Source organism: Patagioenas fasciata, chromosome 33, assembly GCF_037038585.1.
Source record: "Patagioenas fasciata isolate bPatFas1 chromosome 33, bPatFas1.hap1, whole genome shotgun sequence".
Taxonomy (NCBI): Eukaryota; Metazoa; Chordata; class Aves; order Columbiformes; family Columbidae; genus Patagioenas; species Patagioenas fasciata.
In genome coordinates, this window is record NC_092552.1 from 1,939,487 (window position 1) to 1,999,018 (window position 59,532).

Here is a 59,532-nt window from a genome sequence, read left to right on the forward strand (position 1 = left end):
CCCCATAAGTGCCTCTTCGTGACCCCCAAGTGCCCAAGAGAGACCCACAAGCGACCCATAGTGCCCCATAAGTGACTCACGGAGCCCCATAAGTGACCCATAGTGCCCCATAAGTGCCCCATAGAGATCCATTAGTGCCCCATAGCATCTCCCCAGTGTCCCATAGAGCCCCACAAGTGACTTATGGAGCCCCATAGGTGCCCCATAGAGCCCCATAAGTGACCTATAGTGCCCCACAAGTGACTCATGGAGCCCCATAAGTGACTCCTACAGACCCAGAAGTGCCCCATAGCGTGTCCCCACTTCCCCATAGTGCCCCACAAGTAACTCATGGAGCCCCATAAGTGACCCGTAGTGCCCCATAAGTGACTCTTGCTGACCCACAAGTGCCTGTTAGTGACCCCCAAGTGCCGCATAGCGACCCACAAGTTCCCCATAAGTGCCCCATAGAGCCCCATAAGTGCCCCATAGTGCCCCATAAGTGCCTCTTAGCGACCCATAGGTGCCTGTTCGTGACCCCCAAGTGCCGCATAGCGACCCACAAGTTCCCCATAAGTGCCCCATAGAGCCCCATAAGTGCCCCATAGTGCCCCATAAGTGCCTCTTAGCGACCCATAGGTGCCTGTTCGTGACCCCCAAGTGCCCCATAGCGAGCCTCAGGTTCCCCATAAGTGCCCCATAAGTGACCCACAGTGCCCCATAAGCGACTCTTGCTGACCCATAAGTGCCTGTTAGTGACCCTCAAGTGCCCCATAGCGACCCACAAGTTCCCCATAAGTGCCCCATAGAGACCCATAAGTGACCCATAGAGACCCATAAGTGCCCCATAAGTGCCCCATAGAGCCCCATAAGTGACCCATAGTGCCCCATAAGTGACTCACAGAGCCCCATAAGTGACCCATAGTGCCCCATAGAGATCCATTAGTGCCCCATAGCATCTCCCCAGTGTCCCATAGAGCCCCACAAGCAACTTATGGAGCCCCATAGGTGCCCCATAGAGCCCCATAAGTGACCTATAGTGCCCCACAAGTGACTCATGGAGCCCCATAAGAGACTCATAGGGACCCACAAGTGCCCCATAGCGTCTCCCCAGTGCCCCATAGGTGCCCCACAGTGCCCCACAAGTGACTCGTGGAGCCCCATAAGTGACCCATAGTGCCCCAAAAGTGACTCTTAGCGACCCACAGGTGCCTGTTAGTGACCCCCAAGTGCCACATAGCGACCCACAAGTTCCCCATAGTGCCCCATAAGTGCCTCTTAGCGACCCATAGGTGCCTGTTCGTGACCCCCAAGTGCCCCATAGCGAGCCTCAGGTTCGCCATAAGTGCCCCATAAGTGACCCACAGTGCCCCATAAGCGACTCTTGCTGACCCAGAAGTGCCTGTCAGTGACACCCAAGTGCCCAATAGCGACCCACAAGTTCCCCATCAGTGCCCCATAAGTGACTCATAGAGCCCCATAAGTGCCCCATAGCGTCTCCCTAGTGTCCCATAGTGCCCATAAGTGACTCTTAGCGACCCATAAGTGCCCCATAGAGCCCCATAAGTGACCCATAGAGACCCATAAGTGCCCCATAAGTGCCTCATAGAGCCCCATAAGTGACCCATAGAGACCCATAAGTGCCCCATAAATGCCCCATAGTCCCCCATAAGTGACCCATAGAGACCCATAGCGCCCCATAAGTGACCCATAGTGCCCCATAAGTGACTCACAGAGCCCCATAAGTGACCCATAGTGCCCCATAAGTGCCCCATAGAGATCCATTAGTGCCCCATAGCATCTCCCCAGTGTCCCATAGAGCCCCACAAGTGACTTATGGACCCCCCCCTTTGGAGAACTCCTGGGTCCCTTCTGCACTCCTGGTTCCCTCCCCGAACTCCTGGGTCCCTCCCGAATTCCTGGGTCCCTCCTGCACTCCTGGGTCCCTCCCGAACTCCTGGGTCCCTCCCTGAACTCCTGGGTCCCTCCCGCACTCCTGGGTCCCTCCCCGAACTCCTGGGTCCCTCCCGCACTCCTGGGTCCCTCCCCGAACTCCTGGGTCCCTCCCGCACTCCTGGGTCCCTCCTCGAACTCCTGGGTCCCTCCCGCACTCCTGGGTCCCTCCCCGCACTCCTGGGTCCCTCCCGCACTCCTGGGTCCCTCCCGCACTCCTGGGTCCCTCCCCGCACTCCTGGGTCCCTCCCCGAACTCCTGGGTCCCTCCCGCACTCCTGGGTCCCTCCCCGCACTCCTGGGTCCCTCCCGCACTCCTGGGTCCCTCCCCGCACTCCTGGGTCCCTCCCGAACTCCTGGGTCCCTCCAAAACTCCTGGATCCGTCCCGAACTCCTGGGTCCATGGGGGCACTCCTGGGTCCCTTGGGGCACTCTTGGGTCCCTTGAGAATCTCCTGGGTCGCTCCTGATATCCTGGTCCCTTCAGCTCACCTGGGTCCATCCTGAACTCCTGGGTCCCCCTCCCGAATTCCTGGCTCCCCCCCGAAATCCTGGGTCGCTTGGGGTACTCCTGGGTCCCTCCCGAACTCCTGGGTCCCTTGGGAAACTCCTGGGTGCCTTGGGGCATTGCTTGGTCCCTCCCGGACTCTTGGGTCCTTTAAGGCAAACCTGAGTACCTTGGGGCACTCCTGGGTCCATCCCCGATATGCTGAGTCCCCCCTGAATTCCTGGGTCCCTTGGGGCACTCCTGGGTCCCTCCTGAACTCCTGGGTCCGTCCCGATCTCCTGGATCCCTTGGGGCACTCCTGGGTCCCTCCCAAACTCCTGGTTCTCTCCCGCACTCCTGGGTCCCTTGGGGAACTCTTAGGTCCCTCCCACAACTCCTGGGTCACTTTCCCGAACTCCTGGGTCCCTTGGGGCACTCCTGGGTCCGTCTCGAACTCCTGGGTCCCTCCCGATCTCCTTGGTCCCTCCCGAACTCCTGGGTCCCTTCTGAACTCCTGGGTCTCTCTCCAAACTCCTGGATCTGTCCCGAATTCCTGTGTCCGTTGGGGAACTCCTGGGTCCCTCCTGATCTCCTGGGTCCGTCCCAAACTCCTGGGTCCCTTGGGGCACTTTTGGGTCCCTCCCCAAACTCCTCAGTCATTTGGGGTGCTCCTGGGTCCCTCCCGAACTCCTGGGTCCCTCCCAAACTCCTGGGTCCCTTGGGGCACTTTTGGGTCCCTCCCCAAACTCCTCAGTCATTTGGGGAACTCCTGGGTCCCTCCCGAACTCCTGGGTCCCTCCCAAACTCCTGGGTCCCTTGGGGCACTTTTGGGTCCCTCCCCAAACTCCTCAGTCATTTGGGGTGCTCCTGGGTCCCTCCTGAACTCCTGGGTCCCTTGGGGCACCCCTGGGTCCCTCCCGAACTCCTGGGTCCCTCCCGAACTCCTGGGTCCCTTGGGGCACTTTTGGGACCCTCCCCCAACTCCTCAGTCATTTGGGGCGCTCCTGGGTCCCTCCCGAACTCCTGGGTCCCTTGGGGCACTTTGCTGAGCCCTATTGGGTTTGTTGGGCTCTGTCAGGCTTTGTCAGGCTCCATCAGGCTCTGTCAGGCCTGTACACCCCAGATCCTATACCCCAAAGCCCTGCACTCTCAAATCATACAGGCCCAGAACGTGCACCCTAAACTGTGCACCCCAAAATCCTAAACCCCTTAACCCTGCGCCCCCAAATCCTCCCGACCCATGTCCCGAACCCAGCACCCCAAAATCTACCCCCCAAAACCTACATCCCCAAATAATGCACCCCCAGGTCCTGAACACCCAAAATCTGCACCCCCAATTCTGCCTCCACAAGACCTTCACCCCCAGTCCCTGCTCCACTAAATCCTACACCCCCAAACCCTGCACCCCCAACCTCCTGTACCCCAAATCCTACCCCCACAAGTTGCACCCCAAAATCCTGCACCCCCATATCCTGTCCTACCCAACCCTTCAGCCCAAACCCCTTCACCCCAAGATCCTGCTGCCCTAAACCCTGCACCACCAAATCATCCCTCCCAGCCCTGCCCCCCAAACCCTGTCCCCCTAAAGCCTGACCCCGAAACCCTGCTCCCCAAAACCCTGCTACCCCAAATCTTGTACCCCCAGATCCTTCCCCCAACACCCTGCAATCCCAAACCCTGGGTCCATTTGTCACTGGGGCCCATTGTGACATTCCAGGATTCCACTTTGTCCCCAGGGCCCATTGTGACATCTTGGGGACCCCCCTTTGTCTCCAGGGCTTATTGTGATGTCCCAGGACCCCCCGTTGTCTCCAGGGCCCATTGTGACACTGTGAGGACCCCACTTTGTCCCCAGGTCCCATTGTAACACCATGAGGACCCCCCCTTGTCTTCAGGGCCCATTGTGACATTCAGGGGACCCCCCCTTGTCCCCAGGGCCCATTGTGACATTCAGGGGACCCCCCATTGTCCCCAGGGCCCATTGTGAAATCCTGGGGACCCCCCTTTGTCCACAGGCCCCATTGTGACATTCAGGGGACCCACCTTTGTCCCAAGGGCCCATTGTGACACCATGGGGAACCCCTTGTCACTGGGGACCCATTGTGACACCACGGGCCCCCCTCCTTTTTCTCCAGGGCCCATTGTGACATCCTGGGGACCCCCCCTTGTCCCCAGGGCCCATTGTGCTATCCTGGGGACACCCCTTTGTCCCCAAGGCCCATTGAGACATCCCAAAACCCCCCGTTGTCCCCAGGGCCCATTGTGACATTCAGGGAACCCACCTTTGTCCCCAGGGCCTATTGTGACACTATCGAGACCCCCTCTTGTCCTCAGGACCCATTGTGACAGGGTGGGGATCCCCATTGTCCCCAGGGCCCACTGTGACATTCTAGTAACCCCTTTGTCCCCAGGGCCCATTGTGACATCCCAGGACCCCCTGTTGTCCCCAGGGCCAATTGTGACACCGTGGGGACCCCCCTTGTCACTGGGGTCCATTGTGACATCCTGGGTGACCTCCTTTGTCCCCAGGGTCCATTGTGACAGGTTGGGGACCCCCCTTGTCCCCAAGGCCCATTGGGACACTGTGGGGACCCCCTTTGTCCCCAGGGCCCATTGTGACATCCTGGGGACCCCGTTTGTCCCCAGGGCCCATTGTGGCACCATGGGCACCGCCTTTGTCACTGGGGCCCATTGTGGCATTTCAGGACACCACTTTGTCCTCAGGCCCCATTGTGACATCAGAGGGACCGCCTTGTCCACAGGGCCCATTGTGGCACCGTGGGGAGCCCTCTTGTCACTTGAGCCCATTGTGACAGCATCAGGACCCACTCTTTGTCCCCAGGGCCCACTGTGACATCCTGGGGACCCCCCTTGTCCCAAGGGCCCATTGTGACATCCTGGGGACCCACTATGTGCCCAGGACACATTGTGACATCCCAGGACCCCCCCTTGTCCCCAGGGCCCATTGTGACACCATGGGGACCCCATTTGTCCCTGGGGCCCATTGTGACATCCCAGGACACCCCTTTGTCTCCAGGGCCCATTGTGACACCGTGGGGACCCCCCTTGTCACTGGGGACCCATTGTGACACCATGGGGATCTCCCCTTGTCCTCAGAGCCCATTGTGACGTCCCAAAACCCCCCATTATCCCCGCAGACCACTGTGACATCATGGGGACCCCCCTTTCTCCCCAGGGTCCATTGTGATGTCCCAGGAAGTCCCATTTTCCCCAGGGCCCATTGTGACACCATGGGGACCCCCCTTGTTCCCAGGGCTCATTGTGACATCCTGGGGACCCCGTTTGTCCCCAGGGCCCATTGTGGCACCCTGGGCCCCCCTTTGTCCCCAGGGCCCATCATGACACAATGGGGACCCCCCTTGTCACTGGGCACCCCTTATGACACCATGGCCCCCCCCCTTTGTCCCCAGGGCCCATTGTGGCACCATGGGGACCGCCTTTGTCACTGGGGCCCATTGTGGCATTCCAGGATTCCGCTTTGTCCCCAGGGCCCGTTCTGACACCGTGGGGACCCCCATTGTCCCCAGGGCCCATTGTGACACCGTGGGGATGCCTTCTGGTCCCCAGGTCCCATTGTGACATCCTGGGGACCCCCTTTGTCCCCAGGACCCATTGTGACGTCCCAGCACTCCCCGTTTCCCCAGGGCCCATTGTGACACCGTGGGGACCCCCCTTGTCAGTGGGGCCCATTGTGACATTCTGGGTGACCTCCTTTGTCCCCAGGGCCCATTGTAACATCCAGGGCACCCCCTTTGTCCCCAGAGGCCATTGTGACACCATGGGGACCCCCTTTGTCACTGGGGCCCATTGTGACATCCAAGGACCCCACTTTGTCCCCAGAGCCCATTGTGACATCCTAAGGAGCAGCCTTTGTCCCCAGGGCCCATTGTGAGATCCAAGGACCCCCATTGTCCCCAGGGCCCATTGTGACATCCTGGGGACCCCCTCGTCCCCAGTGCCCATTGTGACACCATGGGGACCCCCCTTTGTCCTCAGGACCCATTGTAACATCCCAGGACCCCCCATTGTCCCCAGTGCCCATTGTGACAGGATGGGACCCCCCTTTGTCCCCAGGGCCCATTCTGACATTCAGAGGACCCACCTTTGTCTCCAGGGCCTATTGGGACAACATGGGGAACTCGCTTGTCACTGGGGACCCACTGTGACACCATGGGCCCCCTCCTTGTCCTCAGGGCCCATTGTGACACCCTAGGCACCTCCCATTGTCCCCAGGGCCCATTGTGACATTCCAGGATTCCACTTTGTCCGCAGGGCGCATTGTGACACCATGGGGACCCCCATTGTCCCCAGGGCCCATTGTGACACCGTGGTGACCCCCCTTGTCTGCAGGGCCCATTGAGACATCCCAGGACCCCACTTTGTCCCCAGGGTCCATTGTGACGTTTCAGGACACCCCGTTGTCCCCAGGGTCCTTTGTGACATGCTGGGGACCCCCTTTGTCCCCAGGGCCCATTGTGACACCGTGGGAACCCCCTTTGTCCCCGGGGCTCATTGTGACATCCTGGGGACCCCCCTTTGTCCCCAGGGCCCATTGTTACACGGTGCAGACCCCCTTTGTCCCAAGAGCCCATTGTGACATCCCAGGACCCCTCTTTTTCCCCAGGACCCATTCTGACATCCCAGGACCCTCCTTGTCCCTAGGGCCCATTGTGACATTCAGGGGACCCCTCTGTCCCCAGGGCCCATTGTGACATCCTGGGGAACCCCTTTGTCCCCAGGGCCCATTGTGGTGTCCCTGGACCCCTCATTGTCCCCAGAGCCCATTGTGACATCCTGGCGATCCCGCTTTGTCCCCAGGGCCCATTGTGGCACCATGGACACCCCCTTTGTCACTGGGACCCATTGTGACTTCCCAGGACCCCACTTTGTCCCCAGGGCTCATTGTGACATCCTGGGTACCCCCCATAGTCCCCATGGCCCATTGTGACATCCGGGGTACCCCCTTGTCCCCAGGGCTCATCGTGGCACCGTGGGGACCCCCCTTGTCCCTTGGGCCCTGGGGTCCTGGTTTTGTTAAAAACAAGTTTCTCTTTTAGTGAATTTGCCTGTCAGCTCAAGCTTCATGTCAGCTGCATTTTCCTGGAGAACCCAACACATGTTTTGGCAAACCCAGCAATGGAATGCAAACTTATTGATAAGCACGGATGGACATCTCGCGAGAGGGGCAACGAGAAACTGGTGACCAAGAGACTGACCAACGGTGAATAACATTCCATTCACGTGAATACTTCATATAAAAGCGGGAGATCACGAGGATCTCGTTCCTTTTCCTTCCCTTTTGCCTTTTTCCTTCCCTTCTGCTCATGGCCGACAGCAGGAGAGGACCTTGCTGGTCGTCCCTGCGAACGGAGGCCAGTGAGAGACTGAATCCAGCTCCGGTTGGCTGCAGAGTCCAATCCAGGACTTTGGGTGCCTGCTCTGCAGTTGCTGAGACTTACAAGATGGGTTTTGTATATTTGTATTATTTTCTCTGTTCTTATCAGTAGCATCAGTAAAACATCTTTAACTTTTCCAACTCTCTCCCCTCTGTGCTTCTTCCCCTCCCGATCGCCTGCCCTGAGTGGGAAGGGGGGAGATAGAGGGGCAAAAGGGGGAAGTGGGGGGGAGAGGAGGTTGACAACACATCTGCCAGGGTTTGATTGTCACCCCGCAATCTTAACCCTCGACACCAGCCTATCTCCATTTCCCTGCCCACCTCTATGTCCAGGCCTCCTGGGCACTGGTGCCCTCTGCGAGGAAAAAGTGGGTGGCCCTGTGGCATCCCCGGGGATTTTGGGCCATGAAGGCACCCAAGAGTGGCCGTGAGCAGGCGAGCAGGTGCCACCTGCCAGCGATGCCCTGAGCACTCAGGACAAGGAGCCTGGACCTTCCTGCGGTCTCAGGGGAGGCGCCCACCGCAGTGGCCCAGGAGGGAGGGGCCGCAGCTTTTGTTGGCTTTTGTTCACTTTTAAGAGAGGCCTTTGGAGGAGTCAGGTGGGAATCAGGAGCTCCCTGCCGCAGGTTCCCTGTACACTGCCTTTTAGGGAGTTTCATTTGCAGACAAATGATTAAACTCCACTGCTCCATCAGATGAAGTGAAAAGATCAAATGCAGAACTTCAGAACATCACTTTGTGGAGCAGCAGTGTCTACATTCATGGCAATCTATCCAAGACAAACTTACACTCAGAGGTGCCCCAACAATATCACTCCTGTTACACAGTTCTAGCACAAATGCCCAAGTATTTAAGGACAAGAAAAGGAATCATTTAGCTGCACAGAACTGTCTTCCAAATGTATGGAATGTATTGGTTTGGGTATTTCTTTGAAGCCCCAACTCACAAGAAAGAAACAGCACCAAGTTTAACAATAACGGTTTCTCAGTGGTTTTTGAGAACTTTTCCAAAAACCATTAGGCAAAAAAAAAAGCATTGAAAAACAAGAGCTGAGTGATACAATGTGAAAATGGCAAAAACCACACTCCAAACAATTGTTATTGCAAGAAACAGAAATCACACACAAGCTGTACAAACATACACGTTACCGGCTCTGGACAGACAGACGCACACCACGGCAGCACGTTCAGCTGTGCAAACCTTGAACCCACACGATCTAAAACCAATCTGACATTATCTGTACAACACAAAGTCAGACCGGAAATATTCTGGCGCATTCACAATGAAATACAATGTGTTGCTGGGCACAAACACCAATATTCACATCAGAACTGTGCAAACCATGGCATTACTCGCTTTGGATTTACAACACAGCCTATGTTTTACTGGAAAACACATTATGTTAATGTTTGGAAAGTTAATACAAGGCTACATTGTTTAGAATTCAGTGTAGTGTGTAGGGAAAACAGTGAGAACGTGTGTTTTTCGTGCTGCTTTTGACAGGCTGTGTCTCATCTCGGTGTACTAAATGTGGCTTTTCTTCCGTGTGCACACCGAGTACAGACCCCTGGTTTTGGGATAACAGCTGTATCACCCAGATGGACACCAATCAAAGCCTTGCCCAGCCCAGCTCGCTGGAGCAGCGGGGCGGGTGCCGATGGGGCTCCAGCCGCACTGCCCTGTTTGTCAGGAGCCCCAGCGGTGCCTCCACCCGGCTGAGCAGCGAGCGGCCCAAAGGCGCAAGGCTAAAATCGAGATATTGTCTTCAATGAATGTAATTGTGATCTGTTTGTATATTTGAGCTTGGCGTGCGGTTTGCGTGTCTGAGCTCAGCCTTTTACTTCGCACGTTTATATTTGGTACCAAAAGAATTTTGTTCGGGGAGATAATTACAAAATGAGAACCGGTTCCATTATTAAAGTGCCACCACGCTCCCCGTTCAGATGCATCTGTACACATGAGAGTAAATGAGAGGGGGAAGTGATGTGAATGTGAAATTCTGGGTTAGCTGTGTTGCAGTCAGTGTTGTTCTGCGCACAGACTGATCTGGGTCTGAAATTAGTGTAAGAAACTACAAAAGGGAGGAGCTGAGGGATGTAACTATTGCTCAGCTAATTGAAATTGCATATGAAGTTTATAGTCGCAGGAACTAAATAAAGGGAGAAAGAGATTTTAAATCAGACTCTGCCTTTAGGGTTTCCGATTCATAAAATACAACCTGGGGATAAAGCACTAATTAAAACCTGGAAAGAGGAAACTCTGACCCCACGATGGGAAGGACCTTTTCTTGCCTCATTAACTACAGAACCAGCCGTTCGGACTGCAGAGAAAGGGTGGACACACGGCTCTTGAGTTAAAGGACCACGGACGGGAGAAAGAACCTGGGGAGTAACCCAAGGACCAGGGGAATTGAAATTGAAATGGACACGGGATTGGTGATGTAACCACTATCAGCACTGTTAATGTGAATGTCCAGTACAAAGAGTGAATCGCCCGTGCACCCAGCGCTGTTTGGCTTGTGCTCTAACGAACACGTGTTCAAGGAATACAGTTAAGGAATTGGATTAAATGTTGTTTATCCATAGAAAAAGCGTAAGCTACGTATTTCAGTTCCTCATTTGCAAAAATGCTGTAACTCTGTGCAGCACGACCCCTCATCTTTATCTCTCTATCTTTCCACCTCTTTCTGGCATTAACAACGCCCAGATCAAACCTCTCAGCACAGACACTGAGAAATGCCCGCGGCCCATGCTCTGTCAGTTCCTTGGAGCTGCTGCTGTTCTGAGATCCCAGGAGGAGAAACTTCTCTTCAGCCGAGTTTAACACGGAACCTGTTCTCAGCAGCCGAGCCTTCTCCTCTGTGCAAGGGCAGCAAACCGCAGGTTTGGAACCCACAGCCCCTCAGTCCCGCTGCAGCCAGCGAGGAGGCGACGAACGAGCGCGGACACCGAGTCCGCCCGCGGGACGCGCCGGTCGCGCTTTGTGCTGCGGGGTCAGCGGTGCGGAGGGCGGGGAGGAGCTCATCTGAGAGCTGAGGCTGACCTGCAGTTCAGGGGGTTTTCCACTCTCTGAGCCACCATGACGGCACGGCTGCCAGAGACTTTGTTATTTTAATAACTGTTCAACTCAGTCACATTTCGTATAAAAATTTGGCGGGTCAGGCGAATAATCGGACAGCTCTGGCGGGGTCCTGCCGGCAGCGCCGCTCGGCTCGCCCCTCCCGGTGACGCAATTTCCGGCTACAGGGCTGGGGCGAGCGGAGGCTGCTGAGCCGAGGCTGCTGAGCGGGTCCGGGGGAGCGAGCGGCGGGTCCGGGGGAGCGAGCGGCGGGTCCGGGGGGGCGAGCGGCGGGTCCGGGGCGGGGAGCGGCGGGTCCGGGGGAGCGAGCGGCGGGTCCGGGGAGGCGAGCGGCGGGTCCGGGGGAGCGAGCGGCGGGTCCGGGGAGGTGAGCGGCGGGTCGGGATGGGGGCGGGAGAGGCGCCCGCGGTCGGGGCGCGCGCACAAGGGTCCGTGTGCGAACGGGCCCTTGGAGACCCCGGTTCCGGGAACCCCCGGAGCTGAGCCCACAGCTGCCGGTCTCTTGGTGCTTTGTGCAGGTGACAGCGCAGAGGCCGCCATGAGAAACCCGGGTGTCCCCAGCACGTTCCTGTTGGAGCAGCGCGTGGCCTGTGCAGCTTCGTGTGGGCCAAGGGAGGCGGCTGTGTCCGTGTTGGCTCAGGTCGGTGCAGCTGCGCTTGGATTTAGAGCAGTGACCCTGGCTGGCTGGTTGAGCCTTGGGGGTTGTTTATTGCTGAGAATGGCAGGGGTCTGTTCAGCAGGTCTTGAATTGCTGTGCACTTTACCCTGCAAGAAGGGTTCGTTTTCAGTGTTATTCATTCAGCGTAGCTCTCTCCATTGTACGGATAAGTTTTCCCGCTCTCAAAGGTTCCCTCTCCATGTGGTGGTTGAATTTCTCAGCGTCTCTTCTGCCGTTTGTTTTCCTTCTCCTGCAAAGTGGGGTGGGAAGGAGAAGGCAAAAGGCTCCGCTGCTTCCAGGCGGGGACTTGGTTGCTTGTATAACGTATGTCTGGTTCATCTCGAAGTAGACAGAGAAGAGTGGTGTTAGAAATCAATCAGCTGCCTCCTGTTGGAGGGACAAAGTGTGCTGGATTTGAAGGCGTTGGGCAGGACAGGAAGAGCTGCCTTCCTGGGTCAGTGATGGGCGTTGGCATGTATTGTCTGAGCTGGAGCTGATGGCTGTCACCACTTGAGCTCTAGAATTACTCTGAGACCCAGGAATCTCCAGTTCCTTGTGGAGCTTTTCCAGGCTGTGGAAGCCCCTTTCTGTCACAGATTGTAACGCAGCCCTTGGAGAAGGGGGCACTGCTTGAGGTTCCTCAGTTTGGGCGTTGGGGAGGCGTCATTCTTGGGCTCACGCTGGGCGTTACGAGGAGACGTTTTCACGTGAGCTGAAGGCAGCTCTGGGTACCCAAAGCTGTTAACCGGTGTTAACAAACGCTGCTGCTGAGATTTGGGGGTAAAAGTGCCACAAATGTGATTTCCCAGGGAAAACAGAGAGATTTGTCAGTGCCTGGTTGTTCCATGGCACATTGTAGTTAAGCACAGTGGTAATTTTGCATCGATTTTACACAGGATTACTGGCTCTAACAGACTGGTTGCATCAAATGAATGTTGACTTGCTGCACTGGTGGCCTTGTGAACAGCAGATGGCTTCTGGAGGGGGTGACATCTCCTGTGAGCCCAGGAGTGCTGAGCCCATCATACAGGGAACGACCTCCCCTCCCCGAGCAGGGCAGAGGACCCAGGGGTCCGGGCTGCCTGTCTGTGCTCCTCCCCTGCCCCAACACCAAAATACGTTCCTTGGGGACAGATGTGGGCCTGGACCAAGATGTTACATAAGATGTTTTTCCAGTAATTGTTATTAAAAACACACTAAACTCATGTGATGTTTATTTCAGTTACGTTCCCACTCGTTCACAGACCAGGCCCAAGGACATTCACACATGCCATGCACTTGGGGGCGGTTATCCGGCCCGAGATCCCATTCTCACGAGTCTGGGCTATAACGTTTTACAGTTATGAGAAACGTACTTCAAAGTACTCTGTCCAAGGCCCGTTCTATGTTATTATGTTAGTATTATGTCTTTGACCGTCCAGATGGTCATGTTAGTATTGATCTTCGTTTATCATCCAGATGGCTGGAACCGCACATCTTGCTTTTCCACATTTACTTTCCAAGAGGCTGCTGAACTGTGGCAAGGTGTTGCTGTCTGTACGGAGAACATGGTTGTAAAAGTACATCATGGAGATGCTCACACAGCCCAGAGTCAGCCACTGAAGAATATCAAAGCAAACACAGGTATGTCCCTGAAGGGCTGCCAGCTCTGCAGGGACAGAAATCGGGTCTTGGGAATCTGAGATCCCTCTTCTGCTCCAGTCAGTGAGCACAGACTGGTGCTGGAAACCGCTCAACATCCAGGTCGCCCGGGCAGCAGCCACTGAGACTGGAGTTATAAACCCATTGATTCCCCCACTGTCACACTGCCCCACAGTGCCCAGAGGATGCTGACCAGGGCCCCCAGGATGGGGATGTTTGGGCCAGGGGCGCAGTGAAGGGAACCCCGCGCCCCGCAAAAAGCCAGGGAGAGCTGCAAGGCGGGCGGGGGAGAGGGCAGGGGAGGCCGTGCCCCTGGGGACACAGCTCCATCCCCCAGCTGCTCTGAGCCCCGCTCCGGCAGGACTCCCCAGGCTGTCCCGAAGCAGAGCGGCACCCCGGCTGTCCAGCTGCTCCCCTGGGACCCCCCGGCCTCTGGGCTCCAGCCTGTGCCCAGGGCAGCCAGGGAGCCCCAGGCGTGCGGGTGCCCCAGGACCTGCTCCTCCCCGCTGCCCCAGCACTGCCCTTCTCTGTGGGCTCTGCCCGCTGCCAGGGCTGGGGGAGCCCAGGCTTCCAGGCTGCTTTAACTGCCCTGGATCCCCTGATCGGTCACTCTGTGAGGCACCGATCTTGGTGAACGGGCTTCTTGTGCCATGGGCCCTGGGCAAACAGAGCTGATCAGAGCCGCTGTGGGAGCAAACATCCCTCCTCGTGCCAGGGGAGCTCCGTCCTGCAATGAGCTCCGAGCGGCTGCCTGGGAACAAGCGCCCGCTTCATCACGTCCCTCTGGATGGCCACGTCCTGCTCAGGGACAGCGCTGGCCTGGGCCGAAGATGGGGGCATTGAAGGGACACTCGGTGGGGACAAGGGCCTTTGGTGAGCTGTGGCCAAGTCCCAGGAAGGGACAGGGCTGGGGACAGGGACACTGGGACCCACCATGTGGGATCAGCTCTACAGGGCGGGACCCAGGTTGTCTGGGAGGGCACAGTGACCCCGGACAGGGACAGGTGAGAGCCAGGGCAGGGGATGTTCCCTCTGCTCTGTTCTCAGCTGTGGCTGCAGACTGGACCAGTTGGGGGCTGGCGGTGCAAGGGAAATGGGGTGGGCTGGAGCTGGGCACTGACACCACCCCAGCACTTCCCCCAAGCCCAGCCCTCCTCTCCCAGAGCCCAGGATTCACCAGTGCTCCCCATTGTCAGTGCCACCAGTGACTGAGGATCCCAGTCACCAGCTGTCCACATTGCCCCAGCTGTCCTCCCACCTCCCAGAGTTCCCTAATCCTGGGGTCCCTGGTGCCCCAAGAAGAGGAGTGACTCCCAGCCCCTCATTTATTTAAGGGGCTGGAAAGGGCTCAGAGATAATTGTGCTTAGAGACCCCAGATTTGAGGCTGGTGTCATCTCTAGGGGGGGTTCCATAGGGAAAGACTGGCCTGGGAGTTGAGGGGCACTGGGAGATGGTGGTGCTGGGAGGTGAGGGGCACTGGCAGGTGGGGGGATCAGGCTTTTGGGGTTGTTGCAGGATGGTTTCGAGTTGGAGCAGTGGGTCATCACCATAGGGTGTCTGGCTGTCAGGGACACACTGCTGTCCCCCCTCACCACTGTGGATGCCCGGGCCCTTCCCCGTGCAGCTGCCCCATGCAGGAAGCCGCACTGATGCCAGGGAAGGCAGCTGGATCAGTGCTCAAGGCGGGGGTGACTCTGTGCCAAGGCTGGGTTGCCAGGGCGGGTGTCTCTGCCAAGCTTTGCCCTGGGGGCTGGAGGCGTGGGGAGGGGCAAGGAGTCGTCCTGGGAGGGATAAAGGTGCCCTCACCTTTTCTGGCATCACCCAGGACTCGCTGCACCGCAGAGGAAGATGAAGGTCGCAGTGCTCAGTGTGGCCCTGCTCTTCACCATCCTGCTGTGCACCCTGGAGGATGCGCAGGTGAGGCTCCAGTGAGGGCCGCTCCCAGTTTCTTGTCTTGGTGCCCCCACACCCCTCTTCTTTGGGCCTCCCCATTCCATCCTTTAAGACCCCTCAGGTATCTCCTCCTCAGGATCTCCTCTGTGTCCTATAGAGGGTCCCCAAATGCCCTCTCTTTGATGGATGCCAATGCCTTTCTTTCCATCTTTCCACTCCGCCCTTTGCCTTTCACCCTGTCCCCTGCGGTAGTGCCCCCAGATCCCCCTCCTTGAACACCCCCTCCCAAACACTTTCCCGATCCCCGCGTTTTGTTCCTCTGCTGTCCTCTTCCTCCTGCCCCCACCAACAACCTCACCTGAATTCCCCGTGTCCCCTCCCCTTGAATTCTTTACCCCTCGCTTGCATCCCATGCAGTCCTGTCCCTCCAGCACCCCCAGCCCGGTCCCTTGGGTTCTGCGAGTTCACAACAGTGCCCTGCCTCTGGGTCCCCCCCAGCCACCGTCCTCCTTGGAGGCCCCAAATTCCCATGTTATCCTTTTCTCCAACCCAAGCCCTGGTCCGCCATGAACAGGTATCCCAGGTGAAACTTGGAGGAATGAGGTTGGGGGGAGCAGAAGGGATTTTCACGCTCAGATGAGGGAGAATCCATGGGCCTGGGTGGGGCTGGGGACACCTGTGCCCCACCCACAGCCCCATTTGTCTCCAACCCCTTTCTCTTCTTTCATAGGCATTTCCAGGAACATTGCTGGAAGCAAGTGGAGGGTCTCTCCTGCATGTGAGTAGTGGGGCGGACTTGGAGGACATCCAGTCTGGGAACTGGAGGGCACCTTGGTCCTCCCCTCCCTTGCTGGGGCTGGGACATCCCAGTGACCAGTGAGGTCTCATGGTCTCTCTACAGCAGGGACTCAAACTGGGGCGAGTGAAGAGGGCTGCGGTAGGTGTCACAAGTTCTGCTGCCCCACACCCTCCCTCCCACGGCCACAAAACTCCAGGGCATCCCAGTGTTCCCCAGAACATGCCAGTGTGCCCCAGTACACTCCCATGCACCCCCTGCAGCCCCACAGAACATCCCTGCTCCCCAGTGTTTTCCCAGGGATGCCCCATTGCCCAGGGCTCCCATTGCATTCCCTTCCATCCCATCACAACCCACTACAGCCCAGTGCACCCCACGATACCCCAGGACACAGCCCCTTCCCCAGGACCTCCACTGCTTTCTGTGCCCCACCACACAAACTCACGCACCCCATTTTCCCTGGAGTCACCTTCCCAAGGACCCCATCGCTTTCCCCTGCCTCCCAGTGCACCCAAGTGTGTCCCTCACCCAACCTTTCTCCCCAGCTCCCTCTGTCTCTCAGGGTGGATGATGTTTTGCAGCAGAAACACCAGGTTCCAGATCTTCCAGATGCTGAAGTGCTAGTGCACCCATCTCCTCCATTGCTGGTGAGCAGCATCAGGGCATCTCCAGCCCCACAAAGGGTCCTGGGTGGGCAGAACGTGGATCTAGAAGCAAACAGAGGAGACTGTCCATGCCCTGTGTCCCAGGCCACGCTGGACAGAGCTGCCCCCATGACTTTTGTTGCACCCAGCGGGGCTCTACGGACCCAGAGGGTCACCGTGCAGGCCAGGCTGGGGCTCTGGGGCCTTACAGACCCCAAGGATCACCCTGAGGGCTGGGCAGGGTTCTGGGAGATGTAGGGGCATCCGGGGCTAATGACACACTGGCCAAGGAGCTCTGGGTGCCACATGGATCTCAGGAGAACCGAGTCTTGTCCTGGGTTGATTGAGGGCTCCAACTCTTCTCTCCTTCCCTGGGTCTCTGCAGAGAGACGGTGGGGAGAAGCCTCCCCTCGTGTCCCAGCTGACACTGGAGATCTCATTTTGGGCTCTGATTTCAGAACTGAAACTGATGGTGACAGCCGTGTCCTGTCCCCCTCCAGTGACATGAGGAGATGATCATCCCTGGATGACCCCGTCTGATCCCCTGGGAGCCCTGGGCCATTTCCCTCTCATGATCAGTAAATCCCTTCAGCAAAGCTACGCCTGCGTGTGGATGTGTGTCCGTGTCCATGCTCCCACTGCTGTGCCGGTGCCCGGACACCTGGGTCCTCTCTGTCACTCTGCCCGACACGTTGCCCCTCATGTCATGGCCTCAGCAGAGGAGGTTTTTACCCTCATGATTCTGCAAGTATTGCACTAAAAAGCTGCACCCAGCGCATGTGCCTGATGTGCTGCTCTGAATCACATCAATAGTCAAAACTGCTGTGTTTGCTCCCCTCCCAACTAGAGCAAAGTGAACACCTGCATTTCACTCTCTTTCCCAAAGAGCCGATCGTAGGAAGTTACATTCACATCCTAGGATGGAAAAAAAAAAAGAGAAATAGGAAAAGCAGTCCAGACAATGGAAAACAAAATGGAAAAACATTCTATAAGGAAACAAAAATTTTGCAAGAGGCATCCACCTGTATTTCATATCAGAAATACGCTCAGTGCCGATGTTTGCAACACGAGGTGTACAACGTGGCATTCTCTGCACTGCTTTAAATCTGTTATATAGTATTACTAGATAAGTAAAACAATGATTAACTTGTATGAAACCTTGTTTTCATCAGAGTGCACCCACTTCACCTTGTTTCCTCTGACAAGCTGTTCAACTGGCCATATGGGAGAGATTCTAAGGTAATGTCTTGAGGACTCATGTTGGAAAGTAAATGTGGAAAAGCAAGATGTGTGGTTCCAGCCACCTGGATGATAAAGGAAGATCAATACTAACGTGACCATCTGGACGGTCAAAGACATAATACTAACATAATAATATATAAAGGGCCTTGGACAGATTACTTTGAAGTACATTTCTCGTAATTGTAAAAAGTTATAGCCCAGACTCGTGAGAATGGTATCTCGGGCCGGATAACCGCCCCCAAGTGCATGGGATGTGTGAATGTCCTTGGGCCTGGTCTGTGAACGAGTGGAAAAACAAGGGAGACAAACATCACATGAGTTTAGTGTGTTTTTAACGACAATTAGTGGAAAAACACCTTTTGTAAACATCTTAGTCCAGGCCTGTACCTGTTTTTGAACAGCGGTACTGTCTGATGGCTTTCCTCCTCGTCTCCAGATGAATGTGGTAGAAAATATAAAGCAAGGAAACGTCCTTTGGCCCAGCCGAGCGCCCCCTAGGGGAGGGGGGGCCTGTCATCCCCGGGCCGGTCACTGCCTGCTGTCCCCCCTGTGAGCAGCGAGGCCTCTGATTCAGCTGCAGTTTGTACTGTAACCGTGCATTTCTTGCTGTGGGCAGTAGCGCTCCAGGCTGAGTTGGACACCTCTGTTTCCCTCTAGACACTCTTCCAGAACGTTGTGCCCCACCACTGCCTGGGCTGCATCTGGTCCCGAAGGGACAAGAAAGAGAACAAACAGCTGGCACAGAGCATCAGAGCCACCACCTCGCAGTTCAACACCGTCACCAACTGCGTGCTCAGCACCATCCTGGAGAGCAAAGAATTAAAGACACAGCCAAGAGCGAAGATCTTGGAGAAGTGGATCCGTATCGGACGTGTAAAGCGTTTATTCGCGACTGTTTAACGTTCCTTGTGCGGGTGCCGTGGAGCTGGGAGGGGACAGGGGGGTTGTAGCGGGGAGTGATATTTTTGATGCTCAGTATTTGTAGAGCTGCCCGCTTAGCAGGGAGAATGTGCAGCAAGCAGGACACGGGGCAGACAGAAGAGCACTGACTATTGGTGATGCTGACGTTTAACGCTCCTGTGTTTCTAACCGCTCCTTTCACAGCAATGTAGGATCCTGAACAACTTTTCGTCTCTGAAGGCCATCGTTTCCGCCTTGCAGTCCACCTCGGTTTATCGCCTGAAGAAGACCTGGGCCTGCGTTCCAAAGTAAGGCTGTGCAGTGTGTCACTGGGTGTGTTTTGGTGCTTTTATCTTTTCTGTGCCCAACTGTTAACGATTCTTGAGAAAAAAATTGTCCCCTGGTCTGATTCAGAGTGCTTACAAACAACTTAAATCATTGAATCTTTTCCTGTACAGGGACACAATGCTGATGTTCGAAGAGCTTTGCGAAATCTTCTCCGACTGTGACAACTTTGCGACGAGCAGGGAGCTGCTGCTGAAGGTGGGAATGAGCTTGAGTTGCCAGGTTGTGATCTCACCCAAAGCCGAGCTCAGCCCTGTTCCTGACCAATGAGCTCCCGTATGCGGTGCTTTGGGGAAGACGGGTCTGTAAATCCCGGCTTTTCTGCTGGGCCGAGAGGTGCCGCACAGCGAGATTTGACGCAGAGGAGTTACGAATGAGCACTTTGGCTTATATACCGCTCTGTGCAGACATGAACCGCTGGCTGAGATACCAAGGATGATGTCGTGAAAGCATCATTTACAAGAGCGCTGTTTGGTGAAGCAGACTAGTTGTGTTTTGTTTGCTTCCACAGGAGTATTCTAATTAGTATAATTATTACTTCTCAGTCAATTAATCCACCATTGCTCTGACCGTTTGCAGGGAGTCACACAAGGCACGGTACCTTACCTGGGTACCTTCCTCACTGACCTCGTCATGCTGGACACAGCCCTTCAGGACTATCTCGAGGTAATTTGGGGCAATTTTTGGAATCCTAAATCTCCTCCCTCCCTTGCAGACACTGTGTCTGCTCCTGCATCTTCCACTGGGTGCTAGTGCAGTTCTTAAAAAGAGAGGAATGTATTTAACAAATAGACTCAGGTACACGAGTGCTGTGGCTTATCCTAGAGCTGGAAACGGGTCTTTGTAGAGGCCTTTGGTCAGGGCAGCTCTGGCCCGTCCCTTGGTGTCGCTACTTCATCCTGTTCATCCTGTTTGTGATTAACTCCAGCCGAGCCTGTGCTCTTCTCCTCCGATCCCTTCTCTGTCCTTCCAACAGGGCGGCCTGATCAATTTTGAGAAGCGGCGAAGGGTAAGTGGAACGGTGACTGTTCTGTGATCGTTAGTGCCTGACGCTCTCTGCTAGAGCGTTCTCTTGGCGAGGCCTGTTGTCTTTGCTGGGCGTATCCAACAGCCGCTCACGTTACTCAGAGGGTGAGGAAGGAACAGTCCCCGGCACGCTGTGAACCTCTGCCGGGCTGTGCGGGGCGGCGCGGGAAGAGAAATTCCTTTTAGATGCGGGCAGCAGGGGAAGAGGAGCCGCAGGGCACTCGCTGCCGCGGGAGTTACGTCTGGGGCACGTTCCCCCCGTTTGGTGTTCACGGGAACACGTTACACGAGCGTGTTCTGTGTGCTGGGAGCGCATCAGACCTGCTGGCGTGAGACCTTTGCTGGCCACAAGATGCAGTCTGTGACCGTCTTCCTTGTGCTGCAGTAAATAGTTGTGGGTCAAAGGTGCAGAGAGCGAAGCGGGTACCTGGGACCGAGAAATCAAGGCTGAGCGTTGCCTTCCAGCCTGAGCCTTGTTGGTCAGAGATCAGTAGGAGCGAAGGTGCCGGGGTTTCCTCTGTCCGAGGGCAGTTTGTCCTGGATCTGTTGCTGCGTGTGGTTAGTGTATTAACGAGACTGGCTTGATTTTTCTAATTAGAATTCCTATTTTATTATTTGTTTTCTTAGGAGTTTGAAGTAATCGCACAAATTAAGCTGTTGCAGTCCTCATGTAACAGCTATTGCGTGACAGGAGATGAGAAATTCGTGCAGTGGTTTAGGAGGCAGCGGCATTGAAGTGATGAGGAGAGGTAGGGTCTCAGCCCAGCTGGCGAAGCAGCTTTTCTTCCCCCGCAGGCAGGTTCAGGTTCTCTCAGCCTTGAGCTCTGCGCTGCCAGGAGCTGCTCCCGGAGAGTGGAAATACACACGCACAGAGCTGCGCTCCTCCTCGTGGGGATGAACCCTCTGGGACGTGGGAGTGACCCAGGGCTTCTCAGATATGGCCACTTTGAGATATTTAACTAACGGTATTGCCTGTTCTGCAGTTTCCGTCTGTCACGTGAAATCGAAGGAGCAGCTCCTGACCAGAGCACCGCAGCGGGCAGAGCTCAGAAGAGCGTGGTGAAGAGATTCAGCCTGTGAGTACAACGGGGAGGGGGTTTGGTGTGTGAATATGAACTGGAATAAATCAAACACCAGCTGACAAACCTGGCTGGGGATCCAGAGCACTGCAGTGCTGCGAGGAGACACCGCCAGCTAGAAATACGTATTGCTGTTGTCTCTTTCTATTGGTGTAAGTAGCCAGGAGGGTTATCGACTAAAGACTTCAGAAATAACTCCAAGGTGTCAGACAAAGGAACGATTTTAGTGCTGGATTATAAATTCAATTCAAATTTGCAGCAGCAAAACAGAGCAAATAAGGATAGAGTCTAATTTGCTATACACACACAAACAATAGGCCACTCGAGATAGGAAAACACAACAGCAGGTCAGATTGTTGAAGCAAGTGACAGCTGTGCTCAGCCCAGCTCTGTTGTGCTTTCTTTTCTCCCCTAGGCCGTTCCTGGGCTTGGGGGTGAGCGCCCTCAGCACCCCCGTCAACGCGCAGCCCAAACCTGCTCCAGGTGGGAGCTCTGGGGACAGCACCGTCACCATCGTCCCTCCCACCGACACTGCTGAGGAGCCTCAGCACAAGGTAGGGCCCGGGCCCTGTGTTCAGCACAAACAGCCTGTGCGAGGCTGCTGACGCTGCCGGCGGCCCCAGGCGCTTGCCCAAGCCTGTGGATCTTGACTGGAGCGTTGCTGGCAGTGGAATGGAGGGACCTGAGCTCTGGGAAAGGCGATTTTGGGGGGAGGGCTCATGTACATCAGCCCAGCCTAATTCTGGGGCAGGCAGAGCAGCTGAGCAAGTGAGAAGCAGGTGAGGTCAGAGCTCACCAGCCCTGTGGTTTGACCTGCCAGGAACTGCCCAGACCAAGCCTGGGCTGGGCTGGGTTCCGTTCCCAGGGAGCTTTGTCCTGCAGACTCTGCTCTCTTGACCTAAGCTGCCTTAACTGGGTTGCCGAAGCCCTTGTTAAGGCTGTTGTGCTGAAGAGTGTCATCTTTAGCTTTTGGATCTTTGAAATTCAATGGTAATGAATGTGTTTGATCTCGTCTCCCCCCTTGCTGCCATCTGATGACAAGTGCTCCAAGAAGTGCCCCGGCCCCGTGACTCCCGTTCCATCAAAAGAAGTGCCGCCAGTCCTGCCAGTCTACAACCAGCAGAGCGGAGAGAGCTGCGTCATCCGCACCAGCGTAGAAGAGGACAGAAGCGGCAACATCTACAGGAGCATCCTGGTGAGCGGTGGGAACAGCAAAGCGCTGTTACTGTGGGTGGTGTTTTCACCCCAGGTGACTTGAATGGTGCTTTTAGTTTCGGAAACACCTATTCCCCGATCAGACCTCCTTGGCAGGGAACGTGACCGATGTTACAAATCAAAACATGTGGAGCAGGGGATGAATGAGAGGTTTGCAAAGAGCATCTCTCAAGGTTTCTGGCCTTGAAATTGAAGCTTGTATTTGATCAACAATGCCAAGGGAAGCACTCTGAGCAAGTGCCGGCTTTGCTGCCCCTGCTCTTCTGCCAGCGCCGGCTGTTGTGTGTCCAGCTCAGCACTGGGGTGTGTGAGCTGTGACACAAGGTGCCCCTTCCCCAGCAAACCCAGCTCCAAGGCCCAGAATCTTTGCAGGACATCGCAGAAAGTGTTTAGCAGGGGAGACTGTGGATTAATGGATGTCTGCAAACAGCAGCTGGGGCAGCTCTTGCTGCGGATTCGATGGCTGCTGAGAACAAGGTCTCACCTCTCCGAGCGGTTGCTCAGGAGAGCAGAGGCTGTGATTCCCTGCTGCATTTCTAGAGCAGTGTCTGTTGTCTTGAACTAACTCCACCCCCAGGTGTCGCAAAGAGCGTGTTTTAGCGTCTGGCAGAATCTGCGACTTGGTTACCAAGCGACTCCTTGCAACTCCCTCTTTGCAGCTGAGTAACCAAGAGAAGGCTCCTGCTGTCACCCAGCGAGCCATGGAGAAGCACAACCTGCAGTCTGGCTCGGCCGAGGATTACGAGCTGGTCCAGATCATCTCCGAGGACAAAGGTGGGGAAGCAGAACTCTGCTGCTGCTGCTGCTGCTTGAAGAGCTCTGCTGCATTTTGCCGGCAAGAGTAACATGCGGAGCGACGTCAGAAACGCCATCGCCACGTTGTCCCAGCTGCCGGTGAGAATAAACCCCCAACGCTGAGTGGGGCGCCCATGAACGCTCGCTCTGCTCCCTCTCTTGCGGAGCTGGCGATCCCACCCAAGGCGAACGTGTTCTACGCCATGAGCACCCAGGGCAACTTCGACTGCATCCTGAGAAGAAAAGCTGCAGCACAGGAGGAGCCCGCACTTCATGGGTTGTAATGGCTGAGCTCTGGATAGGATTTACTGTTTATATTATAAGTACGTAAACTTTTTTCCCCCCAGTTTTAGTCTGGAGTTCATATATTTTAATATGTGACCTGTATATAATGTTTGAGCTTTGTATCATATTTAATATTTCTATAACGAGTATATTAACTTTTTTCCAGTTTTTGTCTGCAGTTAATGTATTTTAATACTCGATGTGTTTATCATATTTAATCTTTCCATACTTCTACAGAAACCTTCAATGTTATATCATCTTTTTTCTACTGATGTCTGCTTGGAGTTACTATATTTAAATAGCTTAGCTTTATAGCATATTTTAGCTTGTATAATATTCAGTATTCACAGAATAAGTACGTAAACTTTTTCCACTAATTTCTCCTTGGAGTTAATATATTGAAATGGTTTAGCTGTATATAGTATTTGAGCTTTATTTAATATTTTTTATTTAACATACTGATATTTAATATTTATGTGATATTTTTATTTAATGTACTAATGTTTAATATTTATTTAATATGTTTATTTAATGTACTAATATTTAATATTTATTTACTATGTACATAGACCTTCCCCAATAATTATTTTCTGGAGTTGATATATTTTATTATTAAATCTTTATACAATATTTGATCCTTGTATAATATTTAATATTGATATGATAAGTATATCAACGTTTTTCAACCCATTTTTGTCTGGAGTTAATGTATTTTAATGTTTGTAGTGGCAGAGCCCCCCCCGCCCCAGGGGGATGGGGTTGTCGCCAGCCTGGCTGAGAGGTGAAGCCAGAGACAAAAGAGACTAAAGGAGCACCATTAGAATGTAATAATGAGTGAGCAATCGGCGGACACATGCGTGCAGAGCGCGTGGACAGCACATGCAGCCTAGCATGTTATTGTATAACACGAGTTACAACCAATCACGTTGTTGTAAGGCGCGTGGACAGGGCAGCTTTGCTATAAAGCCAGCCCGGTCCGACAATAAAGCGAACTCTGTGAACATCACATTGGTGTGTCAGGTTCCGTGGCTCGCATGGATAAAGCAACACTTTGGTGACCCCGACGTGATCCTTCGTATCGAAGCAAGATCGCCGGAAGTGAAGACGCGAGGACGCCACCTGGGGGCGACACCAGCCCGGCGCTCAATCATAGCGGAAAGTAGGCCTACGAAGAAGCAGGTGGCATGGGAAACACGGCATCCGTGGAAGGAAAAATAATAGTGAGAAGTATTCTGCAGCTGGCTGCAAGAACAGGAAGAATTTTGGAAAAAGACGCGGTGGAGCGCCTGTTACTATTCGCCCAGCGTAAGGGCTGTGTTCGTTCGACGGACGAATTTTTTTCTCCCGGTACATGGGAGGACATAGGGACCGAACTATGGGAAGCGGTTACAAGGGGGAGCCGCGAGGCTTGCGATCTCGCCGGACCCTGGCGGGAGGTCAGGCAGCTGGTGCAGGAAGTCTCAGAGGAGCCGAGCTGTGTGCCGTCCCCTCGGAGCCGCCCGCCGCGAGCTGCCCACCCTCCGAGAACTCCGAAGAATCAACACCGCTGGTGTGTCCCGTATCAGATCTGGAGTTCTGGGGCGGAGAGCAAATTATACCCTCTGCGCCCGTTGAGCCATTGCCTGGCTCCGACAACGAATGGCAGCAACCGGCAAGTTTCAACAAGCCAGGACAAGTTAATCCAGCCGACGTGCCTTTGCCGGAGGAGCCGATGGAACACCGGGACGGAGCACCGCAGAATCGCCCTGAGTTCCAGGAGGAGAGCGACGTGCAGAGCCTGAAGGACTTACTGAGACGGCAGGAGAGCCAGATGCAAGAAGTTCTAGAAGCTATGAAACGACTGGATGGCGGTAACAGTAAAACTTCGCGGTTAATAGCATATAAAAAGGCGTCAGATGCAATTAAGGACGGGCTGGAGGCAATTGGCAGGGAATGTGAAAAACGGGGAAAACAGGAAAGGGAGGGGGTGGAATTAGACCTCACTCCGGAGGAGCTCCGTATCAAAAGGGAGCGAATACAAAAATGGGCTAGACAATGTGTTGAAGATGGGATGTGGTCTGTAAGAGAAGCAGATGAATATTTGAGAGCGCGATATGGAAAAGGGCTGGAGACTGGGTTAGTAGATCGGTTTGCAAATATGCGTCGACTTACTGATCCACAGGGAAACACAAGGGAATTGTATAGCAGTGATAATAATGATAATTTGGGTGCTGCCCCTGTGCATCAGGGTAGAGATATTCCTCGAGATCATTCTTATAATGCAGGGCAACGTTGGCAAGGGGTAATCAGAGATGCAGCTATTGAAGGGATCATGTTACCTGGTAGTATTACAGCAGTGCCAGTGCACATAGATAATAGAGGACAAAGGCAGTGGTCGCCTTTTGATTGGAAAACGGTTAAGCAGTTGCAAAGTGCAGTTATGCAATATGGTATGGATAATAAGCATGTGATGCAGCTAATCAATTCATTTTTCAAGGGGCAAGTACTAACTCAAACAGATATTAGGGCGTTGATGGAGTTATTGCTTCCTCCAACGGGGTATTTGCTGTTCTTGGACAAGTGGCAGGGGAAAGTGGAATTGGCAGTATTAGAAAATGTTCGTTTACCAGCTGATGATCCGTTGCGGTTAGCGAGCATGGACCGGTTACTGGGTCGTGGGCAATATGCGGATGGTGCTACTCAGGCAGCACTTCATCCAAGGATTTTGCAGCAAACGCAAGGGCTTGCCTTGGCGGCAGTGAAAGAATTGCCAAATAGAGGTAACCCTGTGCCACCCTATTCTACAATAGAGTGGGATCCTGGGGAACCATATATGAAGTTTGTAGATCGTTTGAAAGAAGTGATAGATGCCTCTCCTAACTTGACTCCAGAGGCAAAAGCTGCTGTGGGGAAAGATTTGGCTATGATGAATGCAAACACCCAATGCCAACAGATATTAGCCGGTTTGGGAAAAAGTGCTTCTTTAGCAGAGATGGTGGAAGCTTGCACACAGGTACCAATTATGCAACAGGAGGTAGAAAAAGCAAAAATACATGCTCAAGCCCACGCTGCGGCCTTGGCTGCAGCACGTAAGCCTGCAATGAAAGGTGGAAGCCCTTCTTCTTGTGGCCTAGCATGTTTTACTTGCAAACACACAGGACATATTAAAAGAAACTGCCCTCAATATGCTTAGCAGCATTGCAAAAATGGCATAACTCTCCAGTTAATCTGGTAACAGATTCTCTTTATGTTGTGGGAATTGTACAAAGAATACATAGAGCGCTTTTGCAGCGAGTTTCCAATTCCTTGTTGTTTGAAGCATTGTTAGATTTGTGGAACGTATTAGATTATAGGACAGCACCAGTATTTATCATGCATATAAAAAGCCATACTAACATACCAGGTGGTCTAGTAGAGGGAAACAGCATCATAGACAAACTTGTGGCAGTAGCAGATATATCCCCTTTTGAACAAGCCAGACAAGCTCACGAATTCTTTCATCAATCCTCAGCAGCACTCCGAAAGCAGTTTGCAATTACAAAGGAACAAGCTCGAGCCATTATCGCAGCTTGTCCTGATTGTGCCCGCATAGTCCCTCTCCAACAAAAGGGAGTAAATCCTCGGGGCTTGCAGCCAGGTCAGTTATGGCAAACTGATATTACTGAATTTGCACCATTTGGCAGACAAAAGTACATTCATGTCTCCATAGATACCTGTTCAGGACTGCTGTGGGCTACAGCCTTGACCTCAGCAAATGCAAAGGCAGTAAAACGTCATTTACTACAAGCTTTTGCTGTCATGGGTGTCCCTACACAAATCAAAACAGATAATGGTCCTGCATACCACTCTGACAGACTTGCAGCCTTCCTCACCCAGTGGAAGGTACAGCACCTGTTTGGAATCCCTTATAATTCTACTGGCCAAGCAATTATTGAGCGTGCACACCGTGCATTAAAAAATCTTTTGTCTGTTTTGAAAAAACAAGGGGGAATTGGTGTGAGCCCAGAAGAGGTATTGATGAAGGCATTGTATGTGCTGAACTGGCTTAATCCTAAAAGTGAAACTGAAATGGAACCGGTTGTTATGCACCATATCAAAAATGTCAAAGATTTTTCCGAAAATGTGCCTAAGGTTAGTGTGTTTAATCCGACAACACAACAATGGGAAGGTCCTATGTCACTAATAACCTGGGGAAGGGGATATGCTTGTGTTTCTACAGGTAACCACAAAAATTCATGGATCCCAGCAAAGTGGGTGAGACCTTGGCCAGCTAACAGAGAAGAAACCGATTGCAGTGATGACAACCCTTAACCTCAGACATGTTATCGCTTTAAGCAACGAATGTAGCCAATGTTGAGAATACCACTTTGTAAAACAGAGCAGCAATTAATTTTTTGTTATTGGACATGTTCACAGTTATGAAGAGTTTGATTGTATGTGTTGTTTGAACTTAAAAGTTAAAAAGATAGAAGATTTGCAGAACAAGAAAATAACAGAAGATATTGGGTTTTTTGGGGTGAATGCCTTGTTTGGTTAAAAGGAATATTGAAAACAGGTTTGTTCTTGTTAATTGTAATTGTATTAGCCTTAATGTTCTTACCCTGTATTTCACACTGTATTTAAAGCATGATACGGCGTATTGTTAATATTAAATAAAAGAGGGGGAGATGTAGTGGCAGAGCCCCCCCCCGCCCCAGGGGGATGGGGTTGTCGCCAGCCTGGCTGAGAGGTGAAGCCAGAGACAAAAGAGACTAAAGGAGCACCATTAGAATGTAATAATGAGTGAGCAATCGCCGGACACATGCGTGCAGATCGCGTGGACAGCACATGCAGCCTATCGTGTTATTGTATAACACGAGTTACAACCAATCACGTTGTTGTAAGGCGCGTGGACAGGGCAGCTTTGCTATAAAGCCAGCCCGGTCCGACAATAAAGCGAACTCTGTGAACATCATATTGGTGTGTCAGGTTCCGTGGCTCGCATGGATAAAGCAACACTAGAGAAAGGTGGACTCGCTGTAGGCTCTGCCTCCTGCCCTAGGGGAGAACAGAGGATCTGTTTTACACAAGGTGGTGAGTGGGGCTATTCAGATGGAGGGGGAGTGCAAGATCAGTAGAAGGAGGAGTTAGTTAAGAGTGCCACTCAGGAATTAAAAGGAAAGCAAGAGCAACAGAAATTGGTACAGAACAGCAGTGATTGGTATGAGGAAATAAGGCAAAAAGACAAAGGATTACAATTACCGACAGCAGGGAAAAACCTGTTTATAGATCTTATGGAAAAGACAGCCCGAGAATTAAATGTCACCTCGTGCTGGATATGTGGGGGGTCTCAAATGACTGAATACGTTGGACGAACCCCTTGTCAGTTAGCGTTGAGGGCAAATTCGTCAAGTACCTCTATTCCTCCCACTTGGTGGCCAGGTCCACCTAATGGATATTGGTCTCGAAACTGTAGCCTGGTGGAAGAAAATAGGGTTCGTGATAGTATGTGCATTTCTGCGTTTACTGTTTGTGCCATGCATGATCCCGTGCTTTATTCAGTTACTACATTCAGCAGTCCAAGGCATGCAAATCTCAGCCATGCCTATCGATCCTGAAATGGCAGCAAAAGGAACGGGGTATAAATAAATGATTTTAGGCAGGTGCTGGCTAACTTTGAAGTCAAAGCACGAATCAATGGGATAAAAAGCAAAAAGGGGAACTGTGAGAAATGCAGCTGTGGTTCGTGCTGAGAAGATGTTTAATGTTTACAGATATAACCAAATGGGGCACGGGCTCTGAACCTGGAAAAGGAAAAGGTGGTGAAGTTCTATGTAAAAAGTTAGGAAACTTGTTTATGAAGTTATATTGATAGAGGGAAATAACATTTTAAAGGGTTAACCAACTACATAGTAAGAGCCTACTAACGAACTAACACTTTAAGCCACAGAATGAATATCTAGTTCAGAACTGTATGTAAGCAATTGTGCTAGGAATCTTTAAAGGGCCAGGAGTAAAATCCCAGCGCGTGGTGCGTGTGCGTGAAGCAGCTCCGGGAGCGCTCGCCCCGGGCTCTGCCGCAGCACACGTTGTGTTCCACGCACAGTCTGATGCCCACGCTCCCGGCTCGGTCCGTCCGTCCCGCTCCCGGCGCCTTGTCCGGCTGAGCAAGGGCTCGGACTGCGGGCGGGCTGAGGGCGGGGCAAGGGGGCGCGCGCGGAGCGGCGGCGAGCTGCGATTGGCCGGCTGCGGGCGGCGCGTGCCGCCGCGAGGCCGCGTCCGGTCGCCGTGGTGCCGGCGGAGCCGTCGCCGCCGTTGGCGTGGGGGCGAGCGGTCGGTGCGAGAGAGAGCGGGAGTGCGGGGCTGGCGGAGCCGGCAGCAGCCCTGCCTGCGGACGCGGACACAGCGCCGTGTGCGGGATCGGCTGCGGGCCCTGCTGCGGACGGGTATGAGCGAGCCGGGCCCCGCCGCCCGCCCTCCCCAGGTAAATTGTCCCTTTAGTGCTAAAAAATGTAATAGTTCTTTTTGCAGTTTCACTTCATAAAAGGGATTTGTGTAATGCTTTCTCATTTCTTAAAAGGCATGGCTAAAAAAAAGAGATTAAATTTGAAATATAGTGTGATATATCACACTGAGGAAGGAAAACCATGAGCCAGCACTGGGCCCTTGTGGCCAGGAAGCCAATGATACCCGGGGTGGGTTAGAAGGGGGTGGTCAGTAGGTCAGAGAGGTTCTCCTGCCCCTCTGCTCTGCCCTGGGGAGACCACACCTGGAATATTGTGTCCAGTGGTGGCCCCTCAGCTCCAGAAGGACAGGGAACTGCTGGAGAGAGTCCAGCGCAGCCACCAAGATGCTGAAGGGAGCGGAGCATCTCCCGTGTGAGGAAAGGCTGAGGGAGCTGGGGCTCTGGAGCTGGAGAAGAGGAGACTGAGGGGTGACCTCATTAATGTTTATAAATATGTAAAGGGTGAGTGTCAGGAGGATGGAGCCAGGCTCTTCTCAGTGACAACCAGTGACAGGACAAGGGGTGACGGGTACAAACTGAGACACAAAAGGTTCCTCTTAAATTTGACAAGAAACTTCTTCATGGTGAGGGTGTCAGAGCCTGGCCCAGGCTGCCCATGCGGGTTGTGGAGTCTCCTTCTCTGCAGACATTCAAACCCGCCTGGACACCTTCCTGTGGAACCTCAGCTGGGTGTTCCTGCTCCTGGATGAGCTTTCCAGGTCCCTTCCAACCCCTGACATTCTGGGATTCTGGGATTCTGTGAAAGGGTTATTAGACATTGGAACAGGCTGCCCATGGCAGCGGTGGGGTCACCATCCCTGGAGGGGTTTAAAAGGGACATAGATGAGGTCCTGAGGGACATGGGGCAGTGCCAGGGGTGGGTTGACGGTTGCACTCGATGGTCCCTTCCAACCAAAATGTTTCTATGATCCTATCTATTTTTTGCATTGTAATAGTGTCTGAATTTCAGGGTTCATGTGATCTTGTCCCGGTACTTTTGCAAGGACGTTAAAAGTAAATGTGTTGCTATCTGCAATTCAAAACTGTTTTTCCGTTGTTTTCTAACAGGCTCGGAACTTCCCCTTTCGGAACCTGTCTCTTTGGAGATGCTGGAGAAGACCAAGGAGGAGGACACCCAGGCAGAAGAGAGACGAGGAAGATGTGGAGTCTCTGCACAGCCTTGAGGAGACTCTGACCAAGCCAACCAAGGAAGAAGTGGAGAGCCCAGAGTGTACTGAGGAGCCTCCAGAGCGCGTTGAGGAGACTCCAGAGCGCATTGAGCAGACTCTAAGCGAGACAAGAGAGGAAGATGTGGAGACTACAAGCAAGGTATCAGACAAAGACGCAGAGACTCCAGAGCGCGTTGAGAACGGTCTAAGCAAGGCAACAGAGGAAGACACAGAGACTGCAGAGTGCACAGAGGAGACTCCAAGCGAGCCAACTGAAGAAGACGTGGAGACTCCACAGAGCCTGGAAGAAAATGTGAGGAACCAACCTGGGGAAGACGTGGAGGTTCCACAGAGCGTTCAAGAGGCAAGTCACTGGTGCACAGACAGTTCTGTGTGACTTAGGGATATTTTAGAGTTAAAAGAGGTAAAAAAAACCCAGAAAAGCAACCCCCAAAAAAACCCCAAACCCCAGCTTCCCCAAACCAGGATTTGGTTGCACTGCACTCAAATCCTTTCTAATTGAGTTGTTGCTGTGCTTAAGGCTATGGTAGTCAGTAAAGCCCTGAAACTTTAATTATTCAAGTGGTATGTATGAAGAAAAAGCATTATGTGGTTGCAGGGGGACCAGTATATGTATTTCTGAAGTTAATTGTTACATCTATTTTCAATTCTCTAGTGCTTTGCTCCTCAACATGTATCAGCATGTTAATACAGCGGCTGTTAGTGGTGGGGTTCAGGAGATCTGGACTCTCTGGTTTAATTCTTACCTCTTTCATTGACTTGTGCAGTAAGTTGTGCACTCAGCTCCTCTCTGCTTTCAGTTAAAAGCCCAAAAAGGCCCAGGTAACTGAAGGCAGCTAAAAAGTGGCAACTGAAGTGAGCGTTGTTGAGGTGTTGTGAGATCCTGGTGCTGGCATGCTGGTGTCTGCAGCCTGCGCTTGTGCAGGGACCATGTTCCTTTCTCTCTGACTTGTTTCTCTTGGCCCTTTTCCTGGCAGAGCACAACTGAGGATGGAGCTGAAGACGCACAAGAAGGAGCTGTTGACTGCGACAGCCTGAGAAGAGCGCAGATCCAGCAGACTGACAGCGAAGGAGCAAGATGGCTCGGGGTAAGTAAAGCTGGCATGGTGGCCAAGCCCCCAGCTGATCAAAGTGTCCTCACTTCATTGCAATCGGTGCAGCTGTGGCAGTTTGAGCCAGAGGGTCAGGAGGTGGGTAGAACTTTCATGTTATGTTGCGATGTTTCTACATTTTCTTCAGGATCCAAGGCAATAATATAAGAACTTGCTTTGGTGTAGTGTCCAGGTTGGTAGTATAGAGACTTTGAGTGGCAGATTTCCCATCTCTGCCTCCTGTTTTTACCGGGAGAAATAGCAGAAAGTATTTTTGACCTCCTGTACATTTTCCAGCTGATGGGAAGAGTTCTTAGTGATGCTGCATTTGTAGAGTGATTTGGAGGCTTTTCAGCTGAAAAGCGTTGGCTGGTAGTGGATGTGTCTGAGAGAAATGCAGCTCTAACTGAAAATTTCATAGAACCCGTGTTGAAAGGAATACAACTGGTTTTGTTCATTTTGAGTGAGTTGGGCTTTATTACCAATTCCTTTAAGTACTGAGAAGCTTGAAACCTTGCTTAGTATCTTCTTGTAGAGGTTGGAGTAAGTGAAGGAACTTAGATCTTTCATGCTGCAAGAAGTCTGACAAACCTTTCTTAAACTTCTGGATGCTAAGAAAGCATCCGGGGTTTTTGAATGGTTGGCCCTGTTATGAGAGAATGGTCAGTTTCAAAGGCAACCAGGAGATTACAGCTTAAGCACTGGAAACACTTGGCTGTTTCAATAAGAAAAATCTTGATTGTCCTCCAGTATTTGATACAGCATTTGGTGTTTGGAGAGCCCAAACCGACAAAATTGTTTAGTAACTAGAGATGGACTATTCCTGTGAAAAGGTGGAATGGAATCTGTGTTTCGTTGTGCAAGCTCTGTCGGGGCTCTGGCTTCTGTCTGAGTTTTGTGCTTTGTCTTTGTTTCCACTTTGTAGGCTGAAGGGGACCAGTTCCCTGCAGGACACACTGTCAGCCCGGACGAGACGTGCAACAGCAGGGCCCTGAAAGCTGGAACTTTGGAAAAGCTGGTGGAGACGCTTCCGACGGCCTTTGCCGATAATGACTTCACATACATCAGCATCTTCCTCTCCACGTACAGGGCCTTTGCCGATAATGACTTCACATACATCAGCATCTTCCTCTCCACGTACAGGGCCTTTGCTTCCACCAGCACAGTCCTGGAACTGCTCCTGGACAGGTGAGAGCCGGGACAGAATGGAAACTGAGCCGTCATTTATTATACACGACAGGGGGATGTTGACAGAAAAGAATCCTGCAAAATTCAGGATTTCAGCGTAAACACACCATGTGTAAATGCACGTTGCCCACATCCCAAATCTCATTAAAGCTTAAGCGCCAGGTGGGGAAAGTGTGCGTGGTCTGACCGCTAAGGAACCAAACTGGGACCGACACAAGAAAACCAATACAGCTTGTCCCTTAAAAAAAGACCAGTGCACGGGGGATATGTGCAAACCCTTCATCTCTGCCGCAGCTTCCCCAGCCACGGTGGAATTGTCCAGCATGAAGCCCTTGTCTTCATGCCAATTGTATATGAATATGCCAATATCTATATGTTTATGCCAATTGTATATGGATTACGCTGTTTGGGTTGCTCAGTAGAGGTTCCTCTAAACAGCCATCTCATTTTTTCAGATACGGAAACCTGGAGATCTCGGGCTCTGAAGAACATGGAACCCAGAATTCCCCCGGATCCAGCACAGTGCTCAGGACGTAAGTTTGGTTTTGCAGCGCCCAGCGAGCCCCAGTCAGGGTTCGGTGCTGGAGCGGGACGTGGGCAGCAGAGCTGTTGTTTCATTTGACAATTCACAGCCCTGTTTGCTTCAAGGAGCTTGTGTAAAGGCCAAGTATCAGCTGTCTCATAACACATCCAATAATACAACGCAGAGAAAATATGAATGACTGCGCTGGTTTCTCAAGGTGTAATTGAAGAAGCAGCCTTTAGTTTCCTATGAAGTATTATCTTAATAATATTTCTTGCCTAAAAAGAACAAATTAAATTCTGTGCTCACAGAAGTGTCCATACTGCCCTCACGTGGGGGATGAATGTCTCAGTGTTCCTGTTGTTATATTAGGTACAGATCCATGCGATTGCATCAATACCTGCTGCATACAACCCATGTGTTCTCTCTGAATTTGCTCACAGTGCGATGGCATCGATTTTACAAGCCTGGCTCGACCAATGTGCCGACGATTTCCGAGAGCCGCCCGAGTACGTGTGTCTGCAGAAGGTGCTGAGTTATCTGAAGAAGAACATGCCCGGCTCTGACCCGGAGAAGAGGGCGCAGAACCTCCTGGAGCAGTTCCAGAAAGAAGAATGGGAGAATGATGGTAAAGTACCTTTCTCTGCTGTCTGTGTGTTCTCCCAGCGTCAAGCCTGACACATCCCCTTATCCAGAGCACAAAGCTTCCTGTGCCGTGAGCCGAAAAGTCGTAAGAGCTCACGTGGTATGTGAATGAGTACTGGAATCAACTTCCAGCCTTAGTAGGCAGACTGAGTTCTACTACATGCATTTTTCTCACGTTACCTGCGTGTTTCTCAGACCCCGTTGGCTCTGGAGCGCATAACGGTAGGACTGGTGTGCAGAAAAGGCCCAGGTTTAGACTTAGTGCTGCGGCAGCCAAGGCTGCCGATCAATTCTGTACAGCCCTGCAGCCCTGAATCCAGCTCTGGTTTAGTGCCGAGTCCAGCCCAGGGCGTCCGGGGGCCTGTCCTGAAGCTGCTGGAGCCACGATTGGTTTCGTATATTTTGCATTACTTTCTCTCCTCATCAGTAGTACTAGCAAAGCACGTTTTAACTTTCCAACTGGTCTCTCTCCCTTCTCCTCCTCTTCCCTTGAAACGTGGACATAAGAGCATTCTCAGCGTAATATTTTGGGGGTATAACTGCAGTCTTGTCTCTTTGCAGTTCAGCTGTTTTTCAGAGTATAGAATGCGTAAATGCTGACAAGCAGATTATCAAAGTTCTGCAGTGTTAATAAGGAGTTGTTGTGGGGGGGTTGGTGGGTTTGTTCTTTCCAAAGAATGGTTAGTGAATGGGTTAAGGCACTTCTCAGCTAAGAGACCCTGAACAGCTCAGTTCTCCCTATTTCTTTTTCTTCTACCTTCTCTTTGCCCATTTAATCTTCTGGACCTTCTCTATCTCCCTAAAATATGCAGCACGGTGAGGCCGTTACCCCAGGCAGGTCCCTTTGCATGTTCTGTTCTTCTATGTAGTGATTTTCCAAATACCTGCTTTGATTACTTGTTTTCTGTATAAATTCACTGACTCGTGTTTTCCCCGCTGGCCAGACGCGTTCCACAGCCTTTCTCCCTGCACCCCGGACGAGGAAGAGGAACTGGAGATCAGCGGCCCAGAAGAATTCTCGCTGTCCCAAGAAGACCTGGTGGCAGAACAGCTGACATACATGGATGCGGTATGTAGATCATAGGTATTACTTGAAATGCTCGGGGAAAGAGTTCTGGGCTTCTCATTGTTTGTTTGTTTGTTTTTTAACTTATATCGGTGTAAGTCTGTTGTTCCAGAACCGCTCTGTTGCTGGGACACAGAGCGCAGCTCTGCTTGGTTATCCAGACTTGCTTCATTGATTGGGCTTTTCCTTCAGTTCTTCTGAAGGTGTTTGTCTTTTTGTTATACAGTGTGGATGTAGACTGTGTGGCCTCTTTTGCAAAGTTTAGCATTTGACCCCTCAGAAATAGCGTATTTTGACTGTATCTTAGGCTACCTCACCTGAAGATGTAGAAGTACTTTGTAACTGTAGAGCTCCGATTTGGCTTATTTGTATCAATCTCTTTCAAAAGTATCATGATATAGAAATCTTTCCCCCTGGTAATGTAAGTGATAGAAAGGTGTCTTTTATTTTTCCAGGACAGTTTAGCTGACACTTCTTTTAGGGCGTCAGGCCTAAAGAGTTATACCAAAGTGTATATTTTAAACTGGAGAGAAAACCAATATTTCCCTTTTAATACCATACTGGATTCAGCTGCAGTTTGTACTGTAACCGTGCATTTCTTGCTGTGGGCAGTAGCGCTCCAGGCTGAGTTGGACACCTCTGTTTCCCTCTAGACACTCTTCCAGAACGTTGTGCCCCACCACTGCCTGGGCTGCATCTGGTCCCGAAGGGACAAGAAAGAGAACAAACAGCTGGCACAGAGCATCAGAGCCACCATCTCGCAGTTCAACGCCGTCACCAACTGCGTGCTCAGCACCATCCTGGAGAGCAAAGAATTAAAGACACAGCCAAGAGCGAAGATCTTGGAGAAGTGGATCCGTATCGGACGTGTAAAGCGTTTATTCGCGACTGTTTAACGTTCCTTGTGCGGGTGCCGTGGAGCTGGGAGGGGACAGGGGGGTTGTAGCGGGGAGTGATATTTTTGATGCTCAGTATTTGTAGAGCTGCCCGCTTAGCAGGGAGAATGTGCAGCAAGCAGGACACGGGGCAGACAGAAGAGCACTGACTATTGGTGATGCTGACGTTTAACGCTCCTGTGTTTCTAACCGCTCCTTTCAGAGCAATGTAGGATCCTGAACAACTTTTCGTCTCTGAAGGCCATCGTTTCCGCCTTGCAGTCCACCTCGGTTTATCGCCGGAAGAAGACCCGGGCCTGCGTTCCAAAGTAAGGCTGTGCAGTGTGTCACTGGATGTGTTTTGGTGCTTTTATCTGTTCTGTGCCCAACTGTTAACGATTCTTGAGAAAAAAATTGTCCCCTGATCTGATTCAGAGTGCTTACAAACAACTTAAATCATTGAATCTTTTCCTGTACAGGGACACAATGCTGATGTTCGAAGAGCTTTGCGAAATCTTCTCCGACTGTGACAACTTTGCGACGAGCAGGGAGCTGCTGCTGAAGGTGGGAATGAGCTTGAGTTGCCAGGTTGTGATCTCACCCAAAGCCGAGCTCAGCCCTGTTCCTGACCAATGAGCTCCCGTATGCGGTGCTTTGGGGAAGACGGGTCTGTAAATCCCGGCTTTTCTGCTGGGGCGAGAGGTGCCGCACAGCGAGATTTGACGCAGAGGAGTTACGAATGAGCACTTTGGCTTATATACCGCTCTGTGCAGACATGAACCGCTGGCTGAGATACCAAGGATGATGTCGTGAAAGCATCATTTACAAGAGCGCTGTTTGGTGAAGCAGACTAGTTGTGTTTTGTTTGCTTCCACAGGAGTATTCTAATTAGTATAATTATTACTTCTCAGTCAATTAATCCACCATTGCTCTGACTGTTTGCAGGGAGTCACACAAGGCACGGTACCTTACCTGGGTACCTTCCTCACTGACCTCGTCATGCTGGACACAGCCCTTCAGGACTATCTCGAGGTAATTTGGGGCAATTTTTGGAATCCTAAATCTCCTCCCTCCCTTGCAGACACTGTGTCTGCTCCTGCATCTTCCACTGGGTGCTAGTGCAGTTCTTAAAAAGAGAGGAATGTATTTAACAAATAGACTCAGGTACACGAGTGCTGTGGCTTATCCTAGAGCTGGAAACGGGTCTTTGTAGAGGCCTTTGGTCAGGGCAGCTCTGGCCCGTCCCTTGGTGTCGCTACTTCATCCTGTTCATCCTGTTTGTGATTAACTCCAGCCGAGCCTGTGCTCTTCTCCTCTGATCCCTTCTCTGTCCTTCCAACAGGGCGGCCTGATCAGTTTTGAGAAGCGGCGAAGGGTAAGTGGAACGGTGACTGTTCTGTGATCGTTAGTGCCTGACGCTCTCTGCTAGAGCGTTCTCTTGGCGAGGCCTGTTGTCTTTGCTGGGCGTATCCAACAGCCGCTCACGTTACTCAGAGGGTGAGGAAGGAACAGTCCCCGGCACGCTGTGAACCTCTGCCGGGCTGTGCGGGGCGGCGCGGGAAGAGAAATTCCTTTTAGATGCGGGCAGCAGGGGAAGAGGAGCCGCAGGGCACTCGCTGCCGCGGGAGTTACGTCTGGGGCACGTTCCCCCCGTTTGGTGTTCACGGGAACACGTTACACGAGCGTGTTCTGTGTGCTGGGAGCGCATCAGACCTGCTGGCGTGAGACCTTTGCTGGCCACAAGATGCAGTCTGTGACCATCTTCCTTGTGCTGCAGTAAATAGTTGTGGGTCAAAGGTGCAGAGAGCGAAGCGGGTACCTGGGACCGAGAAATCAAGGCTGAGCGTTGCCTTCCAGCCTGAGCCTTGTTGCTCAGAGATCAGTAGGAGCGAAGGTGCCGGGGTTTCCTCTGTCCGAGGGCAGTTTGTCCTGGATCTGTTGCTGCGTGTGTTTAGTGTATTAACGAGACTGGCTTGATTTTTCTAATTAGAATTCCTATTTTATTATTTGTTTTCTTAGGAGTTTGAAGTAATGGCACAAATGAAGCTGTTGCAGTCCTCATGTAACAGCTATTGCGTGACAGGAGATGAGAAATTCGTGCAGTGGTTTAGGAGGCAGCGGCATTGAAGTGATGAGGAGAGGTAGGGTCTCAGCCCAGCTGGCGAAGCAGCTTTTCTTCCCCCGCAGGCAGGTTCAGGTTCTCTCAGCCTTGAGCTCTGCGCTGCCAGGAGCTGCTCCCGGAGAGTGGAAATACACACGCACAGAGCTGCGCTCCTCCTCGTGGGGATGAACCCTCTGGGACGTGGGAGTGACGCAGGGCTTCTCAGATATGGCCACTTTGAGATATTTAACTAACGGTATTGCCTGTTCTGCAGTTTCCGTCTGTCACGTGAAATCGAAGGAGCAGCTCCTGACCAGAGCACCGCAGCGGGCAGAGCTCAGAAGAGCGTGGTGAAGAGATTCAGCCTGTGAGTACAACGGGGAGGGGGTTTGGTGTGTGAATATGAACTGGAATAAATCAAACACCAGCTGACAAACCTGGCTGGGGATCCAGAGCACTGCAGTGCTGCGAGGAGACACCGCCAGCTAGAAATACGTATTGCTGTTGTCTCTTTCTATTGGTGTAAGTAGCCAGGAGGGTTATCGACTAAAGACTTCAGAAATAACTCTAAGGTGTCAAACAAAGGAACGATTTTAGTGCTGGATTATAAATTCAATTCAAATTTGCAGCAGCAAAACAGAGCAAATAAGGATAGAGTCTAATTTGCTATACACACACAAACAATAGGCCACTCGAGATAGGAAAACACAACAGCAGGTCAGATTGTTGAAGCAAGTGACAGCTGTGCTCAGCCCAGCTCTGTTGTGCTTTCTTTTCTCCCCTAGGCCGTTCCTGGGCTTGGGGGTGAGCGCCCTCAGCACCCCCGTCAACGCGCAGCCCAAACCTGCTCCAGGTGGGAGCTCTGGGGACAGCACCGTCACCATCGTCCCTCCCACCGACACTGCTGAGGAGCCTCAGCACAAGGTAGGGCCCGGGCCCTGTGTTCAGCACAAACAGCCTGTGCGAGGCTGCTGACGCTGCCGGCGGCCCCAGGCGCTTGCCCAAGCCTGTGGATCTTGACTGGAGCGTTGCTGGCAGTGGAATGGAGGGACCTGAGCTCTGGGAAAGGCGATTTTGGGGGGAGGGCTCATGTACATCAGCCCAGCCTAATTCTGGGGCAGGCAGAGCAGCTGAGCAAGTGAGAAGCAGGTGAGGTCAGAGCTCACCAGCCCTGTGGTTTGACCTGCCAGGAACTGCCCAGACCAAGCCTGGGCTGGGCTGGGTTCCGTTCCCAGGGAGCTTTGTCCTGCAGACTCTGCTCTCTTGACCTAAGCTGCCTTAACTGGGTTGCCGAAGCCCTTGTTAAGGCTGTTGTGCTGAAGAGTGTCATCTTTAGCTTTTGGATCTTTGAAATTCAATGGTAATGAATGTGTTTGATCTCGTCTCCCCCCTTGCTGCCATCTGATGACAAGTGCTCCAAGAAGTGCCCCGGCCCCGTGACTCCCGTTCCATCAAAAGAAGTGCCGCCAGTCCTGCCAGTCTACAACCAGCAGAGCGGAGAGAGCTGCGTCATCCGCACCAGCGTAGAAGAGGACAGAAGCGGCAACATCTACAGGAGCATCCTGGTGAGCGGTGGGAACAGCAAAGCGCTGTTACTGTGGGTGGTGTTTTCACCCCAGGTGACTTGAATGGTGCTTTTAGTTTCGGAAACACCTATTCCCCGATCAGACCTCCTTGACAGGGAACGTGACCGATGTTACAAATCAAAACATGCGGAGCAGGGGATGAATGAGAGGTTTGCAAAGAGCATCTCTCAAGGTTTCTGGCTTTGAAATTGAAGCTTGTATTTGATCAACAATGCCAAGGGAAGCACTCTGAGCAAGTGCCGGCTTTGCTGCCCCTGCTCTTCTGCCAGCGCCGGCTGTTGTGTGTCCAGCTCAGCACTGGGGTGTGTGAGCTGTGACACAAGGTGCCCCTTCCCCAGCAAACCCAGCTCCAAGGCCCAGAATCTTTGCAGGACATCGCAGAAAGTGTTTAGCAGGGGAGACTGTGGATTAATGGATGTCTGCAAACAGCAGCTGGGGCAGCTCTTGCTGCGGATTCGATGGCTGCTGAGAACAAGGTCTCACCTCTCCGAGCGGTTGCTCAGGAGAGCAGAGGCTGTGATTTCCTGCTGCGTTTCTAGAGCAGTATTCTATTTAATCTTTATTTAATATTTAATACTTATATAATAAATATGCAAACGTTTTCCCACCAATTCTTGTCTGGAGTTAGTAGATTTTAATGTTTGATCTTTAGATCATGTTTGAGCTTTGTATAATATTTAATGTATCTATAATAAATAGATGAACTTTTTAACACTATTTTGTGTCTGGAGCGAATGTATTTAAATATTTGATCTCGTGTAACATTCCATCTCTCTATAACCTTTAATGTTTCTATGATAAATACGTCAACTCTTCCCGCTCATCAGTGTCTCGTTCATCTCTTTTCCTCTCTGAGACTGCACCGCGGTCTGAGAGTTTCCACCTTTTCCCCGTTGTCTCCATCACGGCATTTGTTGCTCCTGGCAAAAAGACGACCCCGAATTTAAGCTGCCTCTTGCGTTCTGGTTGTACTTCAACTGCCCGGGGAGCCAGCACACTGTTGTCAGGTTGTCAGGTTCTGGTGACAGCCTTAGAACCGGTGACGTGCACCAACCCTGCCTGTGCCCTTGGTGTGAGCAGCTCCACTTGCTCCTCACCCTGGGGAAACTGCTCCTGGCTCCGGGTCTGTCACCCTCGCTGCGGGGTCTGCACCAGCCGGGGCTCCGGGGGCTTCGCTCTCGTGCTCCACAGCAGAGGACAAACCCCACGCTCACAGGAGAACACAATAACTCATGGAGCAGCTGAGCTTCACAGCAAAGGGGAAAAATAGCAGAAAAAGAGCAGAACAGCGGAGAAGGGTTTGCACTGGCTCCTGCCTTCCCAAAACACAGTCAGTGCTGAGCAGGGAAAGCCCGGACAGCACCAGCCCAGGAGCTGAAAGCACAAGTGCGGTCACCTGCTGAAGTGAAGGGTGTTTGGGGTTGCACTGGGAAGCAGTTTTAGTCCTTCTGGGTGAGCAGCCTGGGTGGTGCTCACCGCATTGGGAAGAAGAAACCCAAAAGAACAAACAAGTAGAATTTCTGGTAGATATGGGGGCAACACTAATGAAAACCTGAAAAGAAGAAACTCCAACCCCATGATGGGAGGGACCTTTTCTTGTTTGGTTAACTACAGAAACAGCTGTTGGGAGGGCAGGGAAAGGATGGACACGCGTCTCTCGAGTTAGAGGAGCCCTGATGGAAGAAAGAACCTGGAAAGTATCTCAAGAACCAGGGGAACTGAAATTGAAGTTGACACGGGATTGGTGATGTAACTACTATTAGTGTTATTGATGTGAATGCCCAGTATAAATGAAAATGAGAATGGCTTAATAGCTAAATGTGTTGAACCGAGTTGTATATGTAATTCTCATTTTATATTTGATGTTTAGGTTGTAAATGGACTGTGGTATAAGCATATCCACAAAGGGAACTTACCGACAGGATTGTGTAAGAAATGTCTAAGAACAGAAGATAAGGAAACCGGGGCTCGGTTGAGGATTCCAGTTGCCGCTGGAAGAATAGAAAAAGAATAGCGGAGAATGGTGGGAGGTATTTACTGAAGGGGTGAATGGGAATTTAGAGCCCACCAGTGATGAGGAGAACAGAGTGCAGACAGAGAAACCACATTCCGTGTTGCTCCTGTTGTTCCTGGGAAGTGAAGGCCAAGAGCTGGGAAACGATAAAAAGTCGCCACGCTAACGGTAAAAACAGGAAAGGCGGGGACACGGCCCTTGCTGCCGAGAAGATGACGAACTCGGCTGCGGCTGCAGCCTGGTCGGCCAGAGAGGCAGAGGGTGCAGAACCCTGGACCTGATCCCCTTGCTGGCAGTGGTGACTTATTGTTCCCAACTTAGCCTGGCCAATCCCTGTACCAAGTGCTACGAGCGTGTGAGAATAGGGAGACTAACCCAATATGTTCTACATTATCACGCTCCTATTAATTCTGGATGTTATGATAGAAAAAAATTGGAGAAGTGTGAAATCCAAGGGCAGGAATGATGGGTAGCAACTAACCTAGAGAAAGGTGGACTCGCTGTAGGCTCTGCCTCCTGCCCTAGGGGAGAACAGAGGATCTGTTTTACACAAGGTGGTGAGTGGGGCTATTCAGATGGAGGGGGAGTGCAAGATCAGTAGAAGGAGGAGTTAGTTAAGAGTGCCACTCAGGAATTAAAAGGAAAGCAAGAGCAACAGAAATTGGTACAGAACAGCAGTGATTGGTATGAGGAAATAAGGCAAAAAGACAAAGGATTACAATTACCGACAGCAGGGAAAAACCTGTTTATAGATCTTATGGAAAAGACAGCCCGAGAATTAAATGTCACCTCGTGCTGGATATGTGGGGGGTCTCAAATGACTGAATACGTTGGACGAACCCCTTGTCAGTTAGCGTTGAGGGCAAATTCGTCAAGTACCTCTATTCCTCCCACTTGGTGGCCAGGTCCACCTAATGGATATTGGTCTCGAAACTGTAGCCTGGTGGAAGAAAATAGGGTTCGTGATAGTATGTGCATTTCTGCGTTTACTGTTTGTGCCATGCATGATCCCGTGCTTTATTCAGTTACTACATTCAGCAGTCCAAGGCATGCAAATCTCAGCCATGCCTATCGATCCTGAAATGGCAGCAAAAGGAACGGGGTATAAATTAATGATTTTAGGCAGGTGCTGGCTAACTTTGAAGTCAAAGCACGAATCAATGGGATAAAAAGCAAAAAGGGGAACTGTGAGAAATGCAGCTGTGGTTCGTGCTGAGAAGATGTTTAATGTTTACAGATATAACCAAATGGGGCACGGGCTCTGAACCTGGAAAAGGAAAAGGTGGTGAAGTTCTATGTAAAAAGTTAGGAAACTTGTTTATGAAGTTATATTGATAGAGGGAAATAACATTTTAAAGGGTTAACCAACTACATAGTAAGAGCCTACTAACGAACTAACACTTTAAGCCACAGAATGAATATCTAGTTCAGAACTGTATGTAAGCAATTGTGCTAGGAATCTTTAAAGGGCCAGGAGTAAAATCCCAGCGCGTGGTGCGTGTGCGTGAAGCAGCTCCGGGAGCGCTCGCCCCGGGCTCTGCCGCAGCACACGTTGTGTTCCACGCACAGTCTGATGCCCACGCTCCCGGCTCGGTCCGTCCGTCCCGCTCCCGGCGCCTTGTCCGGCTGAGCAAGGGCTCGGACTGCGGGCGGGCTGAGGGCGGGGCAAGGGGGCGCGCGCGGAGCGGCGGCGAGCTGCGATTGGCCGGCTGCGGGCGGCGCGTGCCGCCGCGAGGCCGCGTCCGGTCGCCGTGGTGCCGGCGGAGCCGTCGCCGCCGTTGGCGTGGGGGCGAGCGGTCGGTGCGAGAGAGAGCGGGAGTGCGGGGCTGGCGGAGCCGGCAGCAGCCCTGCCTGCGGACGCGGACACAGCGCCATGTGCGGGATCGGCTGCGGGCCCTGCTGCGGACGGGTATGAGCGAGCCGGGCCCCGCCGCCCGCCCTCCCCAGGTAAATTGTCCCTTTAGTGCTAAAAAATGTAATAGTTCTTTTTGCAGTTTCACTTCATAAAAGGGATTTGTGTAATGCTTTCTCATTTCTTAAAAGGCATGGCTAAAAAAAAGAGATTAAATTTGAAATATAGTGTGATATATCACACTGAGGAAGGAAAACCATGAGCCAGCACTGGGCCCTTGTGGCCAGGAAGCCAATGATACCCGGGGTGGGTTAGAAGGGGGTGGTCAGTAGGTCAGAGAGGTTCTCCTGCCCCTCTGCTCTGCCCTGGGGAGACCACACCTGGAATATTGTGTCCAGTTGTGGCCCCTCAGCTCCAGAAGGACAGGGAACTGCTGCAGAGAGTCCAGCGCAGCCACCAAGATGCTGAAGGGAGTGGAGCATCTCCCGTGTGAGGAAAGGCTGAGGGAGCTGGGGCTCTGGAGCTGGAGAAGAGGAGACTGAGGGGTGACCTCATTAATGTTTATAAATATGTAAAGGGTGAGTGTCAGGAGGATGGAGCCAGGCTCTTCTCAGTGACAACCAGTGACAGGACAAGGGGTGACGGGTACAAACTGAGATACAAAAGGTTCCTCTTAAATTTGACAAGAAACTTCTTCATGGTGAGGGTGTCAGAGCCTGGCCCAGGCTGCCCATGGGGGTTGTGGAGTCTCCTTCTCTGCAGACATTCAAACCCGCCTGGACACCTTCCTGTGGAACCTCAGCTGGGTGTTCCTGCTCCTGGATGAGCTTTCCAGGTCCCTTCCAACCCCTGACATTCTGGGATTCTGGGATTCTGTGAAAGGGTTATTAGACATTGGAACAGGCTGCCCATGGCAGCGGTGGGGTCACCATCCCTGGAGGGGTTTAAAAGGGACATAGATGAGGTCCTGAGGGACATGGGGCAGTGCCAGGGGTGGGTTGACGGTTGCACTCGATGGTCTCTTCCAACCAAAATGTTTCTATGATCCTATCTATTTTTTGCATTGTAATAGTGTCTGAATTTCAGGGTTCATGTGATCTTGTCCCGGTACTTTTGCAAGGACGTTAAAAGTAAATGTGTTGCTATCTGCAATTCAAAACTGTTTTTCCGTTGTTTTCTAACAGGCTCGGAACTTCCCCTTTCGGAACCTGTCTCTTTGGAGATGCTGGAGAAGACCAAGGAGGAGGACACCCAGGCAGAAGAGACACGAGGAAGATGTGGAGTCTCTGCACAGCCTTGAGGAGACTCTGACCAAGCCAACCAAGGAAGAAGTGGAGAGCCCAGAGTGTACTGAGGAGCCTCCAGAGCGCGTTGAGGAGACTCCAGAGCGCATTGAGCAGACTCTAAGCGAGACAAGAGAGGAAGATGTGGAGACTACAAGCAAGGTATCAGACAAAGACGCAGAGACTCCAGAGCGCGTTGAGAACGGTCTAAGCAAGGCAACAGAGGAAGACACAGAGACTGCAGAGTGCACAGAGGAGACTCCAAGCGAGCCAACTGAAGAAGACGTGGAGACTCCACAGAGCCTGGAAGAAAATGTGAGGAACCAACCTGGGGAAGACGTGGAGGTTCCACAGAGCGTTCAAGAGGCAAGTCACTGGTGCACAGACAGTTCTGTATGACTTAGGGATATTTTAGAGTTAAAAGAGGTAAAAAAAAACCAGAAAAGCAACCCCCAAAAAAACCCCAAACCCCAGCTTCCCCAAACCAGGATTTGGTTGCACTGCACTCAAATCCTTTCTAATTGAGTTGTTGCTGTGCTTAAGGCTATGGTAGTCAGTAAAGCCCTGAAACTTTAATTATTCAAGTGGTATGTATGAAGAAAAAGCATTATGTGGTTGCAGGGGGACCAGTATATGTATTTCTGAAGTTAATTGTTACATCTATTTTCAATTCTCTAGTGCTTTGCTCCTCAACATGTATCAGCATGTTAATACAGCGGCTGTTAGTGGTGGGGTTCAGGAGATCTGGACTCTCTGGTTTAATTCTTACCTCTTTCATTGACTTGTGCAGTAAGTTGTGCACTCAGCTCCTCTCTGCTTTCAGTTAAAAGCCCAAAAAGGCCCAGGTAACTGAAGGCAGCTAAAAAGTGGCAACTGAAGTGAGCGTTGTTGAGGTGTTGTGAGATCCTGGTGCTGGCATGCTGGTGTCTGCAGCCTGCGCTTGTGCAGGGACCATGTTCCTTTCTCTCTGACTTGTTTCTCTTGGCCCTTTTCCTGGCAGAGCACAACTGAGGATGGAGCTGAAGACGCACAAGAAGGAGCTGTTGACTGCGACAGCCTGAGAAGAGCGCAGATCCAGCAGACTGACAGCGAAGGAGCAAGATGGCTCGGGGTAAGTAAAGCTGGCATGGTGGCCAAGCCCCCAGCTGATCAAAGTGTCCTCACTTCATTGCAATCGGTGCAGCTGTGGCAGTTTGAGCCAGAGGGTCAGGAGGTGGGTAGAACTTTCATGTTATGTTGCGATGTTTCTACATTTTCTTCAGGATCCAAGGCAATAATATAAGAACTTGCTTTGGTGTGGTGTCCAGGTTGGTAGTATAGAGACTTTGAGTGGCAGATTTCCCATCTCTGCCTCCTGTTTTTACCGGGAGAAATAGCAGAAAGTATTTTTGACCTCCTGTACATTTTCCAGCTGATGGGAAGAGTTCTTAGTGATGCTGCATTTGTAGAGTGATTTGGAGGCTTTTCAGCTGAAAAGCGTTGGCTGGTAGTGGATGTGTCTGAGAGAAATGCAGCTCTAACTGAAAGTTTCATAGAACCCGTGTTGAAAGGAATACAACTGGTTTTGTTCATTTTGAGTGAGTTGGGCTTTATTACCAATTCCTTTAAGTACTGAGAAGCTTGAAATCTTGCTTAGTATTTTCTTGTAGAGGTTGGAGTAAGTGAAGGAACTTAGATCTTTCATGCTGCAAGAAGTCTGAGAAACCTTTCTTAAACTTCTGGATGCTAAGAAAGCATCCGGGGTTTTTGAATGGTTGGCCCTGTTATGAGAGAATGGTCAGTTTCAAAGGCAACCAGGAGATTACAGCTTAAGCACTGGAAACACTTGGCTGTTTCAATAAGAAATGTCTTGATTGTCCTCCAGTATTTGATACAGCATTTGGTGTTTGGAGAGCCCAAACCGACAAAATTGTTTAGTAACTAGAGATGGACTATTCCTGTGAAAAGGTGGAATGGAATCTGTGTTTCGTTGTGCAAGCTCTGTCGGGGCTCTGGCTTCTGTCTGAGTTTTGTGCTTTGTCTTTGTTTCCACTTTGTAGGCTGAAGGGGACCAGTTCCCTGCAGGACACACTGTCAGCCCGGACGAGACGTGCAACAGCAGGGCCCTGAAAGCTGGAACTTTGGAAAAGCTGGTGGAGACGCTTCCGACGGCCTTTGCCGATAATGACTTCACATACATCAGCATCTTCCTCTCCACGTACAGGGCCTTTGCTTCCACCAGCACAGTCCTGGAACTGCTCCTGGACAGGTGAGAGCCGGGACAGAATGGAAACTGAGCCGTCATTTATTATACACGACAGGGGGATGTTGACAGAAAAGAATCCTGCAAAATTCAGGATTTCAGCGTAAACACACCATGTGTAAATGCACGTTGCCCACATCCCAAATCTCATTAAAGCTTAAGCGCCAGGTGGGGAAAGCGTGCGTGGTCTGACCGCTAAGGAACCAAACTGGGACGGACACAAGAAAACCAATACAGCTTGTCCCTTAAAAAAAGACCAGTGCACGGGGGATATGTGCAAACCCTTCATCTCTGCCGCAGCTTCCCCAGCCACGGTGGAATTGTCCAGCATGAAGCCCTTGTCTTCATGCCAATTGTATATGAATATGCCAATATCTATATGTTTATGCCAATTGTATATGGATTACGCTGTTTGGGTTGCTCAGTAGAGGTTCCTCTAAACAGCCATCTCATTTTTTCAGATACGGAAACCTGGAGATCTCGGGCTCTGAAGAACATGGAACCCAGAATTCCCCCGGATCCAGCACAGTGCTCAGGACGTAAGTTTGGTTTTGCAGCGCCCAGCGAGCCCCAGTCAGGGTTCGGTGCTGGAGCGGGACGTGGGCAGCAGAGCTGTTGTTTCATTTGACAATTCACAGCCCTGTTTGCTTCAAGGAGCTTGTGTAAAGGCCAAGTATCAGCTGTCTCATAACACATCCAATAATACAACGCAGAGAAAATATGAATGACTGCGCTGGTTTCTCAAGGTGTAATTGAAGAAGCAGCCTTTAGTTTCCTATGAAGTATTATCTTAATAATATTTCTTGCCTAAAAAGAACAAATTAAATTCTGTGCTCACAGAAGTGTCCATACTGCCCTCACGTGGGGGATGAATGTCTCAGTGTTCCTGTTGTTATATTAGGTACAGATCCATGCGATTGCATCAATACCTGCTGCATACAACCCATGTGTTCTCTCTGAATTTGCTCACAGTGCGATGGCATCGATTTTACAAGCCTGGCTCGACCAATGTGCCGACGATTTCCGAGAGCCGCCCGACTACGTGTGTCTGCAGAAGGTGCTGAGTTATCTGAAGAAGAACATGCCCGGCTCTGACCCGGAGAAGAGGGCGCAGAACCTCCTGGAGCAGTTCCAGAAAGAAGAATGGGAGAATGATGGTAAAGTACCTTTCTCTGCTGTCTGTGTGTTCTCCCAGCGTCAAGCCTGACACATCCCCTTATCCAGAGCACAAAGCTTCCTGTGCCGTGAGCCGAAAAGTCGTAAGAGCTCACGTGGTATGTGAATGAGTACTGGAATCAACTTCCAGCCTTAGTAGGCAGACTGAGTTCTACTACATGCATTTTTCTCACGTTACCTGCGTGTTTCTCAGACCCCGTTGGCTCTGGAGCGCATAACGGTAGGACTGGTGTGCAGAAAAGGCCCAGGTTTAGACTTAGTGCTGCGGCAGCCAAGGCTGCTGATCAATTCTGTACAGCCCTGCAGCCCTGAATCCAGCTCTGGTTTAGTGCCGAGTCCAGCCCAGGGCGTCCGGGGGCCTGTCCTGAAGCTGCTGGAGCCACGATTGGTTTCGTATATTTTGCATTACTTTCTCTCCTCATCAGTAGTACTAGCAAAGCACGTTTTAACTTTCCAACTGGTCTCTCTCCCTTCTCCTCCTCTTCCCTTGAAACGTGGACATAAGAGCATTCTCAGCGTAATATTTTGGGGGTATAACTGCAGTCTTGTCTCTTTGCAGTTCAGCTGTTTTTCAGAGTATAGAATGCGTAAATGCTGACAAGCAGATTATCAAAGTTCTGCAGTGTTAATAAGGAGTTGTTGTGGGGGGGTTGGTGGGTTTGTTCTTTCCAAAGAATGGTTAGTGAATGGGTTAAGGCACTTCTCAGCTAAGAGACCCTGAACAGCTCAGTTCTCCCTATTTCTTTTTCTTCTACCTTCTCTTTGCCCATTTAATCTTCTGGACCTTCTCTATCTCCCTAAAATATGCAGCACGGTGAGGCCGTTACCCCAGGCAGGTCCCTTTGCATGTTCTGTTCTTCTATGTAGTGATTTTCCAAATACCTGCTTTGATTACTTGTTTTCTGTATAAATTCACTGACTCGTGTTTTCCCCGCTGGCCAGACGCGTTCCACAGCCTTTCTCCCTGCACCCCGGACGAGGAAGAGGAACTGGAGATCAGCGGCCCAGAAGAATTCTCGCTGTCCCAAGAAGACCTGGTGGCAGAACAGCTGACATACATGGATGCGGTATGTAGATCATACGTATTACTTGAAATGCTCGGGGAAAGAGTTCTGGGCTTCTCATTGTTTGTTTGTTTGTTTTTTAACTTATATCGGTGTAAGTCTGTTGTTCCAGAACCGCTCTGTTGCTGGGACACAGAGCGCAGCTCTGCTTGGTTATCCAGACTTGCTTCATTGATTGGGCTTTTCCTTCAGTTCTTCTGAAGGTGTTTGTCTTTTTGTTATACAGTGTGAGTGTAGACTGTGTGGCCTCTTTTGCAAAGTTTAGCATTTGACCCCTCAGAAATAGCGTATTTTGACTGTATCTTAGGCTACCTCACCTGAAGATGTAGAAGTACTTTGTAACTGTAGTGCTCCGATTTGGCTTATTTGTATCAATCTCTTTCAAAAGTATCATGATATAGAAATCTTTCCCCCTGGTAATGTAAGTGATAGAAAGGTGTCTTTTATTTTTCCAGGACAGTTTAGCTGACAGTTCTTTTAGGGCGTCAGGCCTAAAGAGTTATACCAAAGTGTATATTTTAAACTGGAGAGAAAACCAATATTTCCCTTTTAATACCATACTGGATTCAGCTGCAGTTTGTACTGTAACCGTGCATTTCTTGCTGTGGGCAGTAGCGCTCCAGGCTGAGTTGGACACCTCTGTTTCCCTCTAGACACTCTTCCAGAACGTTGTGCCCCACCACTGCCTGGGCTGCATCTGGTCCCGAAGGGACAAGAAAGAGAACAAACAGCTGGCACAGAGCATCAGAGCCACCATCTCGCAGTTCAACGCCGTCACCAACTGCGTGCTCAGCACCATCCTGGAGAGCAAAGAATTAAAGACACAGCCAAGAGCGAAGATCTTGGAGAAGTGGATCCGTATCGGACGTGTAAAGCGTTTATTCGCGACTGTTTAACATTCCTTGTGCCGGTGCCGTGGAGCTGGGGGGGGACAGGGGGGTTGTAGCGGGGAGTGATATTTTTGATGCTCAGTATTTGTAGAGCTGCCCGCTTAGCAGGGAGAATGTGCAGCAAGCAGGACACGGGGCAGACAGAAGAGCACTGACTATTGGTGATGCTGACGTTTAACGCTCCTGTGTTTCTAACCGCTCCTTTCACAGCAATGTAGGATCCTGAACAACTTTTCGTCTCTGAAGGCCATCGTTTCCGCCTTGCAGTCCACCTCGGTTTATCGCCGGAAGAAGACCCGGGCCTGCGTTCCAAAGTAAGGCTGTGCAGTGTGTCACTGGATGTGTTTTGGTGCTTTTATCTTTTCTGTGCCCAACTGTTTACGATTCTTGAGAAAAAAATTGTACCCTGGTCTGATTCAGAGTGCTTACAAACAACTTAAATCATTGAATCTTTTCCTGTACAGGGACACAATGCTGATGTTCGAAGAGCTTTGCGAAATCTTCTCCGACTGTGACAACTTTGCGACGAGCAGGGAGCTGCTGCTGAAGGTGGGAATGAGCTTGAGTTGCCAGGTTGTGATCTCACCCAAAGCCGAGCTCAGCCCTGTTCCTGACCAATGAGCTCCCGTATGCGGTGCTTTGGGGAAGACGGGTCTGTAAATCCCGGCTTTTCTGCTGGGGCGAGAGGTGCCGCACAGCGAGATTTGACGCAGAGGAGTTACGAATGAGCACTTTGGCTTATATACCGCTCTGCGCAGACATGAACCGCTGGCTGAGATACCAAGGATGATGTCGTGAAAGCATCATTTACAAGAGCGCTGTTTGGTGAAGCAGACTAGTTGTGTTTTGTTTGCTTCCACAGGAGTATTCTAATTAGTATAATTATGACTTCTCAGTCAATTAATCCACCATTGCTCTGACCGTTTGCAGGGAGTCACACAAGGCACGGTACCTTACCTGGGTACCTTCCTCACTGACCTCGTCATGCTGGACACAGCCCTTCAGGACTATCTCGAGGTAATTTGGGGCAATTTTTGGAATCCTAAATCTCCTCCCTCCCTTGCAGACACTGTGTCTGCTCCTGCATCTTCCACTGGGTGCTAGTGCAGTTCTTAAAAAGAGAGGAATGTATTTAACAAATAGACTCAGGTACACGAGTGCTGTGGCTTATCCTAGAGCTGGAAACGGGTCTTTGTAGAGGCCTTTGGTCAGGGCAGCTCTGGCCTGTCCCTTGGTGTCGCTACTTCATCCTGTTCATCCTGTTTGTGATTAACTCCAGCCGAGCCTGTGCTCTTCTCCTCTGATCCCTTCTCTGTCCTTCCAACAGGGCGGCCTGATCAGTTTTGAGAAGCGGCGAAGGGTAAGTGGAACGGTGACTGTTCTGTGATCGTTAGTGCCTGACGCTCTCTGCTAGAGCGTTCTCTTGGCGAGGCCTGTTGTCTTTGCTGGGCGTATCCAACAGCCGCTCACGTTACTCAGAGGGTGAGGAAGGAACAGTCCCCGGCACGCTGTGAACCTCTGCCGGGCTGTGCGGGGCGGCGCGGGAAGAGAAATTCCTTTTAGATGCGGGCAGCAGGGGAAGAGGAGCCGCAGGGCACTCGCTGCCGCGGGAGTTACGTCTGGGGCACGTTCCCCCCGTTTGGTGTTCACGGGAACACGTTACACGAGCGTGTTCTGTGTGCTGGGAGCGCATCAGACCTGCTGGCGTGAGACCTTTGCTGGCCACAAGATGCAGTCTGTGACCATCTTCCTTGTGCTGCAGTAAATAGTTGTGGGTCAAAGGTGCAGCGAGCGAAGCGGGTACCTGGGACCGAGAAATCAAGGCTGAGCGTTGCCTTCCAGCCTGAGCCTTGTTGGTCAGAGATCAGTAGGAGCGAAGGTGCCGGGGTTTCCTCTGTCCGAGGGCAGTTTGTCCTGGATCTGTTGCTGCGTGTGTTTAGTGTATTAACGAGACTGGCTTGATTTTTCTAATTAGAATTCCTATTTTATTATTTGTTTTCTTAGGAGTTTGAAGTAATGGCACAAATTAAGCTGTTGCAGTCCTCATGTAACAGCTATTGCGTGACAGGAGATGAGAAATTCGTGCAGTGGTTTAGGAGGCAGCGGCATTGAAGTGATGAGGAGAGGTAGGGTCTCAGCCCAGCTGGCGAAGCAGCTTTTCTTCCCCCGCAGGCAGGTTCAGGTTCTCTCAGCCTTGAGCTCTGCGCTGCCAGGAGCTGCTCCCGGAGAGTGGAAATACACACGCACAGAGCTGCGCTCCTCCTCGTGGGGATGAACCCTCTGGGACGTGGGAGTGACCCAGGGCTTCTCAGATATGGCCACTTTGAGATATTTAACTAACGGTATTGCCTGTTCTGCAGTTTCCGTCTGTCACGTGAAATCGAAGGAGCAGCTCCTGACCAGAGCACCGCAGCGGGCAGAGCTCAGAAGAGCGTGGTGAAGAGATTCAGCCTGTGAGTACAACGGGGAGGGGGTTTGGTGTGTGAATATGAACTGGAATAAATCAAACACCAGCTGACAAACCTGGCTGGGGATCCAGAGCACTGCAGTGCTGCGAGGAGACACCGCCAGCTAGAAATACGTATTGCTGTTGTCTCTTTCTATTGGTGTAAGTAGCCATGAGGGTTATCGACTAAAGACTTCAGAAATAACTCTAAGGTGTCAGACAAAGGAACGATTTTAGTGCTGGATTATAAATTCAATTCAAATTTGCAGCAGCAAAACAGAGCAAATAAGGATAGAGTCTAATTTGCTATACACACACAAACAATAGGCCACTCGAGATAGGAAAACACAACAGCAGGTCAGATTGTTGAAGCAAGTGACAGCTGTGCTCAGCCCAGCTCTGTTGTGCTTTCTTTTCTCCCCTAGGCCGTTCCTGGGCTTGGGGGTGAGCGCCCTCAGCACCCCCGTCAACGCGCAGCCCAAACCTGCTCCAGGTGGGAGCTCTGGGGACAGCACCGTCACCATCGTCCCTCCCACCGACACTGCTGAGGAGCCTCAGCACAAGGTAGGGCCCGGGCCCTGTGTTCAGCACAAACAGCCTGTGCGAGGCTGCTGACGCTGCCGGCGGCCCCAGGCGCTTGCCCAAGCCTGTGGATCTTGACTGGAGCGTTGCTGGCAGTGGAATGGAGGGACCTGAGCTCTGGGAAAGGCGATTTTGGGGGGAGGGCTCATGTACATCAGCCCAGCCTAATTCTGGGGCAGGCAGAGCAGCTGAGCAAGTGAGAAGCAGGTGAGGTCAGAGCTCACCAGCCCTGTGGTTTGACCTGCCAGGAACTGCCCAGACCAAGCCTGGGCTGGGCTGGGTTCCGTTCCCAGGGAGCTTTGTCCTGCAGACTCTGCTCTCTTGACCTAAGCTGCCTTAACTGGGTTGCCGAAGCCCTTGTTAAGGCTGTTGTGCTGAAGAGTGTCATCTTTAGCTTTTGGATCTTTGAAATTCAATGGTAATGAATGTGTTTGATCTCGTCTCCCCCCTTGCTGCCATCTGATGACAAGTGCTCCAAGAAGTGCCCCGGCCCCGTGACTCCCGTTCCATCAAAAGAAGTGCCGCCAGTCCTGCCAGTCTACAACCAGCAGAGCGGAGCGAGCTGCGTCATCCGCACCAGCGTAGAAGAGGACAGAAGCGGCAACATCTACAGGAGCATCCTGGTGAGCGGTGGGAACAGCAAAGCGCTGTTACTGTGGGTGGTGTTTTCACCCCAGGTGACTTGAATGGTGCTTTTAGTTTCGGAAACACCTATTCCCCGATCAGACCTCCTTGACAGGGAACGTGACCGATGTTACAAATCAAAACATGTGGAGCAGGGGATGAATGAGAGGTTTGCAAAGAGCATCTCTCAAGGTTTCTGGCTTTGAAATTGAAGCTTGTATTTGATCAACAATGCCAAGGGAAGCACTCTGAGCAAGTGCCGGCTTTGCTGCCCCTGCTCTTCTGCCAGCGCCGGCTGTTGTGTGTCCAGCTCAGCACTGGGGTGTGTGAGCTGTGACACAAGGTGCCCCTTCCCCAGCAAACCCAGCTCCAAGGCCCAGAATCTTTGCAGGACATCGCAGAAAGTGTTTAGCAGGGGAGACTGTGGATTAATGGATGTCTGCAAACAGCAGCTGGGGCAGCTCTTGCTGCGGATTCGATGGCTGCTGAGAACAAGGTCTCACCTCTCCGAGCGGTTGCTCAGGAGAGCAGAGGCTGTGATTCCCTGCTGCATTTCTAGAGCAGTGTCTGTTGTCTTGAACTAACTCCACCCCCAGGTGTCGCAAAGAGCGTGTTTTAGCGTCTGGCAGAATCTGCGACTTGGTTACCAAGCGACTCCTTGCAACTCCCTCTTTGCAGCTGAGTAACCAAGAGAAGGCTCCTGCTGTCACCCAGCGAGCCATGGAGAAGCACAACCTGCAGTCTGGCTCGGCCGAGGATTACGAGCTGGTCCAGATCATCTCCGAGGACGAAGGTGGGGAAGCAGAACTCTGCTGCTGCTGCTGCTGGAAGAGCTCTGCTGCATTTTGCCGGCAAGAGTAACATGCGGAGCGACGTCAGAAACGCCATCGCCACGTTGTCCCAGCTGCCGGTGAGAATAAACCCCCAACGCTGAGTGGGGCGCCCATGAACGCTCGCTCTGCTCCCTCTCTTGCGGAGCTGGCGATCCCACCCAAGGCGAACGTGTTCTACGCCATGAGCACCCAGGGCAACTTCGACTGCATCCTGAGAAGAAAAGCTGCAGCACAGGAGGAGCCCGCACTGCATGGGTTGTAATGGCTGAGCTCTGGATAGGATTTACTGTTTATATTATAAGTATGTAAACTTTTTTCCCCCCAGTTTTAGTCTGGAGTTCATATATTTTAATATGTGACCTGTATATAATGTTTGAGCTTTGTATCATATTTAATATTTCTATAACGAGTATATTAACTTTTTTCCAGTGTTTGTCTGCAGTTAATGTATTTTAATACTCGATGTGTTTATCATATTTAATCTTTCCATACTTCTACAGAAACCTTCAATATTATATCATCTTTTTTCTACTGATGTCTGCTTGGAGTTCCTATATTTAAATAGCTTAGCTTTATAGCATATTTTAGCTTGTATAATATTCAGTATTCACAGAATAAGTACGTAAACTTTTTCCACTAATTTCTCCTTGGAGTTAATATAGTTAAATGGTTTAGCTGTATCTCGTATTTGAGCTTTATTTAATATTTTTTATTTAACATACTGATATTTAATATTTATGTGATATGTTTATTTAATGTACTAATGTTTAATATTTATTTAATATGTTTATTTAATGTACTAATATTTAATATTTATTTACTATGTACATAGACCTTCCCCAATAATTATTTTCTGGAGTTGATATATTTTATTACTAAATCTTTATACAATATTTGATCCTTGTATAATATTTAATATTGATATGATAAGTATATCAACGTTTTTCAACCCATTTTTGTCTGGAGTTAATGTATTTTAATGTTTCTTCTGTAGATAGTGTTTGAGCTTTATATCACATATCTAGAGATGCATATAAAATAAATAGAGAAACTTTTTTCCACCCTTTTTTTCTGGAGTTAATAGATACTAATAACTGAGCTTTATAGAACACATCATCTTTATTTAATATTTATAGAATAAATACTTGAACTTTTTTCCACCAATTCTTGTCTGGCATTAAAATATTCTAATATTTGATCCCTGTGTCATATTCAATCTTTACATGGATGTAACATCTCTATCATAAATACGTCACTTTTTTCCACTAATTCTTCTCTTGAGTTAATATATATTAAGATTTGAGCTTTTATATCATACATAATCTTTATTTAATACATAATCTTTATTTACATAATAAATCTGTGAACTTTTTTCCCCCACCAATTCTTGTCTGGCGTTAAAATATTTTAATATTTGATCCTTATGTAGTATTTAGTTTTTATAGATATGTAACATTTCTATGACAAATACGTAACTTTTTTCAACTAATTTTTGTCTGGAGTTAATATAGTTTAATATTTGATCCTTATATCATATTTAATCTCTATATATTATTGAATGTTTCTATAAAAATACGTAAACATTTTTCCAGTATTTTTTGATCTGGAGTTACTAGGATTAATATTTAAGCTTTATATAACACATAATCTTTATTTAATATTTATATAATAAATACTTGAACTTTATTCCACCAATTCCCGTCTGGAGTTAGTAGATTTTAGTGTTTGATCTCTAGATAATATTTGATCTTTATATGATATTTAATCTTTATATAATATTGAATGTTTCTATAATAAATGGATTAACTTTTGACCACTAATTTGTGTCTGGAGTTAATATATTTTAATGTTTGATTTTGTATTCTATTTAATCTTTATTTAATATTTAATACTTATATAATAAATATGCAAACGTTTTCCCACCAATTCTTGTCTGGAGTTAGTAGATTTTAATGTTTGATCTTTAGATCATGTTTGAGCTTTGTGTAATATTTAATGTATCTATAATAAATAGATGAACTTTTTAACACTATTTTGTGTCTGGAGCGAATGTATTTAAATATTTGATCTCGTGTAACATTCCATCTCTCTATAACCTTTAATGTTTCTATGATAAATACGTCAACTCTTCCCGCTCATCAGTGTCTCGTTCATCTCTTTTCCTCTCTGAGACTGCACCGCGGTCTGAGAGTTTCCACCTTTTCCCCGTTGTCTCCATCACGGCATTTGTTGCTCCTGGCAAAAAGACGACCCCGAATTTAAGCTGCCTCTTGCGTTCTGGTTGTACTTCAACTGCCCGGGGAGCCAGCACACTGTTGTCAGGTTGTCAGGTTCTGGTGACAGCCTTAGAACCGGTGACGTGCACCAACCCTGCCTGTGCCCTTGGTGTGAGCAGCTCCACTTGCTCCTCACCCTGGGGAAACTGCTCCTGGCTCCGGGTCTGTCACCCTCGCTGCGGGGTCTGCACCAGCCGGGGCTCCGGGGGCTTCGCTCTCGTGCTCCACAGCAGAGGACAAACCCCACGCTCACAGGAGAACACAATAACTCATGGAGCAGCTGAGCTTCACAGCAAAGGGGAAAAATAGCAGAAAAAGAGCAGAACAGCGGAGAAGGGTTTGCACTGGCTCCTGCCTTCCCAAAACACAGTCAGTGCTGAGCAGGGAAAGCCCGGACAGCACCAGCCCAGGAGCTGAAAGCACAAGTGCGGTCACCTGCTGAAGTGAAGGGTGTTTGGGGTTGCACTGGGAAGCAGTTTTAGTCCTTCTGGGTGAGCAGCCTGGGTGGTGCTCACCGCATTGGGAAGAAGAAACCCAAAAGAACAAAACAAGTAGAATTTCTGGTAGATATGGGGGCAACACTAATGAAAACCTGGATAGAAGAAACTCCAACCCCATGATGGGAGGGACCTTTTCTTGTTTGGTTAACTACAGAAACAGCTGTTGGGAGGGCAGGGAAAGGATGGACACGCGTCTCTCGAGTTAGAGGAGCCCTGATGGAAGAAAGAACCTGGAAAGTAACTCAAGAACCAGGGGAACTGAAATTGAAGTTGACACGGGATTGGTGATGTAACTACTATTAGTGTTATTGATGTGAATGCCCAGTATAAATGAAAATGAGAATGGCTTAATAGCTAAATGTGTTGAACCGAGTTGTATATGTAATTCTCATTTTATATTTGATGTTTAGGTTGTAAATGGACTGTGGTATAAGCATATCCACAAAGGGAACTTACCGACAGGATTGTGTAAGAAATGTCTAAGAACAGAAGATCAGGAAACCGGGGCTCGGTTGAGGATTCCAGTTGCCGCTGGAAGAATAGAAAAAGAATAGCGGAGAATGGTGGGAGGTATTTACTGAAGGGGTGAATGGGAATTTAGAGCCCACCAGTGATGAGGAGAACAGAGTGCAGACAGAGAAACCACATTCCGTGTTGCTCCTGTTGTTCCTGGGAAGTGAAGGCCAAGAGTTGGGAAACGATAAAAAGTCGCCACGCTAACGGTAAAAACAGGAAAGGCGGGGACACGGCCCTTGCTGCCGAGAAGATGACGAACTCGGCTGCGGCTGCAGCCTGCTCGGCCAGAGAGGCAGAGGGTGCAGAACCCTGGACCTGATCCCCTTGCTGGCAGTGGTGACTTATTGTTCCCAACTTAGCCTGGCCAATCCCTGTACCAAGTGCTACGAGCGTGTGAGAATAGGGAGACTAACCCAACATGTTCTACATTATCACGCTCCTATTAATTCTGGATGTTATGATAGAAAAAAATTGGAGAAGTGTGAAATCCAAGGGCAGGAATTATGGGTAGCAACTAACCTAGAGAAAGGTGGACTCGCTGTAGGCTCTGCCTCCTGCCCTAGGGGAGAACAGAGCATCTGTTTTACACAAGGTGGTGAGTGGGGCTATTCAGATGGAGGGGGAGTGCAAGATCAGTAGAAGGAGGAGTTAGTTAAGAGTGCCACTCAGGAATTAAAAGGAAAGCAAGAGCAACAGAAATTGGTACAGAACAGCAGTGATTGGTATGAGGAAATAAGGCAAAAAGACAAAGGATTACAATTACCGACAGCAGGGAAAAACCTGTTTATAGATCTTATGGAAAAGACAGCCCGAGAATTAAATGTCACCTCGTGCTGGATATGTGGGGGGTCTCAAATGACTGAATACGTTGGACGAACCCCTTGTCAGTTAGCGTTGAGGGCAAATTCGTCAAGTACCTCTATTCCTCCCACTTGGTGGCCAGGTCCACCTAATGGATATTGGTCTCGAAACTGTAGCCTGGTGGAAGAAAATAGGGTTCGTGATAGTATGTGCATTTCTGCGTTTACTGTTTGTGCCATGCATGATCCCGTGCTTTATTCAGTTACTACATTCA

General features: G+C 51.0%; 2 protein-coding genes and 1 non-coding gene across 3 annotated transcripts; all 3 read left to right on the forward strand.

The window, feature by feature from the left end:
- Positions 1–12,022: 12,022 nt before the first annotated feature.
- On the forward strand, positions 12,023–12,107 carry LOC136115829 (small nucleolar RNA SNORD45). The gene has a single exon (XR_010653295.1). It is a non-coding gene; the product is annotated as a small nucleolar RNA SNORD45 (small nucleolar RNA).
- A 17,570-nt stretch (positions 12,108–29,677) lies between these two features.
- On the forward strand, positions 29,678–40,761 carry LOC136115812 (ral guanine nucleotide dissociation stimulator-like 1). The gene is made up of 15 exons (XM_065862040.2): positions 29,678–29,873; positions 30,963–31,427; positions 32,062–32,172; positions 33,101–33,363; positions 33,819–33,896; positions 34,330–34,514; positions 35,476–35,600; positions 36,251–36,466; positions 36,698–36,801; positions 36,952–37,036; positions 37,418–37,504; positions 37,815–37,847; positions 38,848–38,940; positions 39,359–39,497; positions 39,986–40,761. Exons 1-13 carry the CDS (start codon positions 29,838–29,840, stop codon positions 38,863–38,865), a joined length of 1,806 nt encoding a protein of 601 aa, XP_065718112.2. The 5' UTR covers positions 29,678–29,837; the 3' UTR covers positions 38,866–38,940; positions 39,359–39,497; positions 39,986–40,761.
- A 3,168-nt stretch (positions 40,762–43,929) lies between these two features.
- On the forward strand, positions 43,930–55,773 carry LOC136115813 (ral guanine nucleotide dissociation stimulator-like 1). The gene is made up of 16 exons (XM_071800774.1): positions 43,930–44,120; positions 45,210–45,674; positions 46,309–46,419; positions 47,348–47,556; positions 48,012–48,089; positions 48,523–48,707; positions 49,669–49,793; positions 50,444–50,659; positions 50,891–50,994; positions 51,145–51,229; positions 51,611–51,766; positions 52,027–52,040; positions 53,041–53,133; positions 53,552–53,690; positions 54,179–54,331; positions 55,011–55,773. The coding sequence occupies exons 1-16, from the start codon at positions 44,085–44,087 to the stop codon at positions 55,191–55,193; spliced, it is 2,352 nt and encodes a 783-aa protein (XP_071656875.1). The 5' UTR covers positions 43,930–44,084; the 3' UTR covers positions 55,194–55,773.
- The last annotated feature ends 3,759 nt before the right edge of the window (positions 55,774–59,532 follow it).

What these genes read in the sequence shown, in the direction of transcription:
- LOC136115812 (XM_065862040.2), top strand. Translation starts at nt 29,838, where the DNA reads ATGAGCGAGCCGGGCCCCGCCGCCCGCCCTCCCCAG. An exon ending in CCGCCGCCCGCCCTCCCCAG is followed by an intron (nt 29,874 to 30,962) that starts GTAAATTGTCCC and finishes GTTTTCTAACAG; the next exon opens with GCTCGGAACTTCCCCTTTCG. An exon ending in GCAGGGAGCTGCTGCTGAAG is followed by an intron (nt 37,037 to 37,417) that starts GTGGGAATGAGC and finishes GACTGTTTGCAG; the next exon opens with GGAGTCACACAAGGCACGGT.
- LOC136115813 (XM_071800774.1), top strand. Translation starts at nt 44,085, where the DNA reads ATGAGCGAGCCGGGCCCCGCCGCCCGCCCTCCCCAG. An exon ending in GCAGGGAGCTGCTGCTGAAG is followed by an intron (nt 51,230 to 51,610) that starts GTGGGAATGAGC and finishes GACCGTTTGCAG; the next exon opens with GGAGTCACACAAGGCACGGT. An exon ending in GTGGTGAAGAGATTCAGCCT is followed by an intron (nt 53,134 to 53,551) that starts GTGAGTACAACG and finishes TTTCTCCCCTAG; the next exon opens with GCCGTTCCTGGGCTTGGGGG.